The sequence below is a fragment of the Telopea speciosissima genome, chromosome 1 (genome assembly GCF_018873765.1).
Source record: "Telopea speciosissima isolate NSW1024214 ecotype Mountain lineage chromosome 1, Tspe_v1, whole genome shotgun sequence".
Classification (NCBI taxonomy): Eukaryota; Viridiplantae; Streptophyta; class Magnoliopsida; order Proteales; family Proteaceae; genus Telopea; species Telopea speciosissima.
This window is the reverse complement of record NC_057916.1, coordinates 66,118,347-66,190,435: the sequence shown is the minus strand read 5'-3', so window position 1 is coordinate 66,190,435 and position 72,089 is coordinate 66,118,347. Positions and strand designations below refer to the sequence as shown.

The following is a 72,089-nucleotide window of genomic DNA, read 5'->3' as shown; positions in this document are numbered from 1 at the left end:
ACGTATGGGCTAGAGGGGAGAGAGGATAGCCAGCCGATCGTATTTCGGTATCTATGGACTCGGCCTCTGGCCTATGCACATGCGTACCTCACTCATACAATAGGTGGATTGGCTAGGATAAATGTTTACCCAGTACTATGACCCTTACCGACAGGGGGTTAGGTGTCGGTCAAATCCGTGGGTTCCGACCGTTATTCGGGTATACCCACTCGGGAAGTTCGGGCACCAATCGTATTTTGGGCCGAACGCCAGGACGGGATTTGACTTGGGGGTTTGCGTATATCTCTTGGTGGAGACCGGTACGGCAGGCTTCCAGCGCGACTCGGGTTTGTCATCGCCGGTATACCATCCGTTTATGGTACCGATGTCGGGGATGCTACCTAAGGTGTTGCTATAGTACTATACCTGACTTAGTTGTGTGTTAGGTGGATTGGCTAGGATAAATGTTTACCCAGTACTATGACCCTTACCGATAGGCGGTTAGGTGTCGGTCAAATCTGTGGGTTCTGACCGTTATTCGGGTATACCCACCCGAGAAGTTCGGGCACCAACCGTATTTTGGGCCGAACGCCAGGACGGGATTTGACTTGGGGGTTTGTGTATATCTCTTGGTGGAGACCGGTACGGCAGGCTTCCAGCGCGACTCGGGTTTGTCATCACCGGTATACCATCTGTTTATGGTACCGATGTCGGGGATGCTACCTAAGGTATTGCTATGGTACTATACCTGACTTAGTTGTGTGTTAGGTGGATAACAATAAAACTATACATCATCATTCATTCATGTAGCATGATTATAAATTGTATGTGATGTACGGTCTACCTTGGTGGTATGGGATACCTTGGTATCCGTCCATCATGTATGGTTTGCAGTCAACCCCATTCATTATTATTATTGTGTATGCTTGTGTGGCTTAGCCACTCATTGGGCTCAGTTGGAGCTCACTCCTCGAGAAAACATATTTTTTAGTTGATGCAGGTACATTCGAGCAGGACGGCACGGAGTTCAAGACTCCTGAAGAAGGTCATGAAGAGTGGTGGACTTCAGAGTATAAGGATCATTGACCGGAGTGCTACTGTGAGATATGTTCCACGAGGGAACAGTGATTCTTGGCTGGTGGTCATCTTTTGTTACACTTTGATAAACTATTTTCTGATTCAAAGGTGTATTCTTTTATTCATTTCTTGATAAGTGTAGTAATTATACAGTGATAATACATAGATCCTGATTAGAACTCATTGATATGAAGGGGTAAATTTGAATAGACAATATTTTATATGCTATCACCTAGCTTCTGCTAACTTTGATGTTATTAATATTAATCCTTTCCTTTTACCTATTATTTGTTGTTGTGAATGAGTTAGTCTTGGGTATTGCATCAGTGATTCTGGTGGTTAGAGAGCGTATTGGTACGCTCTAATTGCATTCCCCGTGGTTCAGGGATGGGGGTGTGACAGATACATTATGTTCTTTGTGTGGCAATCATAGTCAGTCTTTCTGGCATCTCTTTTTACGTTATCCTTTTTCCAAATGTATTGGACTGCTAGTTCGTTGGGTTTATGTCCTGAATTTTTATTTTTTTTTGGCTTCTTCCTTTAAGGATCTCATTTTCCAATTATATTACAATAAATATTTTTCCCAATTGGATTTAACTTCTTTTTTACTTGTCATCACTGATGGAAGTTTCATGCAGGATTCCCAGGAAGCAGGTTGGGCCTCTTGTATATATGTCTTGACAATAATCGAGCTTTTGTTTCATATGATTATGGTTTTTTAGGTTCACCAGCTGATGCTAAAGCAAAAGCAATCGAACAAGACCGCCAAAAATGTAGCTGCCAAGGACATCAAACATTTAGAATTCTTGACAGATTCTGTTATACCCGCACCCCGGGAGTATAATTAATTATTAATTCTTCCCGTGACGTGTAGTTATCACCGCCACGTATCGGTGAGTTGTTCTCACCGGTGGTCAAACCAGCCCATATTGACCATAGTGCGAGGTTGCTGTGGAAACTAGTCGGGACCATGGAGGTTGCCCCTTGACGTGTCGGGGGTAAGTAGTTGACCAAATTTTATTGTGTGCTTACTGCCCTCTCAAAGCCCTCGAAGTGTGGTCCAAAGGCCCTGACCTCTTATGGTGGGAACCACCTTCCTACTCGCATCGGAGGCAAGGTTACTGGGCTGCCTCCGACCCATCCAATGCGCTAACAAGGACCCTTGTGGGTGAGACCTGTGGCTAAGGTGCTATTGGTGCCTGCCATGTTTGACCCTACCCAAATAGACCCTAGGTTACACTTATGAGGCCTTATCCAAATAGGCCAATAAATGTGAAGTCTATATGAGAGAGAGGGGTAAGACTATTCCTTAGTCTTTCTTTTTCTTTCTCTTTCCTAACCTAATCGTGAAAGGAGAGGAGAGCTTTGAAGGGAGGAGAAGGAAGGGAAGAAGAAGAAGGAAGCAGCTGTGGGTTTGGAGCTTTAAAGAGGGCACCTCGTGTGTACCTCAAACCGGGTAAGCCAAGTGCCCTTTTCCCCATTTTCTCTCTTCCCCTTGCTCGTTTGAGCTTGGGTGGTTCGTTGGTTGCAGCCCCAAGATGGGGATTTCTTTTTGGAAACCCAAAGGGTTAGCTCGAGCCATGTGTAGTTTCCCCTTGTAGGATGCTTTCCTATTTTCATTACAATCCTATAAAGACCTCTATTTTGACCTCTTGCTGAATCTATTTGATTCTAAAGCTTCAACCACCAAAGAAAACCCCAAATCTGGATTTTTGAGCTTTTGATCCTTTAAACCCCCTTAAATCTTTGAATGTTGGGTGTTTCTAAGACCCAAATAGACTCCAAGACACCCCTCCCTTGTCCCTTGAGGCTTAGAGAACCAAATGGGACAACCCTGGGCTTTTAAGACCTTGAAATCGCACTTGGGTTGCATCGGAGGCAAGTCTGTGTGCCTCCGATGTTGCCTCCGTGTGTCCCGAGCTGCGGGGAAGGTCGGAGGCGAGCTGCTTGAGTCAGACGTTGCCTCCGTCTGATTTTAAAGCTTATAACTTATGTAAACGGTGGGGTTTCTCTATGAGGCCTCCCCTACACTCTCTCACACTCTTATTCACTTCCATAGGCGCCAACATATGTGCAATGGGGTGATTTTGAGCGGGAATCGTTGCTTATACAAACTCCATTTGAAGTAATTGGTGAGTGGGTTTGGGTGATTGTTTGAGCTTGTTTACTATTACTTATTCATGCATTTATGAATTATATTGTGACATTATCATTCAAGCATGATTGCATATTTGCATTTATTCTTATTCGATGATGATGATTTGGATGATATGGATTTGTATTGGGTTACGGTCTTGGGAAATCGCTTACCGGAACCCCCGATCACGTGGAATTGTATATTGCATCTCATTCTTGTCTGTATGCGCCGTGTTGTCTTTGGTACCGGGTGTTAGATGGAATGGGGCGTTGACACACCGGATGTACCTCTCAACACGATAGGATTCATGTAGTATATCGTGGTTAGGCTTAGTTCCTATGCTCGACCCTTACCAACAGGGGTTTAGGTGTTGGGTAGCGAGCACTGCTGCTGTGGAGAGTTAGAGAGGCCGAGGCCGGGGGTAGTAATGGTTATCGGGTCGCCTGCGGGTGGTGATGACTACGACCGGCGCGGGCTCCATAGTAATAATTGAGGTTGCATTGTGGTGAGAATGGAAGGATCCACAATGTCTTCCCGATTATTGCGATAGCATATACCCATTGACTTAGCATTGTGTGTTAGGTGGTAAATAAATTAATAATAGCATGCACCATGGACTATTTGTGATTGTGTGATTGTGCATCCCCTTTTCTCTCTCACTAGCTCGGTGGAGCTAACCCCGTGTACACATTCTTTTTAGATTTTGATGCGAGATGATTCTTGTGGAGCCAGAGAGCGTGGGGAGGATCATGGCGATGGTTGCCCATGATGATTGTGCCTACGGGCTATATTGATACTTGGGACTTATTCCCTTCTTTTGTTTTTTTGGGCCACGTGCCTTATATAAATATTTATTGTTATATTTGTTTTGGGATAGTTATGCTATGGTCATTCGGGATGTCCATCCAAACTATTTACGTATCACTTAGCCGTATGAACATGAGGTAACTCATGCTGTAAACGCTCGCTTATTTTATGATCGTTGGAAATGTAATATACCTTTGTCTTTCGCACTCGATATTATTGTATTGTAATATTGGTTTATGGTACGTGAGTTGGCCCGCATGAGATCTGGCGGTGAGGTGGGATGACGCGTGTCACCCCAATCATACCACGATATTGTATTTTATCCCTTGTCGGGATAGGGGTGTGACAACATGGTATCGAGCAATGATGCTCTGCACCGACCACGATCTTGCGGACTTTTGATTTACTCTCCACAATTAGGTTCTAAACTAAAAATCTTCAAGAACATAAATGATTGTGTGCGGACATAGGAGAAGATGATTGTGGTGAAACAAGGACTTAGAAGATAATAGGTAACATGGAACTTAGGACTTGAATCTTAGGCATTTAAGCAACAACTATGTAATTGCTTGGTTGAGTCTTAAGTAGGTCATAGATGGACGGTTATATGCTATAATTCATAAACACTAATGAATCAATCATAACTAAGCACAATTATCGGCAATGATTTAAACAAGAGAGAATTAAGCAAATACATCGAGATACATATAAGATTAATTACAAATATCTAATTGTTCCAAATCTTCTTGGGAGGCAATCATATCCTTCCCATTTCAACATTCATGATTTCATCCATTCCAACAAAAACATATGACCCCATCTGCTCAATCAAAAGATACCAATCTAAACACTATAATTGTTTGATTCTCTGTTTGGGCATAATCGTGCCTTTCCCAACTCGAATGCAAGACCCCATTTGTTCCAATTGAGCTTTTGATTCCGGTTATCTCGGATTAAATATACAAGTCTACCATTTCTAAAAGTTCCTAGTTGTTCATCCTAAGACAAGAACTAGAAGAAGCTGATCCGGGATAACTTCAATTTGTTGAGAGAAAGGTGGGCTAGTCATTTGCACCACCGCCACCACCGCGACCAAGAAAGGTGTTGATGTCATCTACCCCTCTCTCGATACCCTCTAGGCGCCGAGTGCGGTCGAAGAGTTGCTTCGTGACCTCATCGAAGCATCCACCACTCGCGAGTTCGATGCTTTGATGGTCGTCGGAATGTCAATACCTCCCACGATGAAGGTATAGGGATTCCTTCTAGGTGAGCAGTGAGGTCTTCTCTTCCCCAATGGAGACATTGATAATGCCGCCAAGCTGTCTTTGCAGTGAAGGCTATAGGAACCCCTTTACATACATGAAACAACCCGATAGTTTTGTGTGCCGGGTTCTCGGTGTTGATTTGCATAGAAATGCCGATGAGTTTTGGGTAATATGGTTCGGGGAGGTTGAGAATGTCGGTCCACCCCAATGCCTCGAATCTACTGTTCCACATTGTATGCTTTGAGATCATCCAACACTACATTTCACCCCTTCCACTATATTTTGAAGCGGAAGTAGTCTTGATAAAGCTCTTGGTCCTCTATCTTTTGAAACCAAAGTGGATCTAGGACGTTGGTGCAACTTGTTCCACGCATGCACGCCGTGTTCTTGGAGCCATTGATTGTTTTAACACGCAGCCAAAAGCCAAGTAGATAGCAAATTAATACCTTGAATGCTAAGGCCTAAGTAGATGATCAATGTAAGGTTATGGGGTTTAAAACCTAGCCTTTGATTCTTTTCCCAAGGCAATTAAGTTACTGACGGGATTCTTAGGCTAGAAATTTCTGATTTTTTATCAAATTGTGATCTAAGAAGTTGGGGAAAAAGGGAATGCATGGCCACTATATGAATGCAATCATACATGATAGAGGTTAATGGCCATATTATGCCTAAAAGTAATATTTTATGCAAAACAGTGGGTTCAAGCAAGAAATGGGTTTATTCAATCATGGAGCATGCCTTGAACTTCAAAGAAATTTTTTTAGATTTTGTGGTTGGAAGTTTGAATCTTGGGAAACAAGTAAATATGATTTGTGATAACTCGGAGAATGTAAGCTAAGCCCTATCTAGTAAGACCGAATCAAATATGGCAAAAGAGAAGAGGAAAGATTCTAAGGATTTTATCAACAATCATGTATACAAGAAAATATGTTTGAAGATAAGACATTGTGATAATTTTCTATGAGATTTTATGGCATGTAAAAGAATTAGATTTGAACTTGGAGAGTTTTCCCAAAATATTGTGAATTGAGGACTTTACCACAACCAAAACCTGAACATAATCCTAGTAAAATTCAACTAGACATGACAGGACATAGCAACAATCTCTAAAATGTTTGCAAAGACTTGAAAATTTATAAAAGATGCAATAATCAAACGAGGATCCAACAACTTAGTGCCATCGATCAAATAGGGCTTGATTTACATCTAAAAACCCTAGTTCCGACCAATCGATTTTGGCATGGACTTGGTGTACATGGCCATGGGATTACAAGCAAAATCAAGACATGATCACAACTTGAGATGATTCATCCCAAATCCACGAAAGAGAAAGTAGGAATGAGAAGAAAGTCATATCATGAACAAGTAAGAGTTGAACCTTGAGGCTTAAGATTACAAGAAAACCACCTAAGGGAGCTTGAGCGAAAGTCCTGTGAGAGCTTTTTCTCCTCTGCGGTTATGTCCTTTTCTTTGGAGCCAAAAATGCGTTTTAAAACTCGTGGCTCTGTTTTGTTAAAATTCTACGAACAAGCGAACGAACGGATCCACTTGTTGTGAATCCGCCGCACAAAACTTCGAAATTATCATTTTAAAAGCGTGCAGATCAACGAACGGATCCACACTCATGCGTCCGTCCGTAGATCCGTTTGACTTCAACTCTCTCGCCTTTGAGACTTCGAGACCGGCGAATGAACGGATTTGCATTCCACATCCGCTCGTTAATCCGCTCTACCTATTTTCACGGAGGAGCCACGAACGCACCTGAGTCTTGGCGTCGCTTGTGAGTCCACCCGATTTCTTTTAAGATTTTGAGCCTATTTTGGAGACCTTTTGACCACACCTATATGTGATGATCTTGTGCCTATACCTAGATCGGACACTGCATGTGTGACCCATTTGTGGGGACCACATGAGTCTAGTTAATACCTAAAAAAATTGAAAGAGGTTAGGACTTGTACCCGACTAGGCCAGCTAATAAGAACTAGCAGGCATTGGTAACATGTGACTCCTCTCTTACCTAAAAGGAGAAGAGTTACCCTTGAGGATGAAGATCCTTAGACCCTATGAATGTAAGGACTCAAACCTTATGGATAGGGAAACCTAAATCTATGCGGGTAGAGACCCTTAAGGGGGTGCGTAGAATCTAAACCTGTGGGTAGGTACTAGGAAAGGAAAGTAATAGGCTGGTTTGGGCTGTTTATTTGAGTAAGCCATGAAGGTCACGTGTATTTGGAAGTCACTCATAACACCTCAAGCTAGTGATGACTCTATTTGGACTTTACTTGGTCCATCCAAACCTTGTTTAGACTCATAGAGAAAGTCCTACACCGTGATTTGACTTTCCAAAGAAAGGACTTAGCGAGCCGTACCTGAGAACTTCTTGATCTGGTGGATTAACCTAGATGACAGATATGTCCATAGGAATTTGAATGTAATTATTGAATCTATGCCTACATATTGGTGTGATATATATATATAGTTATCCCTTAGAACCTTGGACTTGTGTGACTAGAGTGATTCTCTGGTACTATAAGTATGACTTACCTCGACCTTCTTTGTGAAACTAGTTGGAGCCACGACCTTGGTTGACCAAACCTTAGGGTAATGAATAACGAATTTAATGACCGAGTAGGTTAATTTATTGAGACTGCTTGAAGAGTTGACTTGGACCAAAACTATTAAAGGGTTATTGGTTCTCGAAAGAGGACTGATGTGGACTCTTCCTTGTGGGATAACTGTGTAGTAGGTTTAAAGGTTGTGAAAGTTGAAGCGAAGGATGTAACAAGACCTTCTCCAACGCAGATATGAATGGGGTAATGGATCACCAAATGCGTTCCCTCCGTCTTGGGAGTGAACAATAGGAGATTCCATCAATATTCCAAATCATTCTAAAGTTGGGTTAGGTAATGAGACAACCGGATGTGAAAGCCTTAGAATGTAAACCCTATGTTAGGTCATGGGCGGTTAAATCCTGTAACCCAAGAATGACCAGAGTAGTGAAGGCTAGAGTGGTATCACCGGTGCGGAAGATCTAGGGAACCTTTGTTCCTTGAGACTTAACTTAGTAGTTGGAACCCGTTTTCCTAGGGTTATTGTGAACCACACCCCTGTGGTAATGTGACCTGTAAGGAAAAGAGAATTGTGGAACCGACTTGGTGACATGTAAGCCTTTGCCTCATCTTGATCCGACCTTTGACTTAGTTTAAGATGTGGGTGACTTGGGATGTTATCCAACGCCCTTATCACTTTAGACCCTAGTTTGCCTCAAATTTCGGGACGAAATTTCTTGTAAGGTGGGGAGAATGTTATACCCGCACCCGGAGTATAATTAATTATTAATTCTTCCCGTGACGTGTAGTTATCAACGCCACGTATGCCGGTGAGTTGTTCTCACCGGTGGTCAAACCACCATATTGACCATAGTACGAGGTTGCCGTGGAAACTAGTCGGGACCATGGAGGTTGCCCCTTGACGTGTCGGGGTAAGTAGTTGACCAAATTTTATTGTGTGCTTCGCCCTCTCAAAGCCCTCGAAGTGTGGTCCAAAGGCCCGACCTCTTATGGTGGGAACCACCTTCCTACTCGCATCGGAGGCAAGGTTCTTGGCCTCCCAGCCGCATCCAATGCCGCTAACAAGGACCCTTGTGGGTGAGACCGTGGCTAAGGTGCTATTGGTGCCCTGCCATGTTTGACCCTACCCAAATAGACCCTAGGTTACACTTATGAGGCCTTATCCAAATAGGCCAATAAATGTGAAGTCTATATGAGAAAGAGGGGTAAGACTATTCCTTAGTCTTTCTTTTTTCTTTCTCTTTCCTAACCTAATCGTGAAAGGAGAGGAGAGCTTTGAAGGGAGGAGAAGGAAGGGAAGAAGAAGAAGGAAACGGCTGCTGGGTTTGGAGCTTTAAAGAGGGCACCTCGTGTGTACCTCAAACCAGGTAAGCCAAGTGCCCTTTTCCCCCATTTTTCTCTCTTCCCCCTTGCTCGTTTGAGCTTGGGTGGTTCGTTGGTTGCGACCCCAAGATGGGGATTTCTTTTGGAAACCCAAAGGGTTAGCTCGAGCCATGTGTAGTTTCCCTTGTAGGATGCTTTCCTATTTTCATTACAATCCTATAAAGACCTCTATTTTGACCTCTTCTTGAATCTATTTGATTCTAAAGCTTCAACCACCAAAGAAAACCCCAAATCTGGATTTTTGAGCTTTTGATCCTTTAAACCCCCTTAAATCTTTGAATGTTGGGTGTTTCTAAGACCCAAATAGACTCCAAGACACCCCTCCCTTGTCCCTTGAGGCTTAGAGAACCAAATGGGACAACCCGGGCTTTTAAGACCTTGAAATCGCACTTGGTTGCATCGGAGGCAAGTCTGTGTGCCTCCGATGTTGCCTCCGATGTGTCCCGAGCTCGCGGGAAGGTCGGAGGCGCCTCTTGAGTCCGGCGTTGCCTCCGATGCGTTTTAAAGCTTATAACTTATGTAAACGGTGGGGTTTCTCTATGAGGCCTCCCCTACACTCTCTCACACTCTTATTCACTTCCATAGGCGCCAACATATGTGCAATGGGGTGATTTTGAGCGGGAATCGTTGCGCTTATACAAACTCCATTTGAAGTAATTGGTGAGTGGGTTTGGGTGACTGTTTGAGCTTGTTTACTATTACTTATTCATGCATTTATGAATTATATTGTGACATTATCATTCAAGCATGATTGCATATTTGCATTTATTCTTATTCGATGATGATGATTTGGATGATATGGATTTGTATTGGGTTACGGTCTTGGGAAATCTGCAGAACCCCAGAATACGTGGAATTGTATATTGCATCTCATTCTTGTCTGTATGCGCCGTGTTGTCTTTGGTACCGGGTGTTAGATGGAATGGGGCGTTGACACACCGGATGTACCTCTCAACACGATAGGATTCATGTAGTATATCGTGGTTGGCTTAGTTCCTATGCTACGACCCTTACCAACAGAGGGTTTAGGTGTTGGGTAGCCGAGGCACCGCTTGCTGTGGAGAGTTAGAGAGGCCAGGCCAGGGGTAGTAATGGTTATCGGGTCTACCTGCGGGTGGTGATGACTACGACCGGCGCGGGCTCCATAGTAATAATTGAGGTTGCATTGTGGTGAGAATGGAAGGATCCACAATGTCTTCCCGATTATTGCGATAGCATATACCCATTGACTTAGCATTGTGTGTTAGGTGGTAAATAAATTAATAATAGCATGCACCATGGATTATTTGTGATTGTGTGATTGTGCATCCCTTTTCTCTCTCACTAGCTCGGTGGAGCTAACCCCGTGTACACATTCTTTTTAGATTTTGATGCGGATGATTCTTGTGGAGCCGGAGAGCGTGGGTCGAGGATCAAGGCGATGGTTGCCCATGATGATTGTGCCTACGGCTATATTGATACTTGGGACTTATTCCCTTCTTTTGTTTTTTTGGGCCACGTGCCTTATATAAATATTTATTGTTATATTTGTTTTGGGATAGTTATGCTATGTCATTCGGGATGTCCATCCAAACTATTTACGTATCACTTAGCCGTATGAACATGAGGTAACTCATCAGCAACGCTCGCTTATTTTATGATCGTTGGAAATGTAATATACCTTTGTCTTTCGCTCGATATTATTGTATTGTAATATTGGTTTATGAGTGAGTTGGCCTTTGCATGAGATCCTGGCGGTGAGGTGGGATGACGCGTGTCACCCCAATCATACCACTGATATTGTATTTTATCCCTTGTCGGGATAGGGGTGTGACAGATTCTACTCAATTAGTATCTTGGTTATCCTCAGAGATCAGTTTTCAGATTGGCATTGGCCTCTTTTTGTGCTTTATCAGACATTAAACACCTCTTTACTGTAGAATCACTTTCCATTTTTGTGGGGGTTATCTACAGTAACTGTTCATTTGGTTTAAAAATCTTCTAGAATCAAAACAGAGCTTCCCAGAATAACTGCATGTTTCACTTTAAAAAACATAAAGAATTGCATGTCTCCTAAACCATCAAACCATATCATAGGTGTGAAATCATGTAAGGTTCAGAAAGAGGAGACACATCCACATCCATACCCAGAGACCATATATGTGCCGTTTAGGCCCTGCAGTCCCCATGTCAAGAACATCAAAACTTGAATTCATGATTGCACAACAGTAAGATGAAAATCGCCAAGAAAACCCCAAAATTTGCATACCTCTGAACAATACAAATTAGTTTATACAACCATGTTGGGCAATGATACAAAAGTTACATATTTAAGTTTGAAAGTTTTCACTTCTCTTCCCTTCAATTTCCCTTGCAACCAAACGAAACCTATATGTAACTCGCAACTGGTGTGACAAGAGCCCAATTATGTAAGAAAGGATTGACCTACATCCTTTCAACTAATTGGGTCCAAAGATTATGATGTGTAACTTGTTAATTGGAGCATCATCTTTTGCATAACTGGATCACTAAACCTATCAATAACACTGACAACCAATAAAAGCTCCAGGGAGAACTGTATCATTCATGATTCGACTGGGTATTAATGATGAAATGAAGTTGTAAGCTCAGCCAAATAACCCTTGCAGGTTGAAAAATATATGTATATAATACAGAGTCAATACAACCGGGTCAATGTGAAATGATTTATATACATTATTTCATACATATGTTTCACACTTCTTTTGCACCCGGTCTCTGACTCCCAAAAAGTAAGAGTTTGTGGCTCCGTACCTGATTGTCATCTTTGATCCCTCAAGAGAGGTTGAGATGCAGAACCTACAAAGCAAGAGCAAGAGAAGAAAAGCAAGGATATGATCAGTACGACCTAAATTCACTCGGCCAAAGGACAAGGGAAGATATTGTCAAAATTAGATCAGCTTTGTTCCCCACCATCATTGACAACTAAAAGAATAAAATCAGAAAGAATGAAAAATTAACTTAAAAAGAAAGGTTTTCAAAATACAGCTCATGAGCCTGCAATTTTGATAGCTCAAAATAGGGCCTGCACTTGATGGCAGAAGCCAATGTCCAGGTACAAAGAGCTCTTTAGTCTCGAATGACAAAATGAATCTCACCAAGTTTCCAGACCCTATGGTCTGATTAAAGGCTTTTTTCTGATGATTATGATCATCTCATTGATGCAAGTATCTCCTACTCAAGAAGCAGTCCATTCATGGAAATAAGCTGATCTTGACTTCACAAGCACATATCAAAGATTTAAGAGGCAACAACCCAACATCAGATGGCCAACAACCAATTATATCATCTTGCTTTTTTATTGCTTCTTTGCAGTTTAAAAATAAAAAGATTTTACCAAGGGTTTGCATAATACCTTCAATTCCTTCTTGTTGTGGAACATCAGAATGAGCCTTGGATTTGCCAGTTTTTTCTTGAAATTCTGCTATGACCAATCGTGATAGAAGAAGACCAGCAATAAGAGCCCCGATAATAAGCATTAAGAAAACCGCATTCCATCCCTTTTTTGAAATAAAACCAGTAAGAAGTGGCCCAAGTGCAGCACCAACCGATCCAGTGCCATCAATAATGGCAGTCACGGTTGCCAGTGCTCGAGCATCCCCCTTCAGAGAGCTATGGGTGCCAAGGTCGGCAGAAACTGCAGTTGTGATCAGCGCATAGGGCCCATTCACAAATAAACCGGCAATCATCATCAATACAATGTTTATGGACTTGGAAATACCCCCATATGAGCGATATAGGAGCATTGAAGGAATTGCAGCATACATGAAGCTAGCTGCCGTAATGGCCCGGGCATTAAGTTTATCGGACATGTAACCAGCAAGGACTCCACCAACTATTCCCCCTACATCAAAAAGAGTAGAAAGGTTTCCAGCGGACTTAACTGACACATACTCCCCTCCAATTTCTGCAACATAACAATGGGCTATCAGCATACAAAACAAACACCAAAGGGGGGGGGGGGGGGAAAAACCAAAGGAAATTCAAAAGAAAGTGGTGTACAATAATAGCTCACAGAAAGCTATACATGTTCAGGACAAAAGTATGGTCTTCACACTGATCTTATAGAAGGTTCAGCCCATAATTTCTATTAAGTCTACAATTTCTTAATTGATTTCAACAGTCCAAATTCGCACAATCATTCAATCTTTACCACAATGTAGTTCACTTTGTTGATCAAAGCTAAAACAGCTTAATTTTCATCCAGTCAACCTACCTTAGTTCACTGTTATTGATGATATTGAGTTACCTAGTGTAATAGGGAACCAATATTCGATTGCCCATTCTAGTTAGGATATATTAGGCAGTTTTTGATAGCTATCATCTTTCTTTCCATTCTTGTAAGACCAGCTGGCCATTGCTCTTTGTATTTAGTCTTCTCTCCTTACCGTTACTCCCTGAGGACTTCAACATCCATATTTTTCGAGCACTCTGCTCAGATTTCAAGAATATGATTCCCACCCTCGCTGCCCGGTCAGTGCCTATATCATACTTGGAACTTCATGGTCTTCTTGTAAGTCACGAGTTTCTTCTCAGTTCCTCCATCAACAAACTAATGATCCATGACTCCACTGCTCCAACCGGCACTTCATCTTCCCATGTTGCTCAGCATAACAGTACTAATGGAGTCCCTTCACAGCTGCTCGAACAATGCAATTCCTCCTCGGGTCGAGGCTTCTCTTGAAGCCATAGCAGACGAGGCCGTGGCTGGTGCAACCCTATCCCTGGACCTCCATCTCCCTACTCCTACACCTGTCCATACTCCACCCGCCCTCCCTCCCCTACTGCCCACTTTATGCCATACAATCCTTCATCCCCCCCTCCCCAACCCTACACTCGGTTCCCCCATACAGGTGCTACTCACCATGTCACCCCTAATCTCCAGTCCCTCTCTTAGTACAATGAATACAATGGTCAGTACCGGTTACATGTTGGCAACGGTAAGGGTCTTTCTATTTCTCATGTTGGTTCTACTTCCATTCCTTCCCCCACCCATACCTTCACTTTATGTCTTTATAATGTAGTCCTAGAATAGGAAATAATCCTCCTAGGAGCCAAGTAAAAATAAGGTCTGGTCAAGCCTGCTGTTTGGGGCTGATTAGGGCAAAAGTAGGGTTTAGAATGGGAATTTGGGAATGGGGTTTATATGGCTTTATTCTGCAGGTTTAGGGGGTCATTATGATATAAAAATATCTGGATTTGAAACAGTTTTGAATTCCTGCAGAAATTAGGGTTAGGGTTTCGGGTTTTGTAAATAAGAAAACAACTAAAATCTAGGTTCTTAATGGGATTTAAGGGCTGGAACCAAGGTCGAGTGTTCAGATGTATGGGAGGGAAATTCGATCCTGATATGGGGGGGGGGGGGGGGGTTTGCTGGTCAGAAGAGGGAAACCTGGAAATTTAGGGTTTAGGGGTTTGGGAGGAGCAATGGGGAATTAGGGTTTAGACTAATCAGATTAGCCTCAAAGCTGGATCGAGTGTGAGGGTTATTGCAAGGATGTCATGCCTGAAATTGGAGGGAATTTGGGTAAAAGGGTAGGGCTGGGCAGAACTTAGATGTTCTAGGGTTTATGAGAAAAGACAGAAATTAAAGGGAGATCGAATGGGGGAGGGAAGGAAACTAAAAACAGAAATTTAAATCTCAACTTACTATAGGATTCCACCGGCAGTAAATTGAGGGATGAAGGATAAAATCTCCTTCGAAGAAAGACCCTCCCAGCCGTCACGGCGTAAGGAGTCGCAGGATTCCACCCACCCTTCCACCTTGATAAGCGCACAAGGATGCAAACACTCTTGGAGAGCAAGGAGCAGCAAGCAGCCACGAAAAACACTTTTTTTAAATTCAAATCTGTTGTGGGGGAGCCTCCCACGGTTCTACTATTTATAATAATAAAGGGGGGCTAAAGGCCTTGCAAATAATCAATCTAAAGCAAGTCCTAGTCAGACTAGGAGTGGGCAGTCCTAATCTGAGTCCTAATAATAAAGCATAAAACAGAAATAGACTTATACTCTGAATGGGAGTATAAGTTTAAAACAACAAACAATTAAAATACCTATCCCTCTAAAATCGTGGAGGGGAACTAAGAGAAATAAAACATAATAAAAAGACTGTTTTGCCCTTCCTAAAAAACCTCTAAAAGGCTCCAACGAAATTCAGCCTAGTCAAGGCTGCTCTTCTTCTTCCTTCAGGGTTTCTTCTTCTTCTTCTTCCTTCTTGGAGCTGCATCACTTTATCTGATGTATTGCATGTAACTTCCATCACTAAACCTCTCATTTCCGTTCAAAAATTTGGCCGTGATAACGATGTATTTTTTTTAATTTCACCCTTCTCATTTCTTTGTCAAGGATCAAACAACCAATAATATTCTACTTTCCGGTCCGAGTAATGGTGGTCTCTACACGCCATCCACCTCTTCAAGTCCCTCCTTATCTGCCAATATTGTTAAAGAGAACCACCTATTGACGGTTGGCATCATCGACTCAGTCATCCTCATGAGCGCACTCTTCATCACATTTTATGTGTCAATAATTTTCCGTGTCTGTTTTGTCGGCTTAGTACTGTTTGTTCTACAGTATACTCTCTTTAAAAGAAACTCAGCCACAGTTTATTTCCCTTAAATTTGATTTTCAGTGATGTTTGGGGTCCTGCCCACACTCCCTCAATTAATGGATTTCGTTATTTTAGGATATTTTCGAATGACTACTCTAAATATATCTGGCATTCTCCTCTTGTGCATCGCTCCAACACTTTTACCATATTTCAAAATTTCAAACACTTATAGAGCGTTAATTTTCCGTTGTTCAGACAGATTGGGGGGGTGGTCAATATTAAACCTTAACAAAAAATTTTGAACAACTTGGCATTATTCACCGTCTAGCCTATCCCTGCACTCATGGACAAAATGGTCCTATCGAACGTTGCCATCGTCATATTGTTGAAATCGGCTCGCTCATAGCTTGGTCCTTAGCATTACTGGCATTTTACATTTGAGACTACCACGTATGTCATAAACATGATAACCTCCAGAGTTACTCAAGGTTTGTGCCCTTTTCAGCTTGTTAACCACAAGTTTCCTGACTACTCCTTTTAAAAAAAATTTGGTTTTCTCTACAATCCTTTCTTACGCCCCTATAATCATTACAAAATGAACTTTCGCTCTACTTCATGTCTGTTGTTAGGTTAACATCTTTCCCACACTGCCTACCGTTGCATGGACATGATTACAAAGCACTTATATATTGCTCGCAACGTCCAATTCAATGAGTCATCTTTCCCGTTTACCACTCCCTCCCTCCTTGGTCCACCTCCAGTTTCTTTTTCCCCCATCCCTTGGGCGGTCATCCCCTCCAACTTAACTCTTGGTCCCCATCCGCCGCCTCCAAGATCCTTACCAATGTCCAACAGTCGCTTCCCTCCTAGATCTCCACCCCGGTCCCCCACAGATTTTGCCACTCCCAACTGGTAATGTAGTTCTAGATTGGTAGGAGACCAACTAGAAGCCAATAACCAAGATCTGCTATGAACTAGGTAATTCGATTAAGTTAAAATAGGTGAAAATAGGTGAATTTGGCCAAATTAGGGTTAGGGTTTGATGGTAGGGTTACGTTATGTTGATGTAGGGGAGTCTATTAGTGAAGGTCTTGTTAAGTTTTAATGGTTGGAAGTAAGCTCGAATGGAATTGCAGCAATTTAGGGTTAGGGCTTTGGGTTTTTGAAAAGGGAATAATGGTAGAATCTAGGGTTTAGGATGGGAAATTAGGGCAGGGGTTTGGATCGAGTTCTCCTTAGGGTGAGAGGGAAATTCGATCCAAATATGGTGACATTTTGATGTCTGGTTTGGTCTGGGCAGAATTTGGGTTATGGGAATGATGTTCAGAGATGGAAGGAATGCTAGGGTTTGGTGGTTTAGAGGCTTAGAAGAACAAAGGTTAGGGTCGGAATGATCAAACTCATTGTTGTTGCAGAATTCCCTTGGCAGCAGCTTGTTTGATTGAGAAACTTGAATAAAATTTGAATCTTTAACTAGAACTTGAAGGAGATCTTCAAAAGAACCAACAGGGCTTTACACCGCAAGGTGTCGATTGGATCAAACACCAATCCCACCAACGAACCACCCGGGCTTCCCACCGCAAGGTGTCAATCAGATCAAACACCGATCCCACCAGCCTTGATAAAAAACAATACAAAAATCTTCAATGGAGAAGAAGAGTATCATAAAGCTTTTCATTAATATTAAAATTTGTGTACAATGCTTGCCCCCCTTACAACCTCACATAAAAGATTCAAAAATAGACTCCTACACTAAAAGGAAAGACCTAACAAACTAAAATACTAAAGGAAATAGACTCAAAACATGGCTGGACTTATAGAGTCCTAATCCAACCCAACTTACATAACAATTAAATAGTCACATGACCACTTAACCAAGTCACATGATAACTTAAGTGATTACATGTCCACTAATTACATAAAAATAAAACTAAATATAAAACTAAAACATCTAATCCCATATCCAACCTAATTACCCATATTTTAGGCCCATAAAAGTGGGCCTATTACATAGAAAACCGATGGGGATCAAAGGCCCAACATGTATATAACCCAACCCTAGACTTATTCCTAAGCAAACAAGCCCTATTTGGTAATGAATCTGCATCAACCGGGTATCTAAAACCCACACCCTAGCCGATCTCTATACCCTCCCACCACTCTCTCTCCCCACTGACGCTCCCACATCCACTCTAACCCAATCCCCACCATCATGCAGCCACTCCCAACTACCAACTTACCCCTCACCTACCCCATCGGCTCCCATCATTTTCCCTCCATCCTCCAATCCGACAGCTACACCCAGGTCCATCCCATGACACATAGGCACATGCCTAAACCTCCCCCAAACCTGACACCTTCCCAGGCCCATCTCTCACAATCTAAACCTCAAAACCCTACCCCTTAGCCCTTACCGAACCATCCTGCTTCTCTCAAGCCAACTATGAACCAACTCCCCGAATGGAGGTCTACCATGACTAAGGAGTTCAATGTTCTATTACGTAACGGCACTTGGACTCTTGTTCCTCGCAAGCCCATATGAATTTAGCTGGCTGCAAAAGGGTCTACCAAATCAAACGGAAAGCTGATGGGTCCTTAGAACATTATAAAGCTCTTCTGGTGGCCAAAGGGTTCACCAACATGGCTTGTTTACACAATTACCTTCAGCCCTATTGTGAAACCCACCACCATTATGACTATTCTATCTATTACAATGTCTCAAGGGTGGCCGTTCAAACAATTGGATGTTCACAATGCCTTCCTCCATGGCATTTTAAATGAAGATATTTATATGGTACAACCCCAGGGGTTTGAAGACTACCCATCCGAATCACGTCTGAAAACTGCATAGGTCCATTATGGCCTAAACAAGGCTCCCAAGGCATGGTTCCATCACCACTCACAATTTATCATTCAATTTGGGTTTAGGGCTTCACAAACCGATCCTTCATTGTTCATAAATAACCAAGGCCAGGTCACAACAGATGTCTTAATCTATGTGGATGACATCCTCAATACTAGCAACTATACCAATCATGTGGAGACGTCACTCAGTCAACTGGCTACTGCATTCTCGATCAAAGATTTGGGACCCCTCAATTTCTTTTTGGTTATCGAAGCAATTCCCCACTCTAAAGGCCTCTTGTTATCTCAACAACGGTACATTATTGATCTCTTGCACAGAGTAGGAATGACTGAATGCAAACCGGTTCTCACATTGATTGCCACCTTTACCCGCTTATTCGCTTCAGGGTGCATTGCTTTCAATGGTACTCTCAATATCGTTCTATAGTTAGAGCTCTACAATACAATACATTGACTCGCCCGGATGCCGCTTTTGTCGTCAACCGTGCTTGTCAGTTCATGCATGCTCCAACTGAGGATCATTGGGCTCTTGTTAAACGCATTCTTTGTTACTTAAAGCAAACCAAGTCCTATGGCTTACTGATTGAAAGGTCCCCAACATTGCAACTTCAAGCATTCTCTGATGCTGACTAGGCCGGCAATAATGATGATCGCAAATCCACAGAGGGCTATGCTTTCTTTCTCGGTAAAAATCTAATTTCTTAGACTTCCAGAAAGAAAAAACTGTTGCAAGGTCATCCACTAAGTATGAATACAAAGTCCTTGCTGATGCTGCTACTGAGCCGACATGGCTTCAGTCTCTTCTCAAGGAACTTGGTCTTATGCTCCCACAACCTCCAATCTTTATGGTGTGATAACATTGGAGCAAGATATCTCTTAAGCCAATCCTGTCTTCCATGCTCATACCAAACACGTCGAAATTGACTTTCATTTTCTTCAAGACAAGGTTGTCAAACGGGAGTTAATAGTTCAGTTCATTTCTACACAGGGTCAGCTCGCAGATATCATAATGAAAGGTCTCTCAACTACATAGTTTCAATTCTTCTGTGACGAGTTGAAGAGCCGCTCTCTCGGCTCATCAACTTGAGAGGGTGTATTGACGATATTGAGTGATCTGGTGTAGTAGGGAAGCACTGTTCGGTTGCCCATTCTAGTTAGGATATATTAGACAGAGTTTGCTAGCTATCACCTTTCTTTCCATTATTGTAAGGCCAGCTGGCCATTGCTCTTTGTATTTAGTCTTCTCTCCTTACCCTGATAATGCAAGCAAACATACAACGAAATCTCTGATCTAGCAACTGTTATTCCTCAATACCTTGACACCATCTTAAAATACTTCCACAAAATACCACCTCTAATCTAAGCCAAAATAAAGCATACCATTGATCAAAGGATTTCTAGATCGTAGACCCTGCTTCTTATCAGAAGAAAGGTGAAGCCCATTGTTGTAGCATAACAGCGCAACCCCCCCCCTCCCCAAAAAAAATCTGGATGCTGAAACCATTGCAGTTGGCCGATTCCACAAGAACTAAACAAAATTTTAACATGTAAGTTACCATAAAAAAAATTGGAGAAGGAACCTATAAGCATAATTCAGTCTGGCAATTAAAATACCAGACTAACACTGTAATGGAAGTGAACAGACATCCTCTCATGTCAAATATAGAAACTTCTGCTCCTAATTGGGAAGAAATGGGATAGGATATAGACAACACCAGTAACATTGAATAATTACAATAAAATTTCCCGAAATAGGAAAAAATAAAGAAAAAGTTTACTAAACTTTATCCAGTGAAATCTTTCAAATCAGTATGGTATCAAAGAGTAAATCGCAGGGGGTTAAAGCAGAGTAGAAAGAATTCAACTATGTGCCTTTAGATAGAAAATATTTAGGGATTTCAAAGGGTCAGTTTCAGGTCTTGTCAAGTCCCATTCAGCATGGAATAGATGAGTTCAGACCCAGCCATTAAGGATGCGTTTGGTAACACTTCTATTCTACGAAAGTGTTTTTAAGTTGGAAGTATTTTTTTTTTCTTGTATACTATAGGATAACACTTCTACGTAATAAAATGTGTTTGGTAATAAGATTTAAGAAGTATTTCTGAACCACAAAAGAAACAGTAATGCATTTGGAAGGCACTTTAACAGAAGCACCTATGTTCCTTTGGTACCCACTAATCAATGCATTTGAAGAAATTGTGTCCCTCTCAAAAATCCTCTCAAACAAACACTGAGTATCTGTTGGAATATGTAATCCAGAATACCGTGGAGGTATTCTGGTCCTTTTGGGGTTAGTTTATTTATTATGTTATTAGGTACAGTCGGCTATGTGGGTTTTAGTCCCACATCGCCTATTTTAGTCCCTTGTAACTTTCCCCTATAATAGAGGGGCTTACCTATCAATGAGAAAGCAACATTCTAAGTCATTCCATTCTCTCATTCTCTCTTTCTAACCCACGATTCTGCCAACATGGTATCAGAGCTGGTCTGATCTAGATTAGAAAAAGAGAAAAGAAAACTCTAATCCATCTCTTCAATCGACTTCTCCCTTCTCCCTTTCTCGGCTTCTCCTTCTTCTGTTTTTCTTCTTCTCAACCTTGTAAAGGGGCAGCACTAATGAGGTAAATACAGCATACCAATGATTTAGTTGCTGCCCCCCTCCCTTTCTACCTTTTTTTATTAAAAATTTTTGTTCGAAATCTGCTGGAGCCATACTTGCGATATTGGAGCTGTCCAGAATTTTTTGGAGATCTGATTTCTACCTAATGAAGACTAATCCTCCATTGTTGGAGCCTCCTGTGCACCCTTTTCCGGCACCCTTCTACCCTATTCCATTGTCTTCCTTCCCTTTTTTCTCTCTCCATCTTTTATTATCTTTTCCAGCCCCCATACCCAAATCGATCTCAACTTGTCAAGGTTTTTTTCAAAACCCCGACTCCAATCGATTTTAGGGTTTCCTTTTTCAGATGCAGCTGATTTTTTGGGGGTGATTCCCTATTACTACAAGCCCTACTCGACCTAATTTTGGACCCATTCTGATGGTTGGATTTGTTTCTACAGCAAAATTTCCTTAACTTGCTAATTTGGTTACCTGCTACAAACCCTGACTTTCAGGTTTAAGTTTTTGCTAATTTTTGGAGGGCTGATTACTCCAACTACAAGGACCACTTGACCTCAGTATTAGCCTCTTTCCAAGTGTTTGAAGACCCCTAACCCCAATCGATCCTCCTTTTCAGGGTTTTACAAAACCCTGACACATATCGATTTTAGGGTCAGAGTTGCTTGCTGCTGCTGGAGTTTTTTGGAGGTATTTTTACTATCAAGAGAGGAAATTTACTTCAATTATTCATGGCTTGAAGAAGTTATTTTACACAAGATAGCTTCTGCCCTATTTTTTCTGCACTTTTTGGTGGTTTCTCCCACTTGAAGATCAAGTCTCAATCACCAAAGAGATTTGTTATTCGAACTGGAGATCCATTCCCGCAGTTGAGGTCAGCATCTATTACCGGAAGACATCACCTTTGACAAGTCATCATCACTTTTGTTGAAGCTCCCTTCCCTACAATCGATCTTCACTTTCAGGGTTTTTTACAAAACCCTACCTATAATCGATCTAAGGGTTAGGGCAGTCCTCTCTTGCTGATTTTTTTAGGAGAATTTTATAACCATCAAAGGAGTATGCAACCCATATTTCAGCATCATTCATCAGTTATTTTTTGGAAAAAATTCAGGTTCATTCTTATGGCTCGGTTTCTCCCATTGTCAACCTATTTTTTTACTTGTTCCTATGTGGTTGGCTGCTTCAACTTCCTATGGATCTATTGGGTTATTTAATCTATACTTACTGGTTCTATTGAGCTTTACTACATATATTGCTGGTTTTATTGATTGGCTTCTGTAAGCATGACCGGTTGACATGTTACTGCTACCTTTATGAGGACTACTGCTGCCCTATTATTGAGACTGAGTATCCTACTATTGGAGATCGAATTTCTTTCATTATTGAAGACTCGAATCTACTACCCTGGAGATCAACTTATTTGGGATTACAACAGTGTTTTCCAAGGTTATTGGTTGCAATTACGAACCTATTCAGTTATGTGAAGCTTTTCTGGTTCATATCCGGCTTACTTAGAGGGCTTGATCCTAGCATTGTTCACAAATTCAGATCTGATCCAAGTTTTTTGTTGAAGCTTCTTCCATCCATTGCTGTCCAAATATCTTCGTCAATTCTATTTAGCATGTGGGAGTTTATAAATTGGAGTTTTGCACACTTGTTCTTCCTTGTGTAAAGATCGATCAAGTTTTTGAAGAATAGTGCCTTCTCCTTCTAAAAATCGGACCTGTTTTTTTATAATTCAGATCTGATCATTAGAGATTGGTGTTTTGGAATTAGTTTAATCGATTGAATAAGGTTGAAGATTACTTTGTTGCATTGTTTTTGTCCATGGTTCATTATCCCGCTGCTCTTTTCACTTCACCACCTCCTAAAACATACCTTTGGCATATACCCATAACCACTTTGGACAATAATGGTATTCTCTAATTTGCCATTTCTTCCTTTTCCATTACCCTTAGCACCTCTTGGAAAATTCTGGAATATTATGTTTTTGCCCTATCTCTTGCATCATCTCTGCTATGTCCACGTGTACTACACGTGAGGGGGAGATTATGTACAGTACACCTACAGACATTGTAGAAGCAGAACTTGCAGGAACACTTGGTGCAAACATAGAAGATCAGAGTTTCTACCATTGCCATTAGGTATCTCCTTTGTTATTGGGTTGAGTTTGCCATAAGGGGGAGATTGAAGTATTAAAATATTGAAGATGTTTGGTTATTGCCTGCCTATGTGAGGTTCTACAGTTGGGTTGATCATTTATCCTTTCCGCTGCTTGATTCATTTATTTCCGCTGCTTGCTGCCCTTGTTACTTATCTTCAAGATTATCATTAAGAGATTTATCACTGGACAACTGTAGAAGATTGGTGAAAACTGCCTTTTTAGGAAGAAATGCCAGTCCCGGTTTGCTGATCAAGTCTGCCCAGGTTTTGAAGATTTATTTCTCAAGTTCTTGAAGGTTTATTTGGGAGTTGCATTCGTCTTGAAGCTGGATTCTGCTACAACTTAGTTTTTGCCCATTTTGTTCAAGTTGGGCATTAGTACCTTGTATGCGCCAACTTGAGGGGGAATGTTAGCATTATTATGGAGTTATTTTTTCTTTTTAGTTCAAGCTGAATTTTCTTTCTTTACTTCTTTGTACAATCCAGCTTGAGGGGGAGTGTTGGAATATGTAATCCAGAATACCGTGGGGGTATTCTGGTCCCTTTGGGGTTAGTTTATTTATTATGTTATTAGGTACAGTCGGCTATGTGGGTTTTAGTCCCACATCGCCTATTTTAGTCCCTTGTAACTTTCCCCTCTATTATAAATAGAGGGGCTTACCTATCAATGAGAAAGTAACATTCTAAGTCATTCCATTCTCTCATTCTCTCTTTCTAACCCACGATTCTGCCAACAGTATCTTCTAACCTTCTACACTTAGAATGCAAACAAACAAGTGCACTCTAGACCATAGTTAAAACGGGGAAGGAAAAAATACTTTTTACAGTATGACGTGTTTAAAACGGCTCAGAATTCGAACAGGACGGTCAAAAATGCTATTAAACGTTTCAAAAACGAGGAAAAAATGAAAACAGATGGTACGAGTTTTAAACGTTTAGAATTGAAAAATACTGAACCAAAAAAAGGTCAGAAATTGTGGGACTAACTTATGTTTTATTAATTAAATATTAATATTTATGTATCAGTTATAAGTTTATATAATATTAAATGGTTTTTTTTTAATAAAAAATTAATCTTTTTAAAAAGTGTCCTTTTTTCACTCTCACAGTTAACACGTTTCCTTTTTTTTTTTTGGCCTTTTTTTCCGTATAATTGAGACCGATTAGGAAAACGGGACAAAAACGGGACAGCAAAAAAGCATCGTTTAAAATGCGTTTTAACTAACTGTGCTCTATACACACAAATCCTCAAGAAATCTTATAGAACACTTGAGATACCTCAATATATTCTTATACCCAGATCAAGAAGGTCCTTGCATTTATTTGCAATCTCTATTTGCTTCAGACCTTGAAGCTTTCACATTCACTACTCAGTGTCACAAATTTGCACAAGCTGTGAGTACATTCGCAATCATAAAATCTTGTAATTTGGGGTTTAAAGGGTAGAGTTATCCATAAGGGTATTTCTGTCCTGTAACCTCTCTAGAATGTTCCACTCCTCATTATAAATAAAGATCGACTGTGTCTCATATGACACAAGTCCTATTTTCCCAAATCATCATGGTATCAGAGAGGGAAAGATCAACCTAGGGAATCAATCCTAATCCAGTCTCTCTCTCTCTCTCTCTCTCTCTCTCTCTCTCTCTCTCTCTCTCTCTCTCTCGATTTCAGTGCCTCCCACAGTCTAGCGCCACTCCTCTGCCTTCCATCTTCTTCTAGCAGCATCCCTTCTTACCCGCAGCCCTCTCTCACAATCCATCCACCTCGGTGGCTCTTTTCTAAGCCACCGAGGGCCTTTTTTTTCTTCTTTTTGTGGTTCCTTCAATTACACTAATGCTGTGAAGGACCTAATTTATTTATTTTTTCTTCATTGATGGGATCCAGACTTTATCCAATCGATTTTTTTATCTTTCGCATCATTTTTTTCTGGTTTCCCTTTTTCTAATCAATTCTTTTACAATTTTTCGGAATCGATTTTTTCCTGCCCTTTGTCTCCCTGTGTCTTATCGATTTTCAGGTTACCACCTGAAATCGATGTCTGTTTACAATTTTTTTTATCTCGATGTCTTGCACCTTGCTAGACTCGAATTTTCCCAACTTCCTTGGAATCAATTTTTTTTCTGATCCTGTTTTTTTATCAGCTTTACAAGATCGATTCTCTAGGCTCTTCTATCCAATCTGAGATGCCTGGTTCAGAGGTATAGTCTGGTTCTTCTGGAGAGTATGACCAGCTCTGTGCACAGATTCTCAGCCGTGGACCTTTTCCCACTTTGGAGCAGTCCTACGCCTTGATACAATTGGAGGATACTCGCCGATCTGCTGTGCTTCCGCTTTCTGTACCTTCTGCACCCGAGCGATCAGCCCTTACTTCTGGTCCTGCTGTACCATCTCAGGGAAGTAACCAGAAGACCACCGAGCGCCCTGCTTCTGATCGGCCTCCTATCAAGTGTGACTATTGTGGTCGAGAGAGAGACACCAAAGACTTTCGCTGGAAACTTCACGGTCGTCCTGTTGATGGTAATACTAAGGGCTGTGGCCGTGGCCGTGGCAAGCCATCTGCACGTGTCTGAAACTACCGAGGCTGATTCACCAGCCCCTGTTGCTCCTTCTGCTGCTCCTTCCATGCCAGATGAGGTCACTAGGCTGCTCCGCCGCTTGGTAACAAAATTGGATCAACCTGCCCCTGTCAATCCTGTCACAGCTTCCTCCTCTACTTTTTTACTAGGTTCTTCCACAGCTTCAGGTATATCTTTTGCTGGTTGTGTGTCTGCTGCTCCCGGTCCATGAATTATTGACTCTGGAGCCTCAGACCACACATGACCAGTAATTCTAATCCTTTTTCCCAGTATTCTCCTTGTTCTGGTAAAGACAAGGTTCGCATTGCAAATGGGTCTCTTTCCTCTGTCTCTGGACAAGGATCCGTTCGATGTACTCCTACTTTAACTCTGAATAATGTCTTTTATGTTCCTGATTTTTCTACTAATCTACTTTCCATTCATCGTCTTACTATTGGTTTAAATTGTAAAGTCATTTTTTCTCTTCCTACTGTTTGTTTCAGGATCTGGTAACGGGGGAAACGATTGGCTCTGGTAGGGCTCGTGGTGTTCTCTATTTGTTCGATGAGGACACATCTTCCCAAGCTCATCACACCAAATCTGATGTTTCAGCATCTCTTCTTTGGCATAAGCGTTTGGGTCACCCGCCTATGCGGACCTTAGTTAAATCTTGTCCTAGTTTATTTTCTGGATGTAGTTCGAAAGATATTTTTTGTGAAGCTTGTGTTTTAGCCAAGCAAACCCGTATTTCTTATTCTGTTTCTAATAATAAAAGTCCAACACCTCTTATGTTAATTCACTCGGATGTATGGAGTCCAGCTCGATGTACGTCTGTTTTGGGTTTTCAGTGGTTTGTGTCTTTTATTGATTGTCATACTCGGGTTACCTGGTTCTATCTGATGCGATACAAGAATGAAGTGTTCAACTGTTTTCAGTCCTTCCACAATATGGTCCGGACTCAGTTCAAGACCGACATCCAGATCCTTCGTAGTGACAATTGGCGGGAATATTGTGATGGTCAGTTTCGGGCATACCTTGATTCTCACGGCATTCTCTATCAGACTAGCTGTGTGGATACACCTACCCAAAATGGTGTGGCTGAACGGAAGAACCGCCACTTGCTTGAGGTGGCTCGCTCATTGCTTTTGAGATGCATGTGCCGTTGCATTTTTGGGGCGAAGCAGTCCTTACTGCTGCTTATTTAATTAACCGGATACCCACTCGTGTGCTGAATTTTACTTCACCTCTCCAGGCTCTTCAAGGATCGACAACCTTCATTGTTCCATCGAAGGTTTTTGGTTGCATGTGCTATGCTCGGAACCATCACCATCCTAGCAAACTAGAGCCAAAGGGACTGAAATGTGTCTTTGTTGGGTATTCTCCATCTCAAGAGGGCTATCGGTGCTATCACCTACCCACACAACGTATATATGTCACTATGGATGTGGTTTTTAATGAGGCAACTCCTTACTTCTCTCCGGCATCTCCTCAAGGGGGGCCCTTGGCACTTAGTGATGACATGCCTCAAGGTTCTTCTCTTCCTCATCTACCTCCTGCTGCAGTTGTTCCCATTCAGGGGGAGAATTTGGATAGCACTGATGCTGTCCATGGTCATACTCCAATTCATGGTCGCCAACCAATTGTTCCTTTTGACATTGTCTACAATCGTCAACCTCGTGAGCAGCAAATAGAGCCTACCACAGCTGTGCCAACTCTACCTAGTCAACCGTCATCTCCTGCAACAGATCTGGTTACATCAGGTAATGATCCTTTTGAGCCCATTATTTCAGATCCCAATATTTCAGGTTCTCCTTCTCTTGATGCTTCCCTTGACCTTCCCATTGCCCACCGTAAGGGGACTAGAACTTGTACGCAACATCCTACCTCTAAGGCTGTCTCGTATGGGTGTTTGTCTCCTTTTCGTGCCTTTGTATCAACTTTGTCTTCTGTTTCCATTCCTCAGAATTGGCAGGAGGCTCTTAAAGACCCAAAGTGGAAAGCAACAATAGTGGAAGAAATGCAAGCCTTGAAGAAGAACAATACATTGGACTTGGTGAGTCTTCCTCCCCAAAAGAAGACTGTCAGTTGTAAATGGGTGTTCGTTGTTAAGCAGAAAGCATATGGATCCGTAGATCATTACAAGGCTCGGCTAGTGGCTAGAGGATTTACACAGACCTATGGTCTGGTAATTAGGAGACCTTTGCACCGGTGGCAAAAATGAACACCATTCGGGTCATTCTCTCATGTGCCGTCAATCTTGGTTGGGCATTGCAACAACTCGATGTCAAGAATGCCTTTTTACATGGGGAGCTTGAAGAAGAGGTGTATCTTGACATTCCTCCTAGGTTTTCTAGTGAAGCAACTGTTGGCAAGGTGTGTAAACTCAAGCATGCATCATATGGACTAAAACAGTCCCCTCGGGCCTGGTTCGCCAGATTTCATAGTGCTATGATCTCATTTGGCTACTCCCAGAGCAATGCTAACCATACTCTTTTTATCAAGCACATGGTTCAAAGATCGCAGTTTTGATTGTTTATGTCGATGACATAGTAGTAACCGGCGACGACACTGAGGAAATAACACGCCTCAAGGCGTATCTTGGTTGAGAATTTGAGATCAAAGACCTGGGATAGTTGCGCTACTTCTTGGGCATTGAAACGTATTTCTCTCTCAGCGAAAATACGTCTTGGATATTCTGACTGAGACTGGCATGTTGGGATGTAGACCAGCCAATACACCAATTGAAGCAAATGTTCGTTTATCTAGTCAAACAGGTGAACCTGTGGACAAAGGATAGTACCAACGTCTGGTGGGAAAATTGATCTATCTATCCCACACACGACCTGATATCACCTCTGTTGTTAGCATGGTCAGCCAGTTTATGCAGTTAGATTTTAGGTTTAGGAATGTAAGTAAGAGAATGAGAGGATGTTGGAGGAGGAAGAAGAAGAAGACTAGAGAGAGGATTCGGTTGTAATGTGTTAAAGAGTTTTAATGACTCTACACTCAACACCTATATTCCTTCATCACTAGAAATAAGAATATTACATACACCTCCCTAGGGAGGTAAAAGGTAAGAAAGGAGAAAATAGAAAAAAAACACAATGGGGTAACTAGACAAAAGGCTAGTTCCCAAACTACCCTTACATAACTTCTCACAACTCTAACACTACCCCCTCAAGCTGGAGAATAAATGTAATGCATTCCCAGCTTGCATAGGAGAGTACCAAACTAAATAGAGGTAAAGAGCCTTGGTGAAGATATCCGCCAGTTGATCACCAGTCTTCACAAAAGGAGTACAGATGCATCCAAAGTCTATCTTTTCCTTGATAAAGCGTCAATCCACTTCAATGTGCTTGGTCCTGTCATGTTGCATAGGATTGTGAGCAATACTAATAGCCGCCTTGTTATCACGGTAGAGTCTCATAGGGCCTTCAGTGGCAAATCCCAGTTCCTGAACAAGTCTTTTTAACCATATAAGTTCACACACTCCATGAGCCATAGCTCTAAATTCTGCCTCGGCACTGGATCTAGCTATAACCGGCTGTTTTTTGCTTCTCCATGTAACCAAGTTACCTCCCACAAAGGTACAATAGCCGGAGGTAGACCTCCTGTCTATGATGGATCCAGCCCAATCAGCATCAGTAAAACCTTCCACTCTCAGGTGGTTGTGCTTGGCATACAACAGTCCTTTCCCTGGGCACGACTTCAAACATCTAAGAATACGATACACAACATCTAAATGGCCACTCTTGGGGGCATGCATAAATTGGCTTACTACTCCCACTGCATAGGAAATATCTGGGCGTGTCATAGAAAGGTAAATAAGCTTCTCAACTAGCCTTTGGTACTTTCCCGCATCAACAAGAGAAGGACCACAATCTTCTCCTAGTTTGTGATTCTACTCAATAGGAGAACTTACTGGTTTGCAGCCTAACATCCCTGTCTCTGTCAACAAATCAAGCACAAACTTTCGTTGACATATATTGATTCCTCTCTTGGTCCTTGATACTTCAATGCCTAAGAAATACTTCAAGGGACCCAGATCTTTGATTTCAAACTGTTCAGCCAAGTAGATTTTCAATTTATCTATCTCAGCCGTATCATCTCCAGTGACTACAATATCATCAACATAGACAATGAGGGCTTTGATGGTACCATTGCCCCGCTTGGTAAAGAGAGTGTGGTCAGCTTGACTCTGGGAATATCCATTCTTTAGAATAGCCTGTCGGAAGCGTTCAAACCATGCCTTTAGTGACTGTTTGAGTCCATATAGTGCCTTCTTGAGGAGACACACCTTCCCTTCAGTTGAAGGTATTTTGAAGCCTGGTGGGGGTTACATGTACACTTCCTCTTCCAAGTCACCATAAAGAAAGGCATTCTACACATCTAACTGATATAATGGCAAATCTTTATTGGCAGCCAATGATAAAAGAACTCTTATAGAGTTGTGCTTAGCCACCGGAGCAAATGTCTCCTGATAGTCAATCCCATAGACTTGATTGTACCCCTTAGCCACAAACCTTGCTTTGTATCTCTCAACAGTACCATCAGATTTATACTTGATTGTATAGACCTATCTGCATCCAACTGGGACACGTCCCTTGGGAAGATCTACCAATTTCCAAGTACCATTCTGTTGAAATAGGCTACTTATCACTTACCCGATTGGGGTAAGCAGTCCTAATTCTATTAGGACTGTCCCCTACCCGATTGGGGAAGTACTCCTAGTCATATTAGGATTTTCCCTCTTTATTCCCTCTTTTATTTTTCTCTTTTTTTTATTGTTTTTCTCCCTCAGCCGAGTCCTAGTTTGGTATTCCTAGTTGTACTAGGAATCCCTAATAAGATTAGGACTGAGGTAGATTCCTATTTGTACTTGGATTCTTTATTATTCAGCTTAATATAAATACATGGCCTGTGTGATCGATTATGATCACTCAAGCATTATATTTCGTGGCTTCAAACATGGTATCAGAGCCACCTCTGATCTGATCTGAAGAGCAGCTCCTCCCCTCAAATTTTCTGGTTCTTCTTCTTCTCCAACTCTCTTAGCTACAGGTCTTCTTCTTCTCCACCACTCTCGGACTCTCTCTCTCATTCAGGGCAGCACCTTTGAGGTGATCCAATGAAGGTTTAGCAGCTGCGCTCAATGCCACCTCACTGAAGATTATATAAACTTGGGTGTGATCAGAATCTGCCGCAGGTTTCCTCCAAGCCTTGGAGATCGAGCTACTACCTTTTTCAAGCTGGATTTCTGTATTTTTCTTGGAGATTGGTTCCTGCACTTGTTGATCTACACCTACATACTTTCAGATTGCAGTTTTTTGAATCCAAACTAAATCAGATTCAGACCTGCAACTTTTTTAAGCTATTCTTAAATTTTTTCAAATTTAGGGTTTCTTATTCCCTCATCAGAAGTTACTGGTTTTTTTTTTTTTTTACATCATTGCTGCCCAAGTTTTATACACCATGGGAGATTCAGATGTTACCACAGCCAACTCTGGAGGGGATTCTCAGTCCCGGACAGAATTCCTCCCTTATGCTGCCGCCATTAAACTAGATGGCACCAATTATCTCATATGGGCCAGATCTCTCTCTTTGATCGTGGCTGGTAGAAACCTCACTGACACCTTATCGGCACCACCAAACAACCCATCGAGGAAGGTGCTGCCCGTACTAAATGGGCTGCCAATGATGCTATGGTCATGTCCTTTGTTTTGAATTCTATGCACACTGACCTCTCTAGCCAGTATCTCCTCCTTGACACTGCTACTCAGATATGGACTGCTGTCAAGGGAACCTATGGCCGATCAGGAAGTGGTGCACAGGTTTATAAGATCAGGAAGACCCTTCAGAACACTACTCAGAAAGAGTTATCTGTCACTAAGTACTATGCTGCCCTCAAATGCTTATGGCAGCAACTGGATCATTATGCTCGATTTCAGCCTACTACTACTGCCGACATTACTGCCTATCACTCCTATGTGGACCAGTTTCGGGTGTATGATTTTTTGGCTGGCCTTAATGATGATTATGATCCTCTTCGGGTGCAGGTCCTTGGTAGGGTTCCTTTCCCCTCTTTAGAGGAAACTTTTTCATATGTTCACAGTGAAGAGACTCGAGGGGCTGCTATGATGGTTGCTCCTAAAGTTGAGAGATCAGCCTTACAGGCTTCTGACTCCACCTCAACTCCTTCTTCTGAGAGTATTGCTACCGCTGCTACAGCCAAAGAGCTTGTGAAGTGTGATCTTTGCCACAAACCGTATCACACTAAGGCACAGTGTTGGAAACTACATGGGAAGCCTGCTGATTTTGAGGCCAAACGGAGTCGTGCTAAGCCTAAAAACAAAGCCAATCATACTGAAAGTGTAGCTCCAGGCCCCACTACTGATATTGGTTTCTCCCAGGAAGAACTCCAAGCTCTCCGGCGTCTGTTACACACTTCCGCTGCCTCTACTACATCTGCTGCCAATACAGGTTCCTTCTTTGCCCGTATAGGTATTTCCTTTGATGGTCATTGGGCATCGGTTGTCTCCACTCCATGGATTATAGACTCTGGTGCCACTGATCATATGACAGGTTCTTCTAACCTCTTCCATTCATATTTTCCTGCTTCTGGGAAAGATAAGGTTAAATTGCTGATGGGTCCCTCTCCTCTATCTCAGGGAAAGGATCCATCGGATGTTCCCCTTCCCTTACTTTGTCTTCTGTGCTGCATATTCCCAAGTTTACCACTAACCTTCTTTCCATTAGCAGTATTACCAAATCTCCAAATTGCAAATTGACTTTTTTTCCTACTAATTGTGTTTTTCAGGAACTGGACTCGGAGAAGACGATTGGATCGGGTAAAGTGTATGGCGGATTGTACCTGCTTGATGGCGACCCTGCTCCTACCCAGGCATTACCTTCTAGGCTTTATCACCCGGCATCTTTTTCTTCTGAATTACATAAATAGCACTCTAGACTAGGTCATCCACCTCTAGGAACCTTATCCACTTTATTTCCTGCATTAGTTAAAGAATGTAATAAGGAAGATTTTTTTTGTGAGCCTTGTGTCTTGGCCAAACAGACACGTTCAAATTATCCCATTTCTAATACTAGGTCTTCTTCCTTATTTCATGTTGTTCATACTGATGTGTGGGGTCCTAGTAGAAAAGTTTCACTTTCGGGTCATCGGTGGTATGTCACATTTATTGATTGTTTTTCTAGATTTACTTGGGTCTACCTCATGCACACAAAGAGTGAGGTCTTTTCATGTTTTCAACATTTTCACCAAATGGTTAAAACCCAGTTCAGTGCCACTCTTCGCATTTTGCGGAGTGACAATGGGACAGAGTACATGGACGGTCAGTTCCAAAATTACCTTGCTGCCCATGGGATCCTCTACGAGACCAGCTGTGTTGACACTCCAGCCCAAAATGGTGTGGCTAAGAGGAAAAATCGCCACCTCTTAGAGGTCGCTAGAGCACTTGTGTTTGCTCCCAATGTGCCTTCCTTTTATTGGGGGGATGCTGTCCTTACTACAGCCTATTTAATTAATAGGCTGCCTAGTCGGGTTCTTCAATCCCGACCCCCCATTGAGCTCCTACTTGGCTCTTCATCCTTTGTTGTCCCCCCTAGGGTGTTTGGATGCGTCTGTTATGCCAGGGATACACGGTCCCCTGGTAAACTTGAACCACGTAGTCTCCGCTGCATTTTCTTAGGTTACTCTGCTACTCAGAAGGGGTACAAATGTTATTACCCTCCATCCCGCAGGTCCTTCGTCAGCATGGATGTCGTCTTTCATGAGAATGTATCCTATTATGTGTCCCCTCCTCTTCAGGGGGAGAGTGTTAGTGAAGATGTGCTGACTATAGACTCTCCACCTCCACTTCAGTCTGTTTACAATGAGCCTGATCGGCCTGCTCCTAGTCCTCCCTCTGAGTCAGGGGAGAGGTCCCTATACAGGGGGAGACCATCCCTATTCAAGGGGAGCAATCTACCCTAGTCCAGACTCTTGTCCAGAGAACTACCCCTGTCCAGAGAACTATTAGTGGATTTCAGAGGAGGATTGATGACAGTGGTGTACAGACCTATGCAAGAAAATATAAGCAGATTCAATCAACTGTTGCTCCAGTACCCATCCAATTGCCGAACCTAGATCCAGAACCTGACTCTCCACCTGGTAATGTTCCTTCTCCTGATTTACCTATTGCGCAGCAGGTTCAATCAACTATTGCTCCAGTACCCATCCAATTGCCGAACCTGGATCCAGAACCTACCTATCCACCTAGTAATGTTCCTTCTCCTGATTTACCTATTGCTCTTAGCAAAGGTGTCAGGGCTTACACTCAACATCCCATATCCCATGCTGTATCTTATGACTCCCTTTCTCCATCCTTTCGTGCTTTTGTTTCTTCTCTTTTTTCTGTTTGTATTCCTAACCATTGGCAGGAAGCTCTATCAGATGGAAAGTGGAAGGCAGCAATGATGGAAGAAATGGAGGCCTTGAAGAAAAATAACACGTGGGAGCTCGTGGTTCTTCCACTTGGGAAGAGAACAGTTAGATGTAAGTAGGTGTTTGTAGTGAAACAGAAGATGGATGGCACCGTGGATAGGTATAAGGCACGACTAGTAGCCAAGGGGTTTACTCAGACATACGGCATTGATTATCAGGAAACCTTTGCACCTTTTGCAAAGCTGAATACTGTTCGTGTGTTGTTATCTTTTGCAGTCAACCTTGGATGGGATTTACAATAGCTGGATGTAAAAAATGCTTTCCTGAATGGGGAATTGGATGAGGAGGTGTACATGGATATTCCACCGGGTTTTTCTTGTGAAAAAAACCAAGGTAAAGTGTACAAATTGAAGCGTGCACTATATGGGCTGAAGCAATCACCTCGAGCATGGTTTGGCCGGTTCCACAAGGCGATGATTTCTGTGGGCTATAAGCAGAGTAATGCTGATCACACACTCTTTCTAAAGCGGGTTGGTGAAAAACTCACTGTTCTTATTGTCTACGTGGATGACATAGTGGTTACTGGCAATGATGGTGATGAGATCAGACGGTTGAAGACCTTCCTTGGACAAGAATTTGAGATTAAAGATCTAGGGAAACTACGATACTTTCTCGGGATTGAGGTTGCCAGATCTTCTAAGGGCATCTTTCTCTCCCAAAGAAAGTATATCCTAGACTTATTGGCTGAAACCGGGTTGTTAGGCTGTCACCCTTCCGATACTCCTATGGATCCTACTGTTCGTCTCAAAGAAAAAGAGGGTGAGCCTGTTGATAAAGGCCGGTATCAAAGGCTTGTAGGGAAGCTGATTTATCTCTCACATACTCGTCCTGACATTGCTATCGCTGTGAGTACTGTGAGTCAGTTTATGCATGATCCCTACTCTTCTCATATGGGGGCTGTTCTTCGTATTCTACACTATCTGAAGTCAGCTCCTAGAAAAGGAATTCTTCTGTCTGCACATGGTCACCTACGGATTGAGGCATACACTGATGCCGATTGGGCTGGTTCTGCAGATCGTAAGTCTATCTCTAGGTATTGCTCCTTTGTAGGTGGAAATCTTGTCACTTGGCGTAGCAAAAAGCAAAATATAGTTGCTCGTTCTAGTGCTGAAGCTGAGTTTCGAGCTATGGCACAAGGTATTTGTGAGTTACTCTGGCTTAAAAGTTTGCTACAAGATCTTGGTGTTCCTATTCGTCTTCCTATAATGTTGTACTATGACAACAAGGCTACAATCAGCATAGCACACAACCCAGTACAGCATGATCGTACCAAGCATGTTGAGGTGGATAGGCATTTCATCAAAGAGAAGTTAGAAGATGGGCTGATTTGTATTCCCTTTGTGACATCTGCTGATCAACTTGCTGATATCTTCACCAAGGGATTATCTGGAAAATTGTTTCATGCTAATCTAGTCAAGTTGGGCATGATCGACATCTTTGCTCCAACTTGAGGGGGAGTGTTGAAATAGGCTACTTATCACTTACCCGATTGGGGTAAGCAGTCCTAATTCTATTAGGACTGTCCACTACCCGATTGGGGAAGTACTCCTAGTCATATTAGGATTTTCCCTCTTTATTCCCTCTTTTATTTTTCTCTTTTTTTATTGTTTTTCTCCCTCAGCCGAGTCCTAGTGTGGTATTCATAGTTGTACTAGGAATCCCTAATAGGATTAGGACTGAGGTAGATTCCTATTTGTACTTGGATTCTTTATTATTCAGCTTAATATAAATACAGGGTCTGTGTGATCGATTATGATCACTCGAGCATTATATTTCGTAGCTTCTAACACATTCTTTTCAAGGGCCATCATCTCCTCAGACATAGCTTGTCTCCACTTTGGGTCAGGCATAGCATCAGTAACATTCCTTGGAATAGAAGTTGTAGAGAGAGCAGCAATAAAGGCAAGACCTGCAGAAGAAAGAGCATCATAGTAAACAAACTGGGCTATAGGATTAGTACAAGCTCTTTTCCCCTTTCTAATAGCAATAGGAAGGTCTAAATCAGATGGAGGAGAGGGGATATCACCTGATTGAGGAGAATGAATCTCAGGATGCGGATCTGGATCCAAAGAGGACTCTTGGTAGGTCTTCTTTCCTTCATTATGCAAGCCTTCACCTCTCTTGTATTTAATGTGGTAATCCTTCTCCTTACCAGAACCACTGTTAACCAAATATGTATTCACATCCACATCCACAGCTCTATGCTTTCCAATGTCAAGCATAAAGGAAGAGATAGGTAGAGGATAATGAAGAAAATCAGCAACCTGTTCATTTCCACAATTCTCCCCCTGAAGAGGATGCTGAGATGGTGCAAAGAAAGGGACAGACTCAAGGAAAGTGACATCTTTAGAGATTAGGCACCTGCGAGAAGATGGGTGATAACACTTGTAACCTTTGGTTGTAGAAGAGTACCCAAGAAAGAGACACTTGAGAGCTTTGGGATCAAGTTTAGTACGATGTGATTTGTTAACATGCACATAACAAACACAACCAAAGACTTTAGGAGGAAGAGAGAAAGCAGAAACCTGTAGAGATAAGATTTCGAAGGGTGATTTGAAAACAAGAAGTTTAGTAGGCATACGATTAATGAGAAAGGAAGCAGTGAGAAGAGCTGCAGACCAGAAGGTCTTGAGAACATGCATGCCAAACAAGAGATTATGAGTGACTTCCAATAAATGACGATTTTCCATCTCAGCAACCCCATTTTGTTGGGATGTGTCAACACATGCGAGCTGATGCATAATGCCATTATTGGTAAAGAAGGTTTGGAGGCCACCAAACATGTATTCTCTTCTTTTATCAGACCGAACAATTTTGATACGAGTATCAAACTAAGTAAGAATCATCTGATAAAAATTCTGAAATGCATCACAAACATCACTTTTATGTTTCATAAGAACAGTCCAAGTAGCAGGGATACTACCCTTACCAGATATGGAGGAAAGGGAGCCGTCAACTACCCTAACCTTATCCTTACCAGAGCAAATGGTATAGGAATCATATTAATGGGACGTACCAGTCATGTGGTCAGTGGCACCAGAGTCAATGACCCAAGACTGGGCTGCAGTAGAAGCAGAGGTGGAGACCTGCAAAGCTGAGGATGAAGAAGAACTGGCCACTGTGGGTGCAGGAGATATGCTCAGCTGTGACATGACCCTGCGAAACACTTCATCTGCCAACGTGGAGTCATCCTGTGTAGTATCTGCCTCAGTCATCACAGAGTGTGCTCTAGCTCCCCCCTCTACGGCCTCCACGACCTAGTGTGCCAGGAGGACGACCATGAAGAGACCAACACCTATCATTGGTGTCCAGTTCTCCCACAATGATCACATTTAAACCTGTCTCTCCCAACTCCACTGGCACCAACTGTCTTCACTGCTCTGTCTTCCTCACGGTTAGGCCCTTGGCCTCTACCACCTCCACGGGTGTCTCGGAAAGAACTAAAATTGAGAGCTGACCTCTCAAGAGATGATGCTAGTGTGGGTTCCATAGCAACACACCGAGTCTCCTCACTCTGTAAGTAACTACAGACCTCACTAAGAGATGGAAGGGGAGACCAACCTAAAATCTGGAGCCTGATTGGCTCATAGTCAGGTTTCAGACCACCAAGTAAAGTGAAGACACGCTCCTTTTCAAGAGTCCGATACACCTTTGCTTCATCCTCTGGGTTGGTCAAGTGAAGATCCCTGTAGTAGTCATACTCCTCCCAAAGCCTAAGAAAAGTATTGTAGTACACAAAAATTGTCTTGTCACCCTGCCTCATTAAGCTAATTTTTTGATGAAGCTGATAGACCTTGGCAGAGTCACCCACTCTATCAAAAGTCTGGGAGACACTGTCCCAGATTGCCTTGGTAGTTTTTTTTCTTATAAACCTTCTCCCAATCTCGGGTGTCATGGAGAAAATTAGCCATGTCATGACTGTAGGGTTTTCGGTCTCCCATTTGTCATAGGTAGGTGAACCAGGCTCTGGAGCTTTAACAGTACCAAAAATGTACCCAAGTTTCCCTTTGCTCTTAAGGGAAAGCTTCACAGAGTGTGACCAGTCCAAGTAGTTACTGCCATCAAGTTTCACAAAGGAAATCTGTGTATGTGTGCTCTCATAAACCAACTGAGAAGCAGCTAGAGTGGGCTGTGAATCAACCGAACCAAGTCCAGATGTACCCGAATCAACCATATTGTATGGGAAACAACACTTAACCATAAACCACATTACCAACAGCAAGTGGGGAGTACACACTCAACCCAAATAGAGGATTCCAATACAAAACAGAAATTCCAGCAAGGACGAAGACAGGTATAAGCTGGTCCTTAACACTTTCCAAGAGGTAAAACTAACTTAAACAAGCTCCAATATCTCAAACAAGGTGTCCACTATCATTCTTCTACCAAGCCCATTGTACACCAAAAAAGCACCACGAAAATGAGCTATGCTCAAATAGGGTTCTCATCCATCAAGGGAAAACAAAAGAGCCATAAAGAGGACCCTTATACGAACCTAGTGAGTTACTCCAAGCCCCAAACACATGCCGAGAGAAGGAGAAGCAAAACCTGCAAGTTGTAGTTGGCGGTAACCCTAGTTGAGACTGGGTGAGCTTCAACACAGCTCAAATAACACTTGCAAACACTTGAATAGATTATATCGAACCTATTTCATGCTTCTTTAACAGCTCTCTTACATAGGAGTCTTCTCCTTGAAATCCTTTGTGAACTAGGATCTCAAAGAGAAGAAAAAGAATAGAAGAGAGGAGCAGAAAACGACTCTCAAACCTAAAGCTCTAATACCAAGTTAGATTTTAGGTTTAGGAATGTAAGTAAGAGAAGGAGAGGATGTTGGAGGAGGAAGAAGAAGAAGAAGACAAGAGAGAGGATTCAGTTGTAATGTGTTAGAGTTTTAATGACTCTACACTCAACACCTATATTACTTCATTACTAAAAATAAGAATATTACATACACCTCCGTAGGGAGGTAAAAGGTAAGAAAGGAGAAAATAGAAAAATACATAATGGGGCAACTAGACAAAAGGCTAGTTCCCAAACTACTCTTACATAACTTCTAACAACTCTAACATATGCATGACCCATACTCCTCTCATTGGAAAGTTGTCATTCGGATACTCCGATACTTGAAGGCAGCCCCAGGTAAAGGACTCCTTTTCTCGCCTCATTCTCATCTTCGAATCGAGGCCTTTATCGATTCAAATTAGGCCAGTTCTCCTGACGACAAACGGTCTACATCTGGTTGTTGTACATTGGTTAGAGATAACTTGGTCACATGATGCAGCAAGAAACAGGCCGTGGTTGCTCGATCAAGTGTTGAAGCTGAATTCCGTGACATGTCTCATGGCATCTGCGAGCTGATGTGGATTAAAGGCCTATTACAGGATTTAGCTATCGCTGTACCTTTGCCTATGATGTTATATTGTGACAACAAGTCAGCCATTAGCATTGCCCATAACCCTGTTCAGCATGATTGCACAAAGCATGTGGAGATCAACAGACACTTTATCAAAGAGAAGTTAGAAGAAGGGCTAATTTGTACTCCCTTTGTAAAATCTGAAGAACAGTTAGCTGATGTGTTTACAAAGGGTTAAGTAGTAAACTTTTTAGTCCTCTAGTGTGCAAGTTGGGCATGCATGATATCTATGCTCCAACTTGAGGGGGAGTGTTGTAATTTGGGGTTTAAAGGGTAGAATTGTCCATAGGAGTATTTCTATCCTATAACCTCTCTAGAATGTTCCACTCCTCATTATAAATAAAGATCGACTGTGTCTCATATGACACAAGTCCTATTTTCCCAAATCATCATAAAATCATCAAGCTCTAAACGCAAACCTTGCAACTTTGAAAACAATAACAAGGCCTCCTTGAAGCTACTGTTATGGATGTATCCAGTTATCATCAAGTTGAATGTGATTATATCTCAATCATCCATCTGGTCAAAAGGGGACGAGCAATATCCAGCTTGCGCAATTTGCAGCAACCATCGATTATAGCATTCCAAGCCACAAGAGTCTTGTCTATGCTATCAAATACTTGCTGAATGTCTCCATATTTTCCATACATAAATCAAAGCAACAATCAAATTTATATTCATCCCGATCTGCTCTCTAATGATGAACTGATGACTCCATTTCTGTAAGTCCGAATCCCTTAAACGAGAACAAACTGAGAAAACCAAAATCACGGCAACAACATTTTGCTTAATATTAGCTGAAACCACCTTCCTGAAATATTGGATAGACATTTCAGGTTCATCTGTGCACATAACCTGCAACCATGCTAGTCCAAGATACAACATTCTGTTCATGCATCTGATCATACAACCTCCGAGCCTAACCCATAGACCCATTTCTGGCATAAATACCAACCATCATCGTCCATGATACCACATCTTTAAGATCCATTTGACCAAAAACTCTCTTGGCCAAATCAACATGACCTAGCTCAGAATACATGTGCATCAAATCAGAGTTGCTAGCGAAAACATCGGACTTGTCACAGAGCTTGAGGAAGTTACGATGGATTATCCGCCCTACATAGGTGGATGAGCACCGAGCGAAAGACTCAACAAGAATTGGAACTTGTGAACGTTAGGAACAACATCCTCTCGACACATTTTCGTATAGAGGGTGATTGATTCCTGCAGGACATGCTTTCTCAAGAAGGCCATGATGACCATATTCCATAAAAAAGTGGAGGGTTTGGGATTTGACAATAATGGAAAGGAGATAGGTAGTATCGCCATGATCCACATCTGCTATACATTTCAGAAGACTGTGTATTGCAGAAGGGTGAGTCATTCCCATTATGATCATATGAGCATGGATTTGGGTGCATTGCTTTAGAGTGGTGAAGGTTGCCCATTTCATTAAATTGTGTTTGGAACGCGAGAGCATTCAAAGCTTTCACATCCAGCAAGTCTCCTTGCGATTCCAAGATTTCTACAGGACTACTTTGTGACTTGCTGCATATCAACTTCTAACGGACTGGTTGAAGGAAAATAAAGAGGTTTTGAAGAAGATACTGAATATAGAGATGAACAACAACATGATACTAAATCCAGGTGTGTTTTCCTTCTACATTTGAGCTATGATTGGATTGAGAGAATTAAATACTCCCAACCTGATCATATTGCCACCATACTTGAGCCCTGAGGCTCAGGCATTTCAGATCATCAACGACCTCAGTGGCCTCATCCACAAGCAGTGCGAGGGAGGGCATGATCATATATCTACACCATAAATTGAAAAGTTGAATAAAACCAAAAATTTACAGCCACATATTTCTTGTTTTTTAAAGCCAAAAATGTTACTTCCAAAAATCCAAACACCCCCTTAATTAATAATAATAATAAATAAAAATAGTTGCAACTACTAGAAATCAGCAATTTCATATTTCTTTCAGCATTGATAGTTCATAATTTGTTGTAGGCATGTATTTATTTCTCATCCAACAATGGGCCCCACTCACATCCTTCGGAATGAGCACAAGGCATGCAGCTACCAAAAAAATGTATCCCAATTAACAGGGTCACATACATCTGGTAATCAGGCAACGGGTATTCATGGACACCTCTAACTAAATTTGTTAAATATAATAATGAAAATTAACAACCTCCCTCACACAAATTCTTTTCAAAAATAAATAAACAGATTATAGACGATGTATTCTCCCTTTTGCCACGGCAAAGAATAATGAAATTGTAAAAAGCAGATGATTTATAAAGTGCACTTTACATTAGCTCTGTGTCTAGCTTTTTAGGCTGGGTATTTCTTTCCTACATAGTTTTTATGCAAACTACAGCTCCCCTGTATTTTGATTATTTTAACGCCTTCTATTTAGCAAAATAGAGAAATTATCTTTATCTTCTTATTGGCATACTCTCACTTCATGATTTTGAGGAAGAAGATGCACAAAACAAACAGAGGTCACTGACAACAGGCTTTAGCCAGGCTTTAGCCAATGTCCTGCTCTAAGACACTAGTTCATCCCATTTACCAAGACAAAGAGCTTTACCAGTAGACAGGCTAAAATAATCAAAATTACAAAAATCTTCAATTTTAGGACAGAAAAACATACCCGTCTGACTCAGATAGAAAGGTAACCAATATAGGAATGTGTATGCCACAAGCTTTGAGAAGAAAAGACACATTGCAAATGGTATCACTCCTGGTATGAACAAAGCTTCAATGAGCCCAATGGCATTGCTTCTAGTCATTGATCCACCTCGACTGAGACTACTCGTTTCAGCTTCAACCACATGTCCTTTTGGCATCTGAGCTTCCTCATCTTTACACCCTGTCTCTACCTTACTATGTGAGTGCAACCCAAAAGCGGAAGGAAATCCTACATCCTCAGGGTAAGCAGCCAGGAACAAGTAAACCATTATCCCTCCCATAATGATCAATGCACCAGGTAGAATAAATGACCAGCCCCAGCCATACTGCAGGACGCTAGCAGCAAGTAAGGACCCACAGATATTCCCAACAGATGTATGAGCATTCCAGATACCCATTATCAAACCCCTCTTTCTCTTTCCAAACCAATTACCAATAACAGCAACAACAGAAGGCCACCCAGTGGCCTGAAACAATCCAGCAATCATCTGCATTACCAGATAAAACCAGAACACATGGATACCCCAAAAGTAACCCATACCAAAAAGCCCAACAAAGATTCCACTCCCAATCATTCCAATAGTCAAGAACAGACGTAAGTCCAGTCTATCTCCAAGGTGCCCCGCTACATACATCCCCATAGAGTAACAAGCAAGAAATGCAACATCAATCTCACCCAATTTCACAGTCCCATCATCTCCATTAAAGGGAGCCCATCCTTTGTCCGATAATCCAGAGCCTTTACCTGTCAACCCTTTCTCCTTGACGAAAACCTCACCAAGAGGCCAAGGATAAGAACGGCCAACCGTGACAGGCTCTGGATCCAAAACACTCTTAACAATACTGGTAGGTTTTCTAGAAGCGTGGTAGCAAGCATATGCTATAAAAGTAAGAAGAAGAACGACATATCTGTATGTATTAAGGCTCCATTCCTTGCCTCTAAGGCTTCTAATAAGCAAAATTCCAGGTGGGGGAGCTTGCATTGTATCCATCTTAATAATTAAAACCCCTACGTCTGGTCAGATTCTACTTCTCACCAGATATCCACAAGCAACGAATTGGAAAGACCCGGTCTTGCGGACGAACGACCTTACCAAACAAAAAATTGTTAAGAGCTATCGATCCGCACACCGGGCCATAATAATGACTCCTTACAGCTTTATCCTTTCAAGAACAAAATCAAAACCAAACCTTCTTCAGATTAACTTCTAGATAATTAACCATTCCAAACGCTACAAAAAATAAGTAGCGGCCTCCACTAAACTCCTAGACGGGCAATGACACAGGCAATAAGAGCAAAAACATATATCCGATCATCAAACTCGAAACCCGATCTGTTCCAGCAAAAAAAGTTGTTCATTTTAATCAAAATTGGCAGATATGAAAGAAAGAAGCTCAGAAATTAAAATTTGACGCAATCTAAGAGCAAAATACTGCGGGATAAATAGCTAACTGGGGATGGGAGAGGCATACCGGACTCCACGATCTTCGTAATAAGCCAACCTCATTCGCTGCAACGAACATCTGCAAGAGGTACAAAGACCCAAACGGATCGAAGTATGACGAAATTCTTTTACGGTTTCATTGGTCCATATTTGAGATGACTTTAGGGTTTTCTGTGTGTATGCTTGAGAGAGAGAAAGAGAGACAGGTTAATGGTAGAAGAAGCGTCTAGACCTTAGAGGATGAGCGATGATGGCGGAAGTCAAGAAGTCGGAATGAGCGTTCTTGATGGGCATATACGAAATATGAGAGGAATATACCGACACAGAGAGTATCGCTAGAGAGAGAGAGGAGTTCTCCACCTTTGAGGAAATGCAGGCCTGACGTGGCAGCTTCGTTGCAGTTTTGAATATTCTGTTAAGAGGCAAGAAGAGGGTACATTTTGCGTAGTTGTCGGCACCCACTAGGGTTCTGGAGGTCATGACTCATGGGATCCAATCAAACCTCATGCTTCACGGCGGAATCTGAATTTTGGGGATTAAATATTATAAATCTTTAAAAACAAAAATTTGCTTTCAATGATTGAGCCGACGTGGTAGCCTCCTGTTTAACGTACGAATTCGTTGCTAAACAGCGTAGTATTGCCACGTGGCAAAAAAGTGCTTTTACTGATTGAGCCAACGTGGTAGCCTCCTGTTTTACGTACGAATTCGTTGCTAAACAGCTTAATATTACCACGTGACCTCTTTTACCCCCAAAAAAAAAAAAAAACCACGTGGCTTCACGGACCATCATTCCGACCAAATTATCATCTGGTCTAAAGATTGTGGTGATTAACGTCATTGGAGGGAAATTATACTCAATTATAATTGCATGACATTGTGGCCATGTAGCTTTGATAATACTCTTATATTATTTTTTAATATTCATTTTGGGAAGAAGTTTTCTATTTTGGAATGTGGTCCACGCCAGCACTTTCATGTTTCTATCTCTCTCCTCCTTAAAACAAAGGGGTAGAGCTGTCTTTTCATATGGAGAGGAGAGAGATACACTCATGGGAGTGCTGGCGTAGGCCACACTCTCGGACAGAGTTCTTTTTCCCATTCATTTTATACCATCTAAATCCCTTGACAAAAGGGCAAACGGGCCTCGTCCTCCAACTCACCAAACCATCCCTTGTTCATCCTTTCTCACAGTGACACTTGCCTCAGAAAGAGAGCCAACCATACACAAAAGAAACCATTGCAACTCTTCAATCTCCTCTGATCGCATGCTTCTTGGTTCAAAATGTAGCCTCTCTGCCCCTGTGGCGTGAAATCCTACACCTTTTGGCGTGTTTTTTTTCCTTCTCTTCCTTCTTCCTTTTTTCCTCTTCCTTTCCTTTCCTTTCTCACTCATTCCATCTCAGGCCTTGCTCAGATCTATTCAGTCCTCGCTCTGAACTGTGTTGGCTCCAAACCAGAGCTCGGTTTACTACTCTTAGTTTTATCATCTCAAATTTCTTAAGAGAAGAGCTTGGCATCTAATGTTGGATTTTGGTAGGTTTCTCTCAGAGGGAGGCGTTGGAGGTCTCATTTGCAGGGGAGATGGAGACAGTGTTGATGGGGTTTTTGCCGCTACAATTGTCGGAGGTTTCAAACCCTGGCTCAATTTCGCCTTCTACTCAAAAGGAAGCGTGGGAGGTTTCGGTGGCAGGAGAGATGGAGCCGGAGTTGATGGGGGATATGCCAATACAGACACCGGAGGACCCAAGTCCTAGTACATAATGGACTTTACCTTGCATCTTAGCATCCATCCCCTCATCTCAGCATGTGCTTCCGATTCTACATATCGAGTCTGGCTTCATACCTCCTTCGGCGACATCCACCACTTCACCCTGACTCTACCTCTTGAGACTGGTTTCATTTCTCCATTGGCGACGGTCACCCACACCAACGGTTTTCCCTCTGCCTCCCAGCACCCCGTTCAGGCCAACATTTTGTCTACAAGCTCTCAGCTGGACTCTCCTACCTTGACACCCCCTATCTTGTTTGGAACCTGATAAAAGTGCCACGCCTGTGGAGCCAAGACAATGGCAGCATGGGTACTTTCGTGATTGACCCCTTAACTGTGGAGATGCTCAACACAGATTCCTAGAGTTTGGAGGTACCTGAGCTCTTACCGATTCTGCTCAAGGACCGAGCCGTCACCGACATTAGGCCGAAAAACATTGTGCTTTGTATGCCAAGCTGCCATCTGGTATAGTGGGGACCAAACAGGTTGTCGGTCATATTGATGGGTAGTCATATGGCTTTGTCTGTCATGCCCATCCTTATTCACAAGGAACTTCCTCATGAGTTGAATTATGTTGTTGGTTGTGGTCACAGCCTTTATTCTAGGGAATCTGTTGGGCTTGCCCATACCCGAGCCCGGAAGACCCTGTCAATTGCATGTACGACAGATTGGTCATATTCCAGGTCTTAGGTACTTGGAACCCAAACCTTGTGTTCCTCATGCTTTTTATTTGAATGAAATTTTAGTTACCAAAAAAAAAAACCCTTGGTCAAGGCCGTAAGTAAAGGAAAACTATCCCTTTCTTTTTTTAACAGAAAAGCTAAGGTTCTCTAAGCTGATGGTAGAGATTACGTCGGCACCTTCTCTCTCTTTTCTCCTGGCGCTCTCTACTTCGTGTCTTTATTATGACACACTCCCCTTTCTCTCCTTTTTGCCCCTATTAATGGACTATCGGGCAAGCCTTGATTGGTATGAACCTTCTTCATGTTTTAATTACATCTAAGAGTTTATCTTTTTTTTTATTTCATTAAGGAGAGGGATACACGTTACGGACTTGTATTGACATTTTACATGTGAAACTAATAACAGGTTGCAAAACAATATATTTAATGAGGAGAGAGAAAATAAAGGCTCATATGTTTAATGAAGAAAGAGGGAGAGAGTCTATGAGAAGGAAGTACATACTAACGTTTCAATACTGAACTGTTGACAAAAAAAGCATAATTAACAAGTCATTACTAGACTATACTCCATTTTTTTCTTTTTGAAAAAATTCAAGTTTTTCTTTTGACAAGTAGAAAAGTTTTAAGTCTTCCATTTTCATTCTACTATTTTTTATAAGAGAAATTAAAAAAGCTCATATCACTTCAAACATCAACCAAAATCTATATTAAAAACAAACTAATTGGGAATAACTTAGATTTAAAAAAAAATGACAGCTAGGCTCATCTAAGGCTCTCTTTGGCATAGTTTATATTTACATTTATAACCTATTTATCAATAATCAGGTATGGTAATGGGTTATGGGCTATAAACAATAATCGTTTGGTTACTATTAGACTTAATAGATTATATAATGAAAAGTATGTTTGGTATGCTTAAGTGAAGAATATATTATTAGGCCAAGAGATCGCTACCTGGGCCTCTAGAACCTGCACACGCACGCTGGCCAATGGGAACGTATGCGCAAGCATCGCCTTGGACGGGATTTCTACCTTTCCATGGGACAGTGCGGTACTTTCGCGTGCTTCTATGTCTAGGCGTAGGAGCCACGTGGGCCACACGACCAAGTAGCGTTCTTTTCTCCATATTATTATTACGTTATTCATATAGATAACAAAGCCTTTCTTTTAGATTATATAATATAATATTATAATATATATACTATATATTATATTATATAGTACATATTATATAATATATTATACATATATAATATTATATAATGTAAGTTTTGATGTTCACTATAGGGGAGCATGATACTAAGCGCATTGGCATCATGGAGGGTGGCATTTCCACTTTTCATGGGGCAGGACGGTCAATTTGCCCTCCTTGTGTCTAGCGGTGGGTGGTACACTCATACGCACTGAACTTTTCTCCATTATATAATATGATATATGTTAAGAGAGAGAGAGTGGGGGTGGGGTGGGGTGGGGGTTGGAGAGAGAGAGTGGGGGTGGGGTGGGGTGGGGGTTGGAGAGAGAGAGAGAGAGAGAGAGGCAAAATGAGACATTTCCTATTTGTATTCTTTAAAACTTTTGTATGTCTAATCAATCCATAAACTTTTGTAATTTATAGTGTTAATGGCATTTTTGTAATTTATAGTAACCTATTAGTGCATTTCTGTCTTTTTTTTTAATATACACTTTATTTAGATTTTTAATAAATTTTAATACATCATTGACTTTATATGTATTATACTATTAATGGCAATTTTGTAATTTATATTAATCAATACAAAACTGTTACAGAAACAAGTTTTATCAAACACCTTTCAGTATTAATAGTGTTCTAGATATGTTTCTGGAACAGGTTTATCAAACACCTTTCAAGAAGCCAGTAATGTTATTCTAGTAATAGTAACACCAAAATACGTTTTTGGTCAGAAACGGCACAGAAATACTAGTAATGTTGTCAAACGGTACTTCAATGATGTTAGGACATTAAAAATTATTAAAAATCCATATAAAGTGTATATTAAAAAAAGAGACAGAGATGCACTAATAGATTACTATAAATTATAAATGCCATTAACACTATAAATTACAAAGTTTATGGATCGATTAGACATACAAAAGTATTAAAGAATAAAAATAGAAAATGTCTCTTTCATTTTTGCATCTTCAAAACCAGAGAAGCATCAAAATTCATTCAAACTATCAACAAAAAAAGAAAGAAAAAAAAAAAAAACATAGAGAAGCAGACATTGTACGATGCTCATGATTGTCTTTTATGAACAGTTGAATAAAAAGGCTCTTTGTGGATTCGAACCACCATCCCCTTAGAACATGCTGGCGACATCCTCATGTTCCAAGTGCCCTACCAATTTGAGCTAAAGACCCAACAAGTAAAGTTTGAAATTTACAAGTAACCATGAAACCATGCCACAAACCATGCTTCAATGATAATACCCAATGGGGACCTTGCCACAACCCTCTAATAATCCATCCTATCACAAGGCTGATTAGCTAGGATGTTAACCTCCAGGGTAGTAAGATGAGTAGTCAAACCCTATGAATTACTACTAGTGGTGTTGAGAAATCAGGACGTTAAACATGAACTGATATATGAGATTTGTTTACTGAACACATGAAACATTCTCATGCATGTAGTTAAGCATCATGGACTGGCTACATGCACCACTGACACCAAATATGATTATATTTCAGGAGCAAATAGATCATTACCAATAGCACCTCCATCAACGATTAACAAATCATTTGCAGAAAAAAGTTCCCCCTTTTGCATTTTAATGGTGCTTGTATCCTATCATTCTTAGTATAGCCACCAAGTGGATGCCAGTGAAGATTGGGTGTCTAGTGTCTATACTGTTTTGGACTTTGGAGTTTGGAGTATGGTCCTACATCTATGTATCTGTCTATCTCTCTATCTCTCTATCTAATCTTTTTTTTTTTCTCTATAGTCTATACTCGATCCATGCACCTGAGTTATCTACCCTTCTACCCTACCCATTATCTCTATCCTTCCTCTCCTTCCCCTGTGTTTTCTACTTCGTATCCAATAGATTAATAGGCACTGGAGAGAAAAAGAGGCATATATGGGGACCTATCTCAGGTTTCCATCTTCCAAAACAAAGGTTCCCCTCCTTTTTTCCTCTTCTTCTAATAAATCCATTATCCATTCAAGAGTAAGTATGATCACGAGAATTCCACATACTTCAATCACATTTATATTAGTAATCCAAGTAATATGATAGCACCTCCCATCTAGGGACTAAAATTGATAAATAGAGCTAGCAAGACTTGCTGTTAATTGAAAGTGGCAATTTTAATTGAGTTGTTATTTTGTAAGCTACTTGGTACCCAAGACTTGCTATTCTTGTAACACAACCTCCGAATCTATAAATACAAGCAAGGGGCATCTATACCCCACCATTTTGGAAAAAAAACATTGTGAGTTCTCTCATGAAATGCAAGCTACTATTCAACAGCAAACTTAAGGTGATGAAGCCTTGGTTGGATGGAGGTGAAGCCTCTTACCAGCACAATTCTGATTCTCCACAAGTATAATGATTGATCATAAATAATGAATTTACCACACAATGAGCATCTCATCAATATCGCATGCCCCAAACTATGACTACCGAACAAGGATACAAAAATCATATAAGAATCAAATGGAATCGAATGGGATCAATGGAGGTCGATTCCAATCTCTGCCAGTTCTATACAAGAGAATCGATCTTATCTGTTGGCCATTGTCTTTTTCACAGGTTTATAAAAACACATACAAATATAAGTTTCTTGAGCCAAAAACTTCAAAAGCTAGAAAATCTAATATTTCTTATCACCTATCCAATGGAAATGGCTCAATGAGTTTATATACATGGGATTAATCACATGCTTTTCTGTCATCACTGTTGCATCAAAAAATCATTCAAGGGTCCTTTCGAGTGCTATAACCTACAAAAGAACCAGGGGATGACAAAAGAGAACCAGTGTGGTTCCGGCCTAGGACTCTCCGATGCCAAAGTTAGATCTCCTAAGCAAACAGGTGAATAATAGTATTCAAGCTGGGTTGATGGGGTAGAGTACCTTCCCTTTTATAGTAGAGTGTGGTGGTGTGGAGAGTCCCAGTTGATGTAGAGTGGCCTTTGTAGTCGATAGAGTCCTTGAGTAGCAGGGCTCATCCTTGACTAGTTGTCTTCCCGTGAAACGTGGTGTCACGATAGACCTAGTAGGCATCTTCCTGAGAGATGTAGTGTCATGATAGACTTGGCATCCTTGATGGATAGACCTATCGACGTGGTAGATGAGGTTCCCAGAGTATGAGTCCGTTTAGACTATGTGACTGATAGGTGGTGGCCTAGAGTCCTTCATGATGTGATCTATTTTGCTGATGGTGGTGGTCGTCATCGTGTTCGATGGAGACCGCGCCCAAAGGGGTTGGTCCCTGGGGTAGACTGCGCCCAGGATGACCGCACCCAGGGCCTTCAGTCCGTGCCTGGGGTAGTTAGCGCCCAGGGTCTTCAGTTCACACCCAGGCAATCCGCGCCCGGGGTCTCTTCGGTCCATGCCCAGGCAGTCCGATGTGGTTCGAATCTCTCCTTGGTTCGTCTATTTGGTTCTGGTCCTGAGCTGGTCCCCCTTCCTGGGCTAGGACAAGTGGCAATCCCTGAGTGGTCAGGGGTGATTTTGGGTTTATCATTTGCCCCCCACTCTTTTGGAACGGAGTGCTCAAGAGAGTAGACTTTGCATTTTTGCTTTGAGCCTTGGTGGTTGTCAAACCTTGATGGCTTCGAACCTTGGTGGTGTTGCGCTTGATGTTCTACGAACCTTGGTGGCATTGTGCCTTGGTGGTCTACGGACCTTAATGGCCAACGGGCCTTGGTGGCATTCTGCCTTAGTGGTCTACGGACCTTGGTGGTCTACGGACCTTGGTGGCCAATGGGCCTGAGTGGCCAACAAGCCTTGGTGGCATTGCGTCTTGGTGGTTAACGAACCTTGATAGCCAATGAGCCTTGGTGGCATTGCGCCTTGGTGGTCAATGGACCATGGTAGCCAATGGGCCTTGGTGGCATTACGCCTTGGTGGCATTGCGCCTTGGTGGTCAATGAACCTTGGTGGCCAACGGGCCTTGGTGGCATTACGCCTTGGTGGCATTGCGCCTTGGTAGTCAACGGACCTTGGTGGCCAACGGGCCTTGGTATTTGAACCATCTTGAACTCCTTGAACTTCTCTTCTCGAACCTCGACCTCGAACCTTCGCGAACTTTGATCTCGGACCTCGAACCTCGAACCTCAAACCTCGAACCCCGATCCTCGAACCTCGAACATTCGTGAACTCTGATCTCAGACCTTGAACCTCAAACATTTACGAACTCTGATCGCTGACCTCGGACCTCGGACCTCAAACCTCAAACCTTGAACCTGCCCAGCTTACAGGTCTGCTAGCCTAGAACCTTTTTTGAACTTGGTCTTTGCTTTTTGGTGCCCCCAAGTGTTTACTATTGGGAGGCAATGAATCGTGGTGCCTTTTGCATGCTTGCTTGATCTCTCTTGGCCATTAGCCTTGCTTTGATGGGTTGGCCAACCTTGTGCCTACCTCCGTACTTCTTGGCTCCAGTCTTGTCCCTGCTCTTATGAGGTCAGCACCCGAGCTTCGACCGCGCCTGTGCTTTCGATCCACACCTGAGCTTCGAACAGCTCCCAAGCTTTGATCCGCTCCTGAGCTTGCTATTTCGATCCGTGCCCGAGCTTTCAATCCATGCCTGAGCTTTGATCTGCGCCCAAGCTTTTGATCCACACCCAATGCTTCGATCCACGCCCGAGCTTCGATCCACCCCTGAGCTTCGATCCGGGCCCAAGCTTCGATCGATGCCCCAGCATCAGTCCCCTTCCAAGCTTCGATCGGCTCCCAAGGCTTCGATCCTCACCCGGTCTATGCTTTGGACAGTGCCTGGTATACGTTGTCTTCATTTTCTCTTCTCTTCTCTTTTTTTCTTCCTCTTTTTTTTTTTTTTCTTCTTCTCTCTCTTAATAGGTGATGCCCATTGATGATGACCATGGCCTCTTGGTCATGGTCTTTTGTCCGTGGTCTCTTGGCCATGGTCTCTTGTCTACGGCCATTGGTGGTTGTCCTTGGGCCTCAACCTCTTGCTCTCTTTACAGTCGTCCGACGCTGATCTCTTGCTTTCCTGTGGCTTGACATCGATCACCTTCTTCCGAGCCCGTAGTGCCTCGGCCATGTTGTCGAACTCGTTACACCGCTCCAGAAGCTCCTTCATGGTCCTAGTCTCATGTCGCGCTAGGTCCTTAATTAAGTCCAGGTCTCTGATGCCCCTAGCCAAGGCTGCATGTTGGGTCTGGTCGTCTAAGTCTCTAACCTCCAAGGACTCCTTGGTGAACCTGGTGACGCACTCCTTGAGGGACTCCCCAGGGTTCTGTACCACATTCAGTAGATTGACTGTGGTCTTCTTCTGCTTGACGCTGCTCTGGAAGTGGGTGACAAACTGTCCGCATAACTCTACAAATGAACTTATCAACCTCGGTCATAGTCTGGAAAACCATGATGTAGTTGCACCCTTGAGGGATGTAGAGAATGCTCGGCAGGAGACCATGTCTGATCCCCCATATAAGGTCATCATCCCATTGAAGTAGTTGATGTGGTCATTGGGGTCCATGGTACCACTATAGAGTTCGAAGGTGGGTAACCTGAACCCAAAGGGGAGTGTGACTGCCATGATCTCTGCCGAGAATAGATGTTGCATGGGTGTCGAGTGTGTCTCACTGTTGTTCTGCTTCTTCAATCCTTACATCTTCTCATCTAAATCTTGGAGTCTCTTGTCTAGCTCCTCTTCTCATGACTGTCCCTCACGTCTGGCTGGATGTTCACTGTAACCTCACTCTCGACCTCTCCTTGAAGTTCCCTCCCGTCTTGAGTGTTGGCAGGACGGCGAATGGTCATGTTGTGATGATCCCTGGCGTGAACGTGAGGGGCTTTCTTCTCGATAGGTCTGGCTCCGCTCTGGTGTGTGACTTCCTCCTAGTCGAACTTGGAACACCGACCCCCTAATTGAGCCTTCTAGACTGGGTACCACGGATCATTGCGATAGTGCTCTCCCACGGTCTAACCATACTGGGAGGTCTGCTATTCTCCGAAGATGCTGAGAGGGATCTCCCCACTGTCTGGTGTGCCTCTCTGACCTATCACCCCTGGGAGGTGTCCTCCTACGGCTCTGCTCCCATCGAGGATCCATCCTACAATGGTGGGGTGTTGTACGCTGCCTCAGGTAATTGCGGAAGAGTTATTGGTCACGAAGGATCTGGCGCTACAAGTCCTTGATCTGACCTACAATCGTCAGTGCATTGGGATCAGGTAATGGCTTCACGATGGCTTTGATGGCTGCTTGTCATTGATCCTATGACGTGAGCTCTCTGGAGGAGGTGATCCATTCCCCTCCCTCGGGGCATTGTTGGTGGAGGAAGCGGTCTTCTTGCCTCGTGGTGCCACTACTAAACAGGTATGGAAATAAGCTAGTGGATATGATTGCTAGCGTCGTTCCCACAAACGGCACCAATCTGTTGTGTCAAAAAATCGTCCAAGGTCCTTTCGAGTGTCGTAACCTGCAAAAGACCCAGGAGATGACAAAGGAGAACCGGTGTGGTTTCGGCCTAGGACTCTCCGATGCCAAAGTCAGATCTCCTGAGCAAATAGATGAATAATAGTATTCAAGCTGGGTTGATGGGGGTAGAGTACCTTCCCTTTTATAGTAGAGTGTGGCGGTGTGGGGAGTCCCTGTTGATAGAGTCCCTGAGTAGCAGGGCTCATCCTTGACTGGTTGTCTTCCCGTGAAACGTGGTGTCACAATAGACCTGGTAGGCGTCTTCCTGAGAGACGTAGTGTCATAATAGACTTGGTATCCTTGATGGATAGACCTATCTACGTGGTAGATGAGGTTCCTAGAGTATGAGTCTGTTTAGACTACGTGACTGATAGGCGGTGGCCTAGAGTTCTTCGTGATGTGATCTGTTTTGCTGATGGTGGTGGTCATCGCCATGTTTGATAGAGACCGTGCCCAAAGGGGTTCGTCCCTGGGGTAGACTGGGCCCAGGATGACCGTGCCTAGGGTCTTCAATCTGTGCCCAGGCAATCCGCGCCCGGGGTTCACTCCGCGCCAAGGGAAGTCGGCGCCCGGGGTCTTAGGTCCGTTCCCAGGCAGTCCGCGCCCAGGGTTCGGTCCGCGCCTGGGGTTTAGTCCAGGCCCAGGGTTCAGTCCGTGCCCAAGGCAGTTCGGTGTGGGTCGAATCTCTCCTTGGTTCGCCTGTTTGGTTCCGATCCTGAGCTCGTCCCCCTTCCTGGGCTAGGACACGTGGCAATCCCTGAGTGGTCAGGGGTGATTTTGGGTTTATCAATCACCATTACTCAAAGAAAGGGAAAAAAAGACGAATAGTTGAACATTGCAAATAACAAGACATCATAAAGAAGAAAATATTAAAGTAAATGTAAATGAAGATCAAATAAATAGACTATAGGAGAAATAAACTTATCATCCCACTGAATCAAATAGAGACATTCTGTTACGACCAATGTTAAAATAAATTGAAGTCTTGTTGTCATCACTGTTTCCCATACACAGCTTAAAGACCCTGAAGCCAATTGTATTAACAACGCTCTCTTTACCGTACTGACCAGGATTTGGCGCGACTATTATTACTTCTACTTCCCTTGCAACCAGTAGCAAGTCACCATACAACTCCACCAGATAAGGCTCCCAACTAGAATGATATCCCTCGGGTGGTTTTATGGTATCTACAAGCTTTGGAACAGGACTACCACCACCACCAATGTTATTGTCCATGTGATAGATAAACATACACAGACAATATTAACTATGTTCCTCTGTATATGAGAATAATAACTCAAGACTTTCAGGATCAGATCACTGGTTTCAAACCTATCATGATCTAATCAGAAACTCAGCTTTTGAAGGGTTTCTATTATACCAAAATATTAATTAATATGGTGAAAGCCTAAAAGGGTTGAAGCAATGTGGTTTAGCATTCTTCATAAACCCATTTAGGAATCAAGACCCCCAGAAATAGTGAAACATAGAAAAAGGAACAATTTCTGAGAAAATAGTGTATGGCAAACCAATCTGCAGGTAAATTACACTAGTAAACCCATTACAGTTCCAGTAAAACTGAGAGAAAGAGAGAGAGACAAAGAGATAGAAAGAATAAGAGATTACCTTCGTTTGAACTGGATTGTCCACTTCAACAAGATGACTTTGAGTAATGTCCCTAAAGATCTGCAACATGAAAAGCCCTAAAATCAGCCCTATTACATTGAATAGAAGGTGACATAAGAAAAGCCCTAAAATCAAAAGTGTAAAATCCATACCTTTGGTGGATTTCTTCGAGCTACAACTAAAAGCCAAGGCAGCAGGGAATAGAGAGGCGAGAAACATCCAACGATTTTTGAGAAAATCGTTTACAGAAGATTTCCAATCCATATCCAAATCTAGAGAGCGCAAGATAGAGAGGCGATAAACAGAGAGAGATGAACAAATAGAACCCTAAATCAGGAGGATAAACAATCATTCGCACCTGGTATGGTCTTCCATTGAAGAAGATCAGACCATACCATATCAGAGAGCAAGAGGGAGATAGTGAGAAAGACAGCGAAAGAGAGAGAGGGTACCTGGATCTCAGAGCGTCGATTGCTTCTGCAATGAAGATGATGAGCATCGATTGCAACTCAGGCCGTGAAGACAATGATCTTCTATGCTTCTACAGGTCTCCCTTCTCTAGTGTTTTCCCTTGAGGTCCTAAGGTTGAAGACGATGAGCTTGTAACGTTGTTACTTCAAGAAGGAGGTTGAGATAGAAGAGCTTTCAGGAAAGGTCGAGCGAGAGTTATGATTTTGGGGCTCTCTTTCTTCAAAACACGAGTAGTTTTGAACTTTGGACCACAAAGTGGTAATAACAAGAAATTGTTGTTTTTACAATAATTTTTTTTAGGTATAAATTGTTATAAATTTTAATTTATGGTAACAAAAACACCTAAAACAAAACAGGTTTATCAAATGTTTTTTCTGTGTCATTTGTGTGCTGGGAAGATTATTGGCACAGAAACAATAGAAACAACACGTTATCAGATGGGAGAGACATACAATGATTCTCCTTATAACTACCATTACATAATGAATAATCTTTATGGAAGAGAGTCGGTTAGAGAGTTTATAATTAATAATTCTTAGATTCTCTAAATAAAATTTTTAGAAATTCTTTTGTACTATTAGTAATAAAAGATAACCGATATACTTATACATATGTTATATATTTTTAATGTATGTGCATGAATATACATGACCTATATCCAAGCAAAGCATCCCTTTGTTTTTTTTCCAGTATCAACATAAAGAACAATCGTTAAAATTCCAAAAGCCTTGTGTTAGTAAGAAAAATGTCATTATGGAATTATTATTAAATCAAATGGATATTCTATGCACATGAATTTTATTTTTTTTGGGCACAAGAAACTTAATAGACATTGAAAACTTATTTCATATTATAAATAAGGGAAAAAGAACATTGCTTGGTCGTGTGGTTCCTACTCCTAGAGACAAGAGCGTATGAAATTACCGCCCAATCTCTCTTGAAATAGAAAATCCCATCTATGTTGATGCCCCTACGTGTGCTCTCATTGGCCCTCGTGCTGGTGCAGGGGCTAAACATCCAAGCAGCGATATCGTACCCTATAAATAAAACGATGTTGAATGAAAATAATAGCAATGAAGAGAAAAAAGATACAATCTTTCTAAATTATGGTGTTTTGTGAATTTTCTAAATCCCATCTTGGCCTTGGCTCAATCTTCCATTTTGGTGTTTTGTGAATTTTTTTATTTTTGCAACTCCAATTTGCTATTAAAGTGAAGACATAAAATCTCAAAAGGGATACAATCTTTCTAAATTATGGTTCATGAGATATTCTCATAATATCTCTTGCCATAATATAAAAAGATATTTAACCATAAATATTTTGTTCTCCCATACAATGCCATGTATCCAATAAACTCTTTTATTGCACATAAGCCCTTTCACTTTCCTAATAACCCATAATGAATTATAGGGTATGTACTTTAATGCTACTAATCCCCAATTCATCATGTACGTTGATCGAGAGAATATGTGATTGCGATCGGATGGCCGAAAAACTTTGAAATCAATTCTCAATATAATTTATATAATAATTTTATATTGAAAATAAATTAATAAAACATTTCGAATAAACACTGGATCCAGATTTAGTTCTGACCAATCACTTTCTCTCTCTTGGATATTCCCCACATACGGGCAGTGGATTCCATGTTGAGAATCCTCCTTGTTTATAATGCGGGATCACGAATCCAGTGTATACCGGTTTACAGTCCGATTGGACATCAACCATTGGCTTACCAAAATCCGTAATGCCACGCCGCAACAAATGGAATCTCTCAGGTCAAAGGGCCATCGAGTGGCGGGTAAGTATATCACACACACAACCAGTAGTAATACATAAGATATACATACCAGATTCTCATCTATACACGTTCTCGACGTGTACCCACATCCATGCACCGAAATCACCATTTCTCGTGACATGCGATATGGAAACCATATAAACGGGATGTCTAGTCCCATTCCTAGTTCAGACTAGTTTTAGGTAAAGATCTATGGAACATTCTTATAAGCCCAAATAAAAAAATGCCAAAATTAAATTCAATAATTTAATAATTCGGGTTTGATGGACACACATTTCCAACAATCTCCCACTTGTACATCAAAGCCAATTACCAACAAAAGTTACACGTATGCTCTCAATATGTTTTTCAAACACTATAGGAGCTAATCCTTTTGTCATCGCATCTGACACATTGTCAGCAGTGCCAACTTTGGAAACAGCTACATCACCTTACTGGATTATCTCTATAATCAAGTGATACTTCCACTGCACATGGTTGTTCCTCTGATGAGCCCTAGGCTCTTTAGGCTGTACAATCGCCCCCGTGTTATCACACAATAAAGGTATGGGATTCTTGACTAACTCTGGAACAACCTCCAAGTCGGTAAGAAACTTCTTGAGCTAGACACCTTCCTTGGCTACATCGCCAGCTGCTAGGTGCTCTGCCTCGATAGTAGAATCGGCTATAGATTTCTATTTGGCATTTCTCCACACAATCGCTCCACCACCCATAAGGTAAACCATACCGGATGTAGACTTTCTATCATCCTTGTCAGTTTGGAAATCCGAATCTGCATATCCTGCTACTAACAACTCATCATGCCCATACACCAGAAAATAGTCTTAGGTCTTCCTCAAATAATTTAAGGATGTTCTTGACCGCAGTCCAAGGCTCTTTTCCTGGATTAGATTGAAACCGACTCACTATCCCTACAGCATAGCAGATGTCTGGCCTTATACATAACATAGCGTACATCAGACTTCCCACTGCAGAGGCATAGGGAACTCTCTTCATCTCTTCAATGTCCTCTAGTATCTTGGGGCATTGAGATTTGGAAAATGAAATTCCATGGCGGAAAGAAACATTTTCTTTCTTGGAATTTTCCATGTTAAACCTTGCCAGTATCTTTTCTATGTATGTGGATTGTGACAAGCCTAGCATCCTTTTCTAGCGATCTCTAATAAGCTTGATCCTAAGGATATAGCTAGCTTCACCCAAGTCCTTCATCGAAAAGTGGTGGACAACCACACATTTACGGATGAAAGAAGCCCAACATCGTTCCCTATTAGTAAAATGTCATCTATGTACAATATGAGAAAACAAACCACACTCCCACTGAACTTCTTGTAAACACAGGGTTCATCCATGTTCTATTCAAAGCCAAACAATTTGACTGCTTGATCAAAACGAATGTTCCAACTCCTAGAACCTTGCTTGAGTCCATAAATGGATTTCAACAACTTGCACACTTTGTTCTCTTCACCTTTTGAAGAGAATCCCTCTGGCTGTTGCATGTAGATTTCTTCATCAAGAAATCCATTTAGAAATGCAGTTTGCACATCCATCTGTCATATTTCATAATTATAGTATGCGGCTATTGCCAACAAAATCCTGATGGATTTCATCATAGCTACTAGCGAAAAGGTCTCCTCATAGTCTATACCTTCTTGTTGAGTACAATATTTTGCTACCAGTCTTGCCTTGAATCTCTCAACCTTTCCATCTATACCTTTCTTCCTCTTGAAGTTCCACTTACATCTAATGGGCTTTACGCCTTCTGGTGGATCCTCCAGAATCCAGACATTATTGGAATACATTGAGTCAATTTCAGAGCGCATGGCTTCCTCCCATTTGGATGCATCTACATCTTGAAGAGCTTATTTATATGTATATGGATCATTATCCGATTCAGTGGTAACCATGTAGAATTCTTCTACGATCTTAGCGTCTTTAGTAAGAAATGTATAATGTGTGGGTGGTCTTATGGTCCTCCCACTACGTCATGGCTCCTAAACTATATCAGGTTCAATGGGGTCGATAGTTGGTTCAATTGATGGATTAGGCATTTTAGGTATAGAAGACATCTCTTCTATAATAACAGGGTTGCTTCTCTTGGTAATCAAATCTTCTTCAATGAAAGTAACATGTTTACTAACAATGACTTTTTGATTTGCGGGGTCATAGAAATTGTAACCTATTGTGTCTTTTGGGTATCCCAAGAATAAGCATCTAAAAGAACGTGGCTCCAACTTACTATCTGTTTGTTGCTTGCACACATACGCAGGATAACCCCAAACCCTGAAGTGTTTTATGCTGGGCTTGCGCCCATACCATAATTCAAATGGGGTTTTGGGTATCATTTTAGTAGGAACCCTATTCAATATATAGATCGCAGTCTCTAGGGCATACCCCCAGAAGGATAAGGGTAACTCACTAAAGGTGAGCATGGTTCGAACCATGTCTAACAAAGTCCGGTTGCGTCTCTCAGATACACCATTTTGTTGAGGTGTACCGGGATTTGATAGTTGTGACACAATCCCCTCGGTCGTGAGATATGCTTTGAACTCGTCTAATAAATATTCCCCTCCTCGATCTGATCGAATGGACTTGATGCGTTTATCTAACTGTTTTTCAACCTCAGCCTGAAACTCCTTGAACTTTTCAAAAGTCTCTGACTTCTTACTCATTAAGTAAATACTACCGTATCTAGAATAGTCATCAGTGAATGTCACAAAGTACTCATAACCATACCTAGCTTGGATGTTAATGGGGCCACACACGTCGGTGTGAATTAATTCCAACAAACCGTTGGCTCTCCTGCCTTTATTGGGAAAGGGCTTCTTGGCCATCTTTTCTTGTAGGCATAACTCACAGGTTGGGAATGGTTCGACCTTTAGACTTTCTAACGACCCATCCCTTACCAGCCTGTTAATCATGTCTACATTGATGTGACCTGATCTGAGATGCCATAGGTAAGTAGGACTCACAGGAGCTCTTTTTCGTTTCAAATCGATATTTGAAACCTCATTCGTTATCAAGGGTTATTCTAGAAAATACAAACCATTTTGTAAAAATCCAGAAGCAACAAAAATATTATTATAATGAATACATAACCATCTGAAACTAACTTAGAAACGAAAATAATATTCCTTTTAAAAGAAGGAAGATAGTAGCAATTCTTTAAAACTAAAGATGCAAAATCAAATTCTATACTATAGGTTCCAACTGCCAACACCTTGGCCTCTACTCCAGTGCCCATCTTTAGACACACTTCATTCTTGCCCAGTCTTTTTGTCTCCTTAAACCCTTGCAACATATTGCAGACATGGACCATAGATCCAGTATCCACAAGCCATGAGTTAGATGGTCCAATAGACATCTTAGTTTCGAAAAGGACAAAAAAAATAAAATTACCTTATGAAGAGGTATCCTTATCGTCCGATTTCTTTTTCAAAGAAGCCAGGTATGCACGGCAGTTACGTTTCCAATGCCCCTCTTTTCCACAAAAGAAACACTTTCCTTCCTTGGGAGATTTCTTCTTCTGAATTTTTTCATTTTTTCCTTTATGGGTCTTACCCTTCTTTTTCTTGCCTTTGTTCTTGGAAGAACTTTGTTTCACCTCGGTGAGGTGCACTTCTTCCTTTTCCTCTTTAATCTCTCTCTCGATTTCTTGTAACATATTACCCAGCTCGGTCAACTGAACATCTAACTTGTTCATGTTGAAGTTGAAAATATAGGAGCTGGATGAGCCGGGGAGAGATTTAAAAATGACATTCCTCTTATACTTGAAGGATAATTTTTCAGAACCTAAACCCTCAAATTGTTCGAACAAGTTTCGAATTTTCATCACGTGGTCCAAGACCGGAGTTTCAGGTTCCATCTCGAGATTGTGGATCTTATCCACTAGCTCATACTCTATATGGGTGTCTTGTTGGCTATACAACTCTTTAATCTTAACCATCATGTCACCCACAGAAGATATTCCCTTGACAGACTCGACAATCAATTTATTAATGAAATTCAAAATGTACAGTTGGGTCTTTGAATCCCTTTGATGGTAGGATTTGAAGATGCCCACCCTTTCCTTTAGTTGTTCTGCGATAAATTCAGTAATACCCTCAGTTCCATCCATGTCAGCGGATGGTATAGTGGGAGACTCTTTTGTTAGGACAGAGTCAAGTCCCTCAGCCTTGAGAAGAAGCATAATGTTATGATATCAATCCTCATAATTTGGTCCGGTCAATTTTGATTGGGTGATAAGTGACATAAGGGTATTGTTGATTAGGGCAGCTATGTCAAAAAGATCTACACATGTACAAGTAAGAACACAATAAATATCGTGACCATTGAATTTTGATTTTGGGCTAATTAAAACAATGATCCTTCATCTTTTTCATATCCCTCCATAATGAAAAAAAATGTATTGGAATTCACCAATCCTTGCATGTAAAACTTACCCTATCGGGGATCATCCCACATACGGTGATTAGGTAGACTATTCTGTCCGCCTCCTTGGCTTCCAATGTAATTGACCACGTGAGTATCATGACCATATCCTATCGGCTGATACACACTCAAGTCACGTGTATTCCTAATGATTCAGAATGAATCATGGCATCATGAGAGATGGCCCACTAACGCAGTGCCCTCCCACTATCCATGTCCATTTCCTATCCAATGGGAGAAGGTGTAGACCGTATGGTAGTGAGATCCTCATAACATCCTATCGGCTCTATTGTGGGGATCTCATTACCTACCTCTACATCCATCATCAAAAGGGGACCATGAACAAAGATCTATCGGTTAAGACCTATCCATATCACACATGCTTTTAAAGTTGGAGGGTAAACGATTGTGCACAAAATATATCGTCATATATAGAAAATGCAACACACAAGGTAACACATATATATGGGATGGTAAGTTTAGTGAGAATAATAATGTATTAGTACTCTCACTAAATCAATAATTATTTAATTAAATTTAATGTAAAAAGAACCATGCATCCAATGCGTCAAGTGGTGCATAAAAAATAGTGTTGCTCCATCCTTTGGCATCTCCATGCTTTGTTTCTGTCTCCTTCCATCAGCATATGTTGGCCTCCATTTTTCTTTAAGATCTTCAATTCTCCATCGGTTGAACTTATATAAAATATAAAATTATAACCTAGTTCTCTATACACTTTTCTCGGGAAAGAAACCCCCTTGGTAAATACAACCCACCATTGGATTCCCCAAGGGGTGGAGTACATAATTTTATCAAAAAGAAAGGGGAAAGAGAGCACAACGCACATCACATTCCACATTCTACATTCCACATTCCATAATTAAATGCTACCATTCACATAGATTTACAAATTAAATCCATTCACATAACCACCAAGATAAAATAAAAAATTTTCCATGATCTAGTCCAATAAGGTAATGATACATGTGACCCCACATCAACATGTGACAAAATTGGGTGAATGCAAATCACCTACTTAACCATTTAAGTGTGAGTGCATTCCCCAAAAAAAAATTAAACTAAAAAAAAAGTCCAATAAAATACCCATAAAAAGATTTCCAATTTAAAAAAGAAAATAAAAAAAGAAATTTTTTTTCTTTTCATTTAAATATGAAAATTTCCCCTTTTCATATCAATAATATTGTGATCAAATCAAAACATGCGTCATCTTATTAGAAAAATAACAATTTTACTCTAAGAACATGGAGAATCCTATTCTATCAAAATCATACTCCAACCATAAATGTACAAGCAACGCTCTGATACCAATTATTGAGAATAAACCCGATATGCAGCGGAATTTGGATCGGATCAATACTTGTAGTTCATCAAGAGTAGGGAAGAAACAATTTCATAAAACAAAATCCATGGTTAACTTAGAATCGCAAGCGTAACTCCTCCTATAGATAATAGGTCTTTCAACTTGTGCAAACTTGAAGATTGAAAATTTGTTCAACACTTTGAAGCTTGATCAATCCTTACAAGTTATAGAAGAAGCCAAATCACCAAAGCCTTTGAGTTCCAAACTCAAAGTTTTCTTTAACTCAAAACCACACCAAGAGAGAGGGAGAGAGAAGAGAAAACATGGGAGAGAGGAGAGGAGCATTGCCAAAATCTTAGAGAGGCTCCTACATCTCCCTTTTTATAATTTTGGAGATCCTTGGGTTTCAAGTAATCCCCTTCCATCTTGGCCTTGGCTCAATCTTCCATTTTGATGTTTTGTGAATTTTCTAATTTTTGCAACTCCAATTTACTACTAAAGTGAAGACATAAAATCTCAAAAGGGATACAAATCTTTCTAAATTATGGTTCATGAGATATTTTCATAATATCTCTTGTAATAATATAAAAAGATATTTAACCATAAATATTTTGTTCTCCCATATAATGCCATGTGTCCAATAAACTCTTTTATTGCACATAAACCCTTTCACTTTCCTAATATCCCATAATGAATTATATGGTATGTACTTTAATGCTACTAATCCCCAATTCATCATGTGCGTTGATCGAGAGAATATGTGATTGCGATGGACGGTCGAAAAATTTCGAAATCAATTCTCAATATAATTTATATAGTAAATTTATATTGAAAATAAATTAATAAAACATTTCGACTAAACACTGGATCCTGATTTAGTTCCGACCAATCACTTTCTCTCTCTTGAATATTTTCCACGTACGGACAGTGGATTCCATATACGCTGAGAATCCTCTTTGTTTGCAATGCAGGATCACGAATCCAGTGTACCGGTTTATAGTCCGATTGAACATCAACCATTAGCTTACCAAAATCCATAATGTCACACTGCAACAAATGGAATCTCTCAAGTCAAAGGGCCATCGAGTGGCGGGTAAGTATATCATACACACAACCAGTAGCATACATAAGATATACGTACCAGATTCTCATCTATACACGTTCTCAATGTGTACCCACATCCATGCATCGAAATCACCATTTCTCGTGACATGCGATATGAAAACCATATAAACGGGATGTCCAGTCCCATTCCTAGTTCATACTAGTTTTAGGTAAAGACCTATGGAGCATTCTTATAAGCCCAAACAAAAAAAATGCCAAAATTAAATTCAATAATTTAATAATTCGGGTTTGATGGACACATTTTCAACAGTATAGTCCCTCTGCACTTATCCGCAGCATGACACAATATCATCATCCACACATTAGGCATTATCTCTGCCCATACATTCAATTTTGCCTTTGCTTTTGACCGTTGCAGACTATAAGAGTACATAACAAGAAGGAGGAGAGATAGAGACAGAGAGAGGGGAAGAGTATGCATGTTTTAACGTGGTTCGGTGCACTGGAACCAATATCCACTCAACAAAAATTTCCACTATGTTTTTGGTCTCCAAAAGCTCTCTCTTTTAAGGAGAATGAAGGAGGGGATTACCAATAAACTAGGAAACAAAGATGGCTGATATATTACAGATATACACAACACCAAGGATGGATATCATCCTGACTCGTTTACATCCTTGAGCTCTTTGTTTCCAAATGTGTTTTCCTTGATAGGCGCAATTGAATTTGAGTCAATCCCTTTTATTTTGCCAATACATGTATCATGCAGAAATCTGAACCATGGTAGGGATAAGGCCTTTGTAAAGACATATGTCAGTTAATCCTTAGTGAAGAATCGAACATCTAAGTCTCATTTAGCAATTTTGTCATGGCCAAAATGGAAATCAATTTCCACATGCTTGGTTTGTACGTGTAACATCGAGTTTGTAATGAGATAGGTAGCTCCCACATTGTCATCTTGATCACCCCAGGACCATTAGAACGACCACTAGAAGAGTGAGAACCATGGGAGCCCCGTCTACCATAATTTTTTGAAGGGTTGGTGGTGGCAGTATTTGCAGCAATATTTGGTGAGAACTCAGAAGATGGGTTGTTCCGCTTGTAAGCAGATTTCCTGTGTAAGTAGCGTTCCTCGAAGATTGGAGTAGGAGACAACTTTGCTTTGAGTTGTAATAGAGGTAACAAAGGCAGCATATTCGGTACCCAATCCACTAAGGGTATACAAGCAAAGATCTTTATAACTGAGCTCATATATATTTTTACAATATCAGAGTTGCGATTACTACTGTTCTCCTTCTCTCCAAATAACTCAAGTTTCCAAATTACAAAAACTCTTTGAGGTCCTTTCTTCACTACAATGAAAATCAATTAGAAAAGCTTGAAAACAACAAGCCTAACATTTGTGAGATTTGGTAAAACCTTGTATTGTATTGTATGAGAAGAAGAGAACAAATACAAATGACCTATACAAGGTACAGTCACACAAATAGAGAGCTATACAAGGAAAGCAAATATTGCTACAACTATTCTAACGAGATTTACAATCTATTACAGCTAACACCCCCTCAAACTCAAGATGACTGATGAGAGACCATTTTAAGTTTGGATGTAAGAAACCGAAGACGCACAAAAGTGTGAGCCTTAGTAAGAATATCAACAAGTTGATATTCTAAGGAATTGTGTGGTAGAAGAAGTGTTCCTTAACAAGAATGGTAATGAACAAAGTGACAAACAATTTCAATATGATTCGTTCTTTCAAGAAAAACTTTTTTGTGACTTATCTAAATTGTACTTTTGTTGTCTCAGAAAAGCGACGGTGGAGCAGTCAAGGACAAACCCATGTCATGAAGAAGACAATGTAGCCAGATAACCTCAGAGGTAGTATCGGTAAGGGCACAATACTCAACTTTACTAATGGAGTGAGACATAACAGATTTTTTTTTTTGCTACGCCATGAGATGAGATATCTCCTAAAAATATACAAAAATTCGGTAGTTGATCAACGATTTGTCACATTACCAGCCTAATCGCCATCAGAATATGCTCAAAGCTCTAGAGATGAATAGGCAGGAAGAAAAACTCCCTTGAATAATATGCCTTTTATATACCACAAATATGAAGCATAATGAACAGATAGAGGAGTAGCCATAGTCTGACTGACTACATGTACAATGTAACTGACATCAGGCCGAGTAACTATGAGATAAACTTAACTTCCCACCAATGTGCAATAATGTTTAGGGTCAGAAAGAGTCTCTCTATTAGTGGGACGACATTTGGCATTGAGTTCTAAAGGAGTCTCAATTGTCTTACTATCAAAAAGCCAACCTTGGATAGCAGATCAAAGGCATACTTAGCTTGTAACAGAACATGACCATAGGTGTCGAACTTACTTCAATGCCCAAAAAAATATCTGAAACTACCAAGATCTTCATCTTGAATTATTAATGAAGAAATGTCTAAAGACTTTGAATACCCTTGGAATTAGGACCAGTAAAATCATGTCATCCACATATAAAAGTAATAAAACAATTCCTTAACTCGTTGCCAAATGAAAAGTGCAGAATCATTAGAGCTAAGGAAAAAATTAAGGGTAAAAATCGAAGTGCTGAATTTTTCAAACCAAGCTCTTGGAGCTAGTTTGAGACCATAAAGTGCTCGACGAAGATGACACACTGTATATGGTGGATGAGATTAACCTGAATGAGGTTTCATGTATACCTCTTCTTGAAGATCTCCATTGAGAAAAGCATTCTTAACATTAATTTGATGAACAGGACCAGTTGCAAGTAGATGTTATGATAATCAGTAATCTAATAGTAGTCATTCGAACAACTGGAGCAATAGTTTCTTCATAGTCAATACCATATTCTTTTTTGTGTCTTTTGACAATTAATTTGGCTTGAAGATCTCCATTGAGAAAAGCATTCTTAACATCCATTTGATGAACAGGACTAGTTGCAAGTAGATGTTATGATAATCAGTAATCAAATAGTAGTCATTCGAACAACTAGAGCAACAGTTTCTTCATAGTCAATACCATATTCTTTTTTGTGCCCTTTGACAACTAATCTGACTTTGTAACTTCAATTATCCCATCTGATCTAGTTTTGATCTTGTACACCCACTTGCTGCCTATAGAAATTTTTCTAGGAGGTAATGTAACTAAGTCCATGTATGTTGTTTTTGTAAGGCATTCAATCTTCTAACATGGCTTGTTTCCACTGAGGATGAGAAGAAGCTTCTCTAAAGGATGGGGGTTCATAAAGAACAAGAAATAACAATGAAAATCATGAGGGCTGACTGACTGTTATCTTATGCACTTTGGATATCGATGAGAAAAATTAGACTCAGTAGGCATTAGTCCAGAAGTAGACTCATTAGGCATTAATTCAGAAGTATACCCTGGTGTGAGATCCGTCATTGCAGGAGTCTCAGTGGGAACAGACTCACCTGTAAGAGTTGATGAGACTTCAACAAGATCATGTGCATATGGTGATTACTCAGTATGAATACTAGGATCTGTAGAAGTAGGTGTAGGGATAAAAGAGTAGGAAAGAGACACTCATCAGGGAAAAGTTTAATGAGCTTGTTAGCAAATGAGGAATCAAAAGGACAATACTGAGGAAGAGTATAAAATGGCTTGTTTTCCCAAAAGACAACGTGACCAGAAATATGTTAACTTTTGAGCAACAGGACCATAGCATCAATAACCTTTATACTGAATGTCATAACCTAAAAACACACAAGGTGCAAACCAAATAGAGAGCTTGTCACAATCATGTTTTGGAAGAAAAACAAAACAAGTTGACCCAAAAACATAAAGCTCAAAGTAGTCAAGATTGACTCCAAAGAGTCATTCAAAAGGATATAAACTAGTGTGAGGGAAACTTCCCCCAAAAACTGCCTAGGAAAAGGTGACAAGAGTAATGCACAAGTATTTTCAATAATGTGTTTCTATGTTTACGCTACGCAATACCATTTTGTTGAGGTATGTTAGGACAAGAAAGCTGGGGTAAAGTGTCATGACCAAGGTTTTAAGTATCCTTCCTTATTTGCTGATACTAACCGATACATATAGTATCTTTAAGGTACCAATACGATACGATACCGATACAATACCTAAAAAAGTGCTCTTCGCTGATGATATCGTTTTGGTGGATGAGACAAAAGCAAGGATTAATGTTAAAGTAGAGTTTTTGAGTTCAACCTTGGAAACAAGAGGCTTTAAGATTAGTAGAATGAAGACGGAGTATATGATGTTTACTTTTAGTCATAATATGACAGATACTGACATGGTGCGAATTGAGGAAAGAGAGATATCGCAAAGTGTCTATTTTAGGTATCTGGGGTCAATCATAAATAAAGAAGGTGACATAGAGGATGATGATGTTTCGCAGAGGATTAAAGTGGGATGGATGAAATGGAGAGGTGTGTCTAGTGTGTTGTGTGACAGATGTATTCCTTTAAAGCTTAAAGGAAAGTTCTATAGGACTATTATAAGTCCGGCTATGATGTATGGGGCAGAATGTTGGGCAATTAAGAAGTGATATGTCGAGAAACTCTATGTAGTAGAGATGAGAATGTTAAGATGGATGTGCGGAAAAACTAGGAAGGATAAAGTAAGGAATGATCGTATTAGAGCTGACTTGGGAGTTGCTCCGATCAATGACAAGCTCCGAGAGAGTCGTTTGAGGTGGTATTGTCATGTTCAATAGGGACACCCTAGTAAGGAGGAGTAATATTATTTTGATTAAAAGAGACATGAGAGCTTGGAGCAGACCTAAAAATGACCATAGGAGAAGTTGTGAGGAAAGAAATGCATACTCTAGGTCTTGTACCAAGTATGACCTCAGATAGAGCCTATTGAGGGTAAGGATCCTAATAGAAGATCCCATTTAGTTGAGATTCGCCTAACTTGCTGAGATGTGCCTCTCTCCTCTTACTTTTATCTTCTATCTTTCATCTTTCACTTTTCCTTTTATTTTTTTATCTCTCATTTGCCATTTTCATTTCACATCTCACTTCTCATATCCTTTTTTTTTAGACATGGTATTCCCTACTTTATTTTGTTTGGATCCATGTAGTACACCTCATTAAGTTGGGATAAGGCTGAGTTTGTTGTTGTTGTAAGAAATCTCATCCTTCATATAAAACCAATTCAATGCACTTGTTTCACTTTACTTTGTTCTTCTTTTTATACATGATATATTTTGCATATTACTTATTTATAGTGTTCTATGGTTCAAAACTGTATTTTGCATATATCATTAGCATTTCCATATACTTCTTGACCATTTCCATTCATATCTAACGTGTCTTGCATCTCTCCAATCGATACGATACGTCTCTTAAAATCACCCTTCTGATACAATACCTGATACTGATACTTTAAACCTTGGCCATGACTTTGAAGTAACTCCCTGAAATCATTTTGGAGTTATTCCCCTAGAGTCAGATTGAAAAACTTTAATATTTTTTGAAACCTGAGTTTAAAAATAGAAGATAAAATTTCAAAATGGTAGGTCAATAGATATATCCATGTGAACCTCGAGTAGCCACCCACAAAAATTACATTTTAATGCGAACCATCCATTGTTTTCCCTGGAGCAAGTCCCCATACATCAAGAGGGATGAAGTCAAAAAGGGCAAAAAAAGATGTAGTACTTTGAGGAAATAACAATGTAGGATGTTTAGTAAATTGACAATCAACACAATTTATATTTTCAATGTGTACAAACACAATTTTCTTAGTAGAGATTGTATACTGAAGTCTGAATTGTGAAACATGACACAAACGAGAATGCCAAAGAGAGAGAAGAAGAAGGGGTAGATGTAGTAGGAACCTAATGGACAGTTTGAGGAATATCTAAAGTCTACAGTTTAAAAAGACATTCCACTTAACGGCCTATCCCAATTATTATCCCTATAGACTGATCCTGCACAATATAACCAGAAGGAGAGAAAAGAACCTGGCGGCCTAAGTTTTATAATTGACCAACTGATAAGAGGTTCATATACATATTAAGAAGAAGGTAAATGGAGGGAACATATATTTTATTAGTTTCTTGAATGTTACCAATACGATTGTTACTCAAAACATTTCCATCAGTAGTCCGGATTGAAGGAGAATTTGTCATCAGAACAGAATTAGAGAAAATGACAAGATTAAAAGTCGTGTGATTAGAAGCACCTGAGTCAATAAATCAGGAAAAGTTACCTAAAGTAAAAGACAAAGTCTTGTCAGAAAAAAGGTTACCGAGGGTGGATAAGGCCATACTGGTAGGCTGAACTACATATGTTGAGGAAGGTGTTGTTGAATGCACTAGACTGAAACAAGGTCAGGTTGGGCCGGGTTTTCAAAAACCCCAGTCCAACCCTGGAACCCTTTAGCTTAGCCCAAGCCCGCCCTAACCATGACTCGGGGCCTAAAAACCTCAACCCAAGCCCAACTGTGCCGGGCTTAGCCCAGCCCAGGCCCACACTGATTGGCCTTGATTGGGCAGGGCCAGGCCAGATTGGCCCTGATTGACCTGACCTTTGTTTATATACCACTCGGAACAAAGCTTCACAACACCCCCCAATCCTCCCAATGAAAAAGGGAAAACTTATAACACCAAGAAAATCAAACAAAACAGAGCTTTTGCTTGGCTAAGAACATAATAAATGAGTTAAAAGCAATGGCATTTGTCACTGAATAGATGTAGACGAAGACTAGTTAAGTAAGAACACCAATTAAGAGAAAGATAACCCAAACAAAAAATAAAGTTGGGTAAGATAATCAAGGGGATAAATCTGAATATCTAATGAAAACCCATAATAGTAGCTTTGATTTTTAAGACAGCTAATGAACCCATCTTGAAAGGGAAGAAGTGAAAGAAAAAGAATTGAACCTACCTGCGTGATCAAAATTCTGATGGGGAAGGAGAACCAAAACTAGAGAAGACCCTCTGCTTAAATTGCTTGACCTCGACTGACTAATCTTTCCTTCTTTCACTTGAAATGATGTTTTGATTTTCCCAGTGATGTAAGATACAATAGTGATTTTATTTCAAGGGAGGGAATAGGGAGACACATCGCGAGAGAGAGAGAGAGAGAGAGAGAGAGAGAGAGAGAGAGAGAGTATGGAAGAAAATACCTGTGACTAGGCTGCGCTCGCGGCTAAGAAGAGAAGGAACTTACAACAGCAAAAACCATAAAATGAAAGTGAGAAACTAAGGTACCGTTTGACAATGTTTTGTTTCTGTGCC

General features: G+C 41.1%; 1 protein-coding gene across 1 annotated transcript; it reads right to left on the bottom strand.

Moving 5' to 3' along the window:
* Positions 1-11,869: 11,869 nt before the first annotated feature.
* On the bottom strand, positions 11,870-44,129 carry LOC122645926 (putative glycerol-3-phosphate transporter 4). Its single transcript, XM_043839341.1, has 4 exons — positions 44,080-44,129; positions 42,569-43,940; positions 12,592-13,143; positions 11,870-12,035 (listed from the first exon to the last, which is right to left on the bottom strand). The coding sequence occupies exons 2-4, from the start codon at positions 43,596-43,598 to the stop codon at positions 11,998-12,000; spliced, it is 1,620 nt and encodes a 539-aa protein (XP_043695276.1). The 5' UTR covers positions 43,599-43,940; positions 44,080-44,129; the 3' UTR covers positions 11,870-11,997.
* Positions 44,130-72,089: the final 27,960 nt, after the last annotated feature.

Bases quoted from the DNA above. Each gene is read 5' to 3' on its own strand.
- LOC122645926 (XM_043839341.1), bottom strand. From the start codon at position 43,598: ATGGATACAATGCAAGCTCCCCCACCTGGAATTTTGCTTATTAGAAGC. The intron at 13,144-42,568 runs GTATGTTTTTCT...GTTATGTTGCAG, and splicing joins TTTCTATCTGAGTCAGACGG to AAATTGGAGGGGAGTATGTG. The intron at 12,036-12,591 runs GTATTATGCAAA...CTTGCTTTGTAG, and splicing joins ACAACAAGAAGGAATTGAAG to GTTCTGCATCTCAACCTCTC.